The 72,089-nt window shown below is 36.9% G+C and overlaps 2 protein-coding genes and 1 long non-coding RNA gene across 7 annotated transcripts in view; 1 reads left to right on the top strand and 2 right to left on the bottom strand.

The window, feature by feature from the left end:
• Nucleotides 1-14,880: 14,880 nt before the first annotated feature.
• On the bottom strand, nucleotides 14,881-17,216 carry LOC132640795 (inactive leucine-rich repeat receptor-like protein kinase CORYNE). Of its 2 annotated transcripts, none has more exons than XM_060357562.1 (2): nucleotides 15,842-17,216; nucleotides 14,881-15,300 (listed from the first exon to the last, which is right to left on the bottom strand). In XM_060357562.1, the coding sequence occupies exons 1-2, from the start codon at nucleotides 16,705-16,707 to the stop codon at nucleotides 14,991-14,993; spliced, it is 1,176 nt and encodes a 391-aa protein (XP_060213545.1). In that variant the 5' UTR covers nucleotides 16,708-17,216; the 3' UTR covers nucleotides 14,881-14,990. The 2 variants fall into 2 exon arrangements, with proteins under 2 accessions (XP_060213545.1, XP_060213544.1); XM_060357561.1 differs by having other exon boundaries at nucleotides 14,881-15,303; nucleotides 15,842-17,213.
• An 8,495-nt stretch (nucleotides 17,217-25,711) lies between these two features.
• On the bottom strand, nucleotides 25,712-37,339 carry LOC132640794 (ADP-ribosylation factor GTPase-activating protein AGD3). 4 transcript variants are annotated; one of them, XM_060357557.1, is made up of 20 exons: nucleotides 37,210-37,339; nucleotides 36,593-36,802; nucleotides 35,831-35,907; nucleotides 34,990-35,090; nucleotides 33,435-33,505; nucleotides 32,486-32,548; nucleotides 32,077-32,121; nucleotides 31,587-31,652; nucleotides 31,395-31,442; nucleotides 31,178-31,273; nucleotides 31,064-31,105; nucleotides 30,076-30,291; nucleotides 29,806-29,937; nucleotides 29,491-29,715; nucleotides 29,267-29,370; nucleotides 28,868-29,189; nucleotides 28,045-28,190; nucleotides 27,871-27,964; nucleotides 26,670-27,118; nucleotides 25,712-26,417 (listed from the first exon to the last, which is right to left on the bottom strand). In XM_060357557.1, exons 2-20 carry the CDS (start codon nucleotides 36,635-36,637, stop codon nucleotides 26,303-26,305), a joined length of 2,457 nt encoding a protein of 818 aa, XP_060213540.1. In that variant the 5' UTR covers nucleotides 36,638-36,802; nucleotides 37,210-37,339; the 3' UTR covers nucleotides 25,712-26,302. The 4 variants fall into 4 exon arrangements, with proteins under 4 accessions (XP_060213540.1, XP_060213542.1, XP_060213541.1 ...); XM_060357559.1 differs by lacking the exon at nucleotides 37,210-37,339 and having other exon boundaries at nucleotides 27,871-27,955; nucleotides 36,593-37,177; XM_060357558.1 differs by lacking the exon at nucleotides 37,210-37,339 and having other exon boundaries at nucleotides 28,868-29,203; nucleotides 29,284-29,370; nucleotides 36,593-37,176.
• A 32,325-nt stretch (nucleotides 37,340-69,664) lies between these two features.
• LOC132642431 (uncharacterized) overlaps nucleotides 69,665-72,089 on the top strand; it is a 2,465-nt gene continuing 40 nt past the window's right edge. The window contains exons 1-2 of the long non-coding RNA XR_009583156.1: nucleotides 69,665-70,323; nucleotides 71,816-72,089. The exon at nucleotides 71,816-72,089 is cut by the window's right edge and continues 40 nt beyond it. This is a non-coding gene — a long non-coding RNA (uncharacterized LOC132642431). The remainder of the gene's footprint in view (nucleotides 70,324-71,815) is intronic.

Below are 72,089 nucleotides of genomic sequence, written 5' to 3'. Positions count from 1 at the left end.
AAAGTGGGTATGGAATATAGAATGTGGCCGTGTGTGTGTGTTAATGTGTAAGTGAAATGAGTTGAAATTTATGTTGTATTCTAGTTGTGTGCATGATGGAATTCATATGGAGAATGAAAGTTGAATAAATTTGGTTGAAGTTGAAATATAGGGGTTTGGCCGTGTGGTATGGTGTTGGTAGGATGCTAATGAATTAATTTTGTTTAATGTGTTAGTTGTGTTATTGTGATGCTTGCAATGTAAATGAAGATAAAATGATATAAGTTTGTATTGAAATGGAATGTAGAAGCTTATGTCGTTTTACTACGATCTTACGACATTGCGAAAATGAAGTTGTTAGGTTGCAAGTCATGATGATTATTGATGAATTTGGAAGATGAAAACATGTCATGAATATGTATGCCAAAGATTAGAAGCTTTGGCTGAAATATGACTTTAGCGGAAAGTTTGTATATTATGTATATCGTGTGTATAATTTAAGGAAGCGATATGAAATGCTTCTAATCTATATTGTGATGATCTAGATTAATGACGAATGTGAAACCATTGAGATTTGTTTGGAAATTGAGGATGAAATGAAGGCTAAGGCATTATGTCGGCAAGTAGAACTAGTTATGTCATATTGTGTATTATATTGATTGTTGTTGTTGTGGGTGTTGTTGTTGGGTTGTTGATGATTGCTTTGGCCGAGTTGAATTCTCGGGGGTGCTATATGTATAGGGGAGGTGCTGCCGAAATTTCGGTAGACATATATGAGTTAAGTTGAATTCGTAGAATCTATAACTCACAATTGGTAAACATGACCATTTACAGATTTTTGACGAAATATGGAGTGAGATTGGAAAGGCGTAAGGAGCTTGAAAGGTATGTAAAGCTACCCCGATTCTTCTTTTGGCATGCCCTAGGTATACTAGGATCGGATTCGGGCCTCGAAAGACTTTCTGCCCATCGGAATCCGCAATTGAAAATGTCACCTTTTCCTTCAGTAAGATTGAATCCTTTTTGTATACTTTCTTGGAAGTTATGCAAATCTTTCCCCAAATTACTTGGAAAGTTATAGAATGTCCATAGAACCTTCGTAGATGACCCCATAAGCTTAAAATATGTAATTTGAGCCCACCGCCTTGCTTGTCCCGAGGTGGGCCCACTATTCCCGGTTTTACCCTTATTGTACTTAAGGCCTGTTTTCGAGCAGTTTTTGAAAGAAATGTTTTGACTACCCTTTTAACTACTACCCAAAAACTATTTTAAATATTTCATTAAGTCTTATAAATTGTTTTGGCACTCGGAACGACTTCAGAAAGATTATGCTCCTGTAGTTCATTATGACATCCGAAACCCTCTTATTATGATCCCGCCCGACTTCATTGGATTAGGTTGTCCTTGGTATGCCTCATCGAGTCTCTGAAAATATTTATGATATTTTAGTTGCATTTAGTCTCTCACTACTCCATTCGTGGATGCCCCAATGTTTCCCACACTGAGCCCGGGCCAGGATATGTTGTCAAGCGTGATCCTTTGCATTGTTCGCCGTGCCTCGATGTGAGGGGGCAGGTATACGCGTACATGGGGTTGTGGAGTATGTTGTGCCATGTACGCTTGATCTGATATGATTTGTTATGGCCATCTGATATGACATATTATGTTACGGGGTTATGCCCCTATTCTGATTCTTCTGTGTTGTGGCACCAGCGTCGGGAGGGTGGCCACGTTCTGTCTGCCGAGTCCCTTGGCAGGGGCAGGATTTGATATGACATATGTTTTTGTACACACTCTGCATGTTTTGAAAATATGTGTTTGATACTTTGGATTTTCTGCTCACTTTCTGTACGTTCTGTACCAGTTATGATCTTGTTTCTGTAATTCAGGCTTTACATATTCAGAACATATTTCGTACTGACCCCCTTTCTTCGGGGGCTGCGTTTTCATGCCGCGCAGGTACCGACGACAGGTTTGCTGATCCGTCCGCTTAGGATCTTATTCTGCTATTTTGGAGCGCTCTTTTATTCTGAGCCATCTTTTGGTATAGTCTGTCACTTCTATATATGTATATTCTCGTTCATGGGTACGGCGGGGCCCTGTCCCGTCATATGATTCTGTCGGTCTGTTTAGAGGTCTGTGGACATGTTTGTGGGTTGGGGTCTTTCTGTACAGTGGTGTGCTTATGTTGTGTTTGGGCGATCCCATTCGTCGCGGCGGCCGGTCCGCATATATTTAAATGTTGCTCTGTTGGCCCCGTGTGGCCTTTGTTGGTATTTTCTGTGTGCAGGGTATATTGGGTAGTCCGTAAAACAAAGGAAACTCTGCCGAAATTTTTTTCTGGAAATTGACTAAATTTGAAATAAAGCCTTGTCGGCTTCTGCTATATGCTAGAATGCGTTTGATACAATTTGAGATAGCATTGATAGATGTGTTCGGGTGCCCAGATCGGGCACTAGTCACAGCCTGCGGGGTTGGGTCGTGACAGCTACGAGGAAGCAGAGGAAGCATGAGAAGAATTATCTGAACCATGATTTGGAGTTAGCTGCGGCGATTCATGCACTTAAGGTTTGGAGACATTATTTATATGGTGTTCACGTTGATGTTTATATGGATCATAAGAGTCTTTAATACATCTTTAAGTAGAAAGAGTTGAATTTGCGTTAGAGGAGATGGTTGGAGCTGTTGAAGGATTATCATATTAATATTTTATACCATCCAGGGAAGGCGAATATAGTAGTCGATGCCCTTAGCCATAGATCTATGGGTAGTTTGTCTTACTTGCGAGCAGAGAAGAGGGAGCTAGCTCACGAGCTTCAACAGCTAGCCAATCTAAGAGTTCGATTATTAAACTCAGGTGATGCAGGAGTTACAGTTCAGGATACAGTGACATCATCCTTAGTAGCCAAGGTTAAAGAACACCAGTATGAGGATCTTTCTTTGATTCGGTATAGGGAGACAGCCCCACAAAAAAAGAAGTCACCTTTGAGATTTCCAAAGATGGATTCTTGAGGTATAAAGGCAGATTGTGTGTTTTTTATGTTGTAGGGTTGCGTCAGCAGATTATGGTACAAGCTCATTATTCTCGCTATTCTATTCATCCAGGGTCGATGAAGATGTACTATGATATCAGAGAGTTTTATTGATGGAATGGTATGAAGAATGATATAGTAGAGTTCGTGGCCCAATGCCCTAATTGTCAGCAGGTAAAAGTTGAGCATCAGATGCCTGGTGGGTTGTTTCAGGATATAGAGATTCCGACTTAGAAATGGGAGGATATTAACATGGATTTAATTACTAGCTTACCTCAGTCCCAGTGTAGGTTTGACTCAATATGGGTGATTTTTGATTGACTCATGAAGTCATCACATTTTCTACCTATCAAGACTACATATTCCGCCGAAGATTATGCGAAGTTATAAATTAAGGAGATAGTGCGACTTCATGGTGTTCCAGTATCTATTATTTCAAATAAAGGTGCACAGTTTTCAGCTAACGTCTGGAGATCTTTCTAGAAGGGTTTGGGGACATAGGTGAACCTCAGTATAGCATTTCATCCCCAGATATATGGGCAAGCTGAGCGTACTGTTCAGACGCTAGAAGCTATGCTACGAGCATGTGTGATAGATTTCGGAGGTAGCTAGGATGATCATTTGCCACTTATTAAGTTTGCGTATAATAATAGCTACTATTCCAGTATTCAGATGGACCCGTATGAGGCCCATATTGACGGAAGTGTAGATCTCCTATCGGATGGTTCAAAGTCAGAGAATCAAAGTTGATAGGGCCTGATTTGGTTCAGCAGGTAGTGGAGAAGATTAAGCTCATTCAGGAGAGATTGCTAGTAGCTCTGAGTGGCTAGAAGTCTTATACGGATAATAGACGACGAGACTTGGAGTTCCAGGTAGATGACTTGGTGTTTCTGAAGGTATCACCTATGAAAGGTGTTATGAGATTTGGTAAGAATGGAAAGCTTAGCCCTAGATACATTGGCCCTCACATAATTGTGCGTATAGTGGGCCAAGTAGCCTATGAATTGGATTTACCTTCAAACTTGGAGTTTGTACATCCGATTTTCTATGTATCCATTCTCCGCAAGTGCATCGGAGATCCTTCCAGGATTGTGCCAGTAAATGATGTTCAGGTTACAGAGCAGTTGTCATATAAGGAAGTCCCTGTTGCTATCTTAGATCGCCAGGTTTGCAGGTTGCGAACTAAAGATGTTGTATCTGTAAAAGTACTTTGGAGAAACAAGAATGTAGAAGAGATGACTTGGGAAGCCGAGCAAGATATGAAATCTAGATATCCTCATTTGTTTTTAGCCCCAGAGTAGATGCAGACAACGATACCATCGTCTTCAGGTATGCATTATTTATCAGGTACTCTTGTTGATCGTGTGGGACCATTGTTGTTATTGATTGTTGTAGCCCTGTGTGGCATTGTACTTTGTTGTTGGGATGTTTAGCAGGATGATAATAGTGTTATTATAGAGGAGACTCTGCTGAAATTTCTGTAGACTCCAAAGAGTGCTAACATTTGAGGACGAATGTTTTTAAGGGGGGAGGATGTTACACCCCTTACTTTTATACGTTAAATGTCATCATGAGTTGGTTGCTATATATTCAAACAGCTGAGTTATCTTCGAGGTTATATGAGATTAGACGTGTTCATCTTGAGTATACGAAGGTTTAAGTTCATGATTGGAATGTGTTGGAAGGATTAGTGATTGAACGAATCGAAGAGAATACGTTTCATCGGAATTGATTTGGGGCAGTAAGAAATACGGACCGTATGTGAGAAATACGGACCTTATTTGGAAAATACGGACCTTATTTGGAAATACGATCCATACTTCTCTTGGTAGAGAGGCAAAATATTTTGATGAGAATTACGGTCCGTACTTGTGGCCGTATTTTTAAGTCGGCTCAGTTATTTTTGTTTTATATAATTTGTATACCCTTCATTTTATATCATTTTCTCAACTTCCCTTAATCTCTAACCCTCTAGAAAGTTCTCTCCAACATATCTATCAAACCCCTAAGTGAAATCAAGGATCAAAAGAGAAGATCAAGTGTTTAAAGTTTCTAAAATGATTATGGAAGCTTGTTTCTCCTCTTGGTAGAGATTTTAGAGGATACTTCAAGGTGAATCACTCTTGGAATTGATGTGTTCTTGAGTTTGAGATAAGATTCTATCTTAACTCCATGTTTATGAGTTTATATAATGGTTATGCTAGGTTTAGAGGGAAAGGAGTTGGAGGAAAGGTTTAAATATGAATTTGAGGTTATGTTGAGATGTAATCTAACTTGAGTTATGTTGTAAATGTGTTTTTAAGCTAAAACCTTATTGTAAGGATAGTAGTTGGTGTTGAGCTTGTATTGAGGATGTTGTACTTGGTATAATTGGAAGAAGAAAGAGTATAAGTGTTGTGCACAAAGCGTATATAGGGTTGTTTTGATGTAAATCTTGGAGTGAGAAGTGATGTGGTATTAAAGAGACTTATATAAGGTTGTTGTTGTGTTGGTGACTGTTAGGTGTGCTGTAGTGACTAAGGAGATTGGAATACTAGACGACAGTTTCATTGTGGGATCTTTGTTGACGACTTGAGATATGTTAAGGCTAACTTTCCTTCTCCTTATGAACAGAACGTAAACATAACACTACTCCATAATGATTCTATTCATAGCAGCTAGGGATGTTCCATGTTAATTCATGTAATAGAATGTTGTTTCCAGTAAGTTCTTATTCAGATTCAGTATGATTCATAGTCGCTTGTTAATGAAAATGCTATCTCATAACGATGTTTGGAGGTGTAACGACCTTACGTCACTCCGACAGATTCAGGATGTACTCTTATCATATTCATGCATTGCATTATATATATATATATAGACCTATGACCCCTCAGGCGTTATATGCGCGTATATTATGTATTATATATATGGGGTATGGGAAAGGTGACGGCGTTATATACGTACTACCACCTGATCAGTTGGTCACATGATGATGGCCACAGACGTCGATATGATACAATGGGATGCCCACCCAGGCTTGACAGGCATTATATACGCATATATATTTATGATCCCACATGCGTTATATATGCATACATGCATGCACACAGTATTTATACGTATCATTGGCCCTCAGAGGTAGTTCAGACATACAGGTTGCATTCATTTCATCCTATGTACTTTTATATCTCTTTCATGTTACTTTCAAGACTTACAAACTCAGTACTTTGTCCATACTGACGTACGCTTTTCTAGGGGCTCTGCGTTTCATACTCGCATGTTCAGGTAGACAGGTTGATGATCCGCCCTTGTAGGTTGTTGTTCAGCTGATATTGGAGCACTGCTCTTGTTCCGGAGTTGTTGTTATGTTTTTGGTACGTTATACTTTTGTGTTCGTACGATATGGCGTGGCCCTGTCCCGACCTTATTATTTCATAGACTCTAGTAAAGGCTCGTAGACAGTTATGGTATAGTTAGACGTTGTATGGCGGCCTGTATTTTTGTTGTATAGTATTTCATGATAGCTTTGTTAGCTTGCATAGTTTCTGTCTAGCATAGTTATATAGTATGTCTTTTCGGGCTCATCCCTTTTTCGGCATATTTCTCTTATGATCTAGCAGATTCCCATCTGATCACCCTTGAGGTCCATTCTTGTTTATGATTATGATAAGAAAGTATGTTTAGCGGTGCTCAGTAGGTAGGGCCTGAGGCCCCGTCATGGCCCTCCGATTTAGGTCGTGAAAATCTCGTAAATGGGGATTTAAATTAATTTGGGTTCCTAAGGTCATTCCTTAATCAACACTCAAAAGGCCTAGGTGAATAGGAGGTTGGTGGCTAGATTCCCTTACCTAAAGGTCTCTCAGGGGGGAATAGGTAGCCAGATTTCCCTCCAAAAGAAGATTATCAAAAGGGATAAAGCACATAAGATCAACTACAAATGGAATAAGGGATTTCATAATAAGCAAGGACATGTCAAGAGAACTTCGCAAAGAACCTAATTCTTATAAATTTTTATATATGCATCTTAATCTAAACATATGTTGCGTGAGTAAGTCCAGTTGCAACATGTCATAAAAATTATCCATCATAGTGTACTACTTAAGAAATAGACCCCTAGTAAGCCCAATGTATCCATTTAAATCAGAAAAGTTCTCTTAAAATTTTCTAACGTTCACATTAGCTCAAAAAGGGGGAAGGGGGACAAGTTTTCAATTCTCTTAAATAAGCATAGAATCGGCTCATTATATTCATTTGCATTTAAATACCCAGTTCATTCTCATCGTCCCTCACTCTCAACTTTTCTAAATCAAAGGAGAAGAAAACCCTTAAAAACCAAAATGCTCTATCCCGATCTAAAACCTCAAAAATGTCTTCATTAAAACCACTCGCAAAAGCCACCATAGAACAAACCCATAGCCCTCCTTAAGAAATCAACTTGCCATATAACCTCGAGTCAGTCATAAAAGCCTAGAAATCAATGTTTAGGGGAAGGAAGTTCCTAAAAAAAGGGTTGTTAATGATCTAACTAGGTTAGCCCTGGTGTTTTTTTATGACGAAGGAGCAAGAAGGAGGAGACAACGAACCATTTCAATAGAGAAAACAAAAAGGGGAATGGGGTTGATACAAAGGGAATTGTTCCTTTAAGCCCTAGGACCTATAGAGTGAAATTAACAGAGATCTTGAACAAAATGGATGAGAGCGAGAGTGAGAGTGATAGCTTTGAAAGCTCCGGAAAAGAGTCTAATCTGAAAGTAGAAATAAAATCTCCAAAACAATGAGGGATGTGAAGGAGTTCTTCGAAAGTATTAAGGTACTAACAACAATTGAGGAAAAATTTCCTGAAAGAGATCCTACTCCCTCAAAAAAGGAAGAAATAAGAGCAGCAACATGAAGAAATTTACCCAAAAGGACCAAACAAAAGCACGTAGCAAAAAAAATAAGTGTGCACCATCTAGGTCTAAAATAACCAAGAAGAACTTCCTTGCCGCCACAGATGAGGCTTTGGAAGAAAACAAACTGAGAAAGACAAGAGATGGGCACATAATAAACCAACCATCAAAAAATTAAGTAATGATAAGGGAAAGAAGGTAGGTCTTCTTTGGGGGGAAAAGTTGATGAAGATGTGAGTGATCCTCATCATTTGGGAATGGAGAACAGTTAGGGCCATAGACCTCATGGACGAAATTGGTGGAAAAGAAAGGACTAAGAACAGTACCTAACTGGCTGATAAACCCATTCAAAGGAAACATGTTCTTCCACTAAAGGACCTTGTCCTCAAAGGGCTTAAGATAGATGTGAAGTCACAACAATACATGAAGAACTCTCAGAAGAAAGAAAATGCATGAGCAAAAAATAGAGTTCTCGGAGCTAAGATAGGAGACTTAGTAGCTGGACTTTTGGCTAAACATAGTTACTCAATTGGGAAAATTAGGAAGTTTCTGAATGACCTCCCATAATACGTAGCTTTAGTCCTTTTTCAGTTGTGTTAGAGTCTTAGAATCTATCACTATTAAAACAGTCTTCCTTAATAGTGTCGTTCCTATATCTGTGGCGGCAACTTGAAACTTTTGTAATTATATGTTTAGACATGGGTTTTATAACTCTGTTGATGCATAAATAAATTTATCCTTGCTACTTATATGTGTCACTGATTATGATATTGCATCTGTGACAATCTGCTTGTTAATGCTGGACCTAACTTTTGACAAATTTGGACAGCATTGATGACTATTGGCCAATTTAGGCAATCACTTATGGTTTTTTTATAATGACAAAAGGGGGAAAATAGTGATAGCAACTTATATGCCAGTTATACCAGTTCACAAAAACATGATAATCTAAAGAAATTAATCCCCTAGAAACAGCAGACAAAGTCTCCATGTGCAAATGTAAGGAGCATTGTAAAGAAACAAGTACTCCCTTGTAAATAACTTGTTTCCATGTACATCCAGGTTGGAGGAATAGACTACAATTGTGAAAGAACTAATTCTTACTTATATAAGATTTCAGTCCTACTTAGAAGCACTGAATAAGAGAACGGGGGAAGAAAAAAAGAAAGTTGCACTCAATAAATTCCAGTTGCCACTTAGGATGCATTGTAAAGAAATCGGTCTTACATATAAAAGAAGTCAATCATATTAGAAGGCACTGGGAATAGGAGATATAAGGGGAAGAAAAGATTGTCCAGTAGAGTAGACTGGAAGAACCTAGTCCGTACATATCACTGAAGAAATATTTTCAAATGGGCATGGGAGAATGTTCCTTGACGAAGACATACTAGACACAATCAGTTTCTACACAACCTTGCCGCCTATAGGGTTGCAAAGAGTGGAAGGTTATTCTCTATTAGATTAAGTAGGCCATCAAAACCTGCTTAGTCTTGCAACCTAGCCATCTAGCAGGCTGTAATGAATGGAAGGTAATGTCCTAGCGTTCTACTCAATGATCTACAAACCTCGTTGTGATCGAGAGTGAACTACTAAAACTTACAAACCTTGAATAGTGAGCCTTAGTTGTATCAACATGAAGTTGTAGTGTTAGAGAAACAATGGAGTTGATTCTAAAAGGGAAAATTGTCAACAAAGAAGCTGAGCCCAAGGGGGGAAGAGTTGATCCAGAGCTGAAGAAGATTGAAGAATCTGATCAAGGGCACAAGAAGACATACGAAGCTGCTATGTGTTTGGCATAGTCAAAAAAAAATAGTTGAGTAATTTATGACTCAATAATAGATCCTGAGCTTAAATGATGTTTTGATGATTTGACATACAATGTACCCAAAGACAATCAAGGGAGAGATAAGGAAGGCATTCGAAGAACCAGAAGTCCAAAAAAATCTCCAAAGAATTTAGTGAATCGGTCGCAATATCAGAAGAACTGCTCAAAGGAAATGGTCTTTATCACGCAATACTAGAGACTGCTAATGAGCAATTTCATGCTAACTTGAGAAACGAAATATTGACTCATTCCTATTTGATGAAAGGTTGGATTTCAAGTTATAGAAATATGACCATAAATTGATCAACATTTCTTTACTATGGAAGTAGGAAATGGAAGTCAACACGAATACAAGGAAATAACGAAGATCCAAGTCAAACAAGGATTGATTATCGGATACAATTATGAAACCAATACATGGTTGGATTCAACAAGACAAGGTGGAAACTACTTCTATATAAACACAACACGAACAAGCTTTGGATCTTAACCACAATCACAACATTTCAACGTGGGCAAGAGCGAGCGGAGTAAACACCTAGTGTTACACCTCGGAAATTTCATGTCGTTGTGTCGTAAATAGACTAACGCGAGCTTAAGTGAACATGAGGCTCTTATGATTATAAGAAGGGTATTTGGTGGCTTTAAAGTGCATACAATAAGATTTTGAAGTTATATGAATTAGTGAAACTAAGTTCGTCAAAGGAAGGTGAAGTATAAGTTGTGTTTGGGAAGGAAGGATTTTGCAAGTGTTAAACAAGTGTTAAGAAGGTCTCATAAGTATTGGAGATCAAACGAAACGACGAGAATAAGTTCGGAAAGAAGGTGGGTTATACGACCATTTATACGGTCTGTATAATGGTCTGTATAACTGTTACAGTGAAGGGCCATCACTGATGTAGTTATACGATCACTTATACGGACCGTATAAGGGTCCGTATAATCCCATCGAGCTGAGTTAATTTCCAAGTATAAATATAAGTTCTAAGTTCTAATTTCTCATTTTCCCATCTTCTCCACTCCTCTCAAGAACTCTAGAATATTCCAACATCTTATTAACATAAATTCAAGGGAGATCAAAGATCAAATACCACTAATCAAAGGAAATCAAGTGTATGGGTGTTCATTAGGGTTAATGGAAGCTAGAAATTCCTTTGGAATTGAAGTTAGGGTTTTCTTCAAGTGAAATATCTTCATCCAAAGTTCATTCCTACATAATCAAAGGTGAGTTTTATGTTTATTTCATGTTATTAAGAATATTGAGTGGTTGAAGAATTGGATTATGGAAGAAAGTGGAGTGTGAAGTTTAAATATGGAAATAGTGGTATTCTTGAATAGTAACTTGACTTGAATCATAATTCTTGATATATCATGAATGTAATCCTGTTATGAATGATATTAAAGATGTTGTAGAAGCATTATATGTGAATGAATATGATGTTGTGTCACAATCATGGTTATGGATGACTTTGAAAGGGGATTTTGAGAAGTGAATAATGCCTAGCTTAATGAAGTTTATGGATTATGATATTGTGGGTGTTGTTATTGAAGTTTAGGAGTTGTTTATTATATGGAGGAAGTTGTTGAAACAAAAGAGATGTTGCCCAATTTTCGTTAGCTCTTAGTTGTGCTAGTTGAGACCTAAAGTATGATTCCGGTTATCTAACCTTAATATGAATTCTCTTGAATGTAGAATAGTGAACTTGGAGGGAAGCATTTAGTCGACAAGGTTAGAGAGGCGTAAAGGTATGTAAGGTTATTCCCCCTTCTTTCTAAGGCATGACTCTTACAACATGATTTCCCCTACTTTTCCATGACTTTCTTACATCCCGAAAGCTACAAGTCTATGATTATTAAGAGCTTCTCCTGAGATAAAGATATAGATGCATTATGATAATGATAGTTATGATTCTATGTCTAGAGATTCTAAAGCTTATGAAAGGATGCTATTATGGGATTAATGATCTTGATGTATGATTTCCTTGATTGTTATTCATTATTGATATTCCCGCCTCATAACGCTAGTTCCTTCAAGGCGAGACATGATGATTATGATGGTTCCATAAGATAATCAGAGGTTACCGACCTTACGTCACTCCGATAGTGTTACAGCTTTTACTTGAGCTCTTATGCATGCTTCATGTTGAGCGTATAATGATGATTACACTGTTCCTAAATGGCCGGGCAGCACCGCTAAGGCGGGCGGCTTATTACACCGTGTCTATATGGCATGGGCAGACACCACTAGTGGGCGGCATGAAATGATTACCTCGGACGCGGGCTAATGATGTTATTGATTGAGACAGCTTATATGTCTGTGTGATATGTTTTAAAGATAAAAATGAGCATGCATGATTCCGCCTCAAGAGGCAAGCAGTTGTAGTTATACTTTCTTCTTATGTTTTTATATTTCCTTATCATGTTATCATATATGTATTACATACTCAGTACATTGTTCGTACTAGCGTCCTTTCTTTTATAGACGATGTGTTCATGCCCGCAGGTAGACAGGGAGGCGGTACAAATTCATAGGAGCCTATCAGCAGCTACACAGGAGCACTCCACTACTCCGGAGATGCTATTTATTGATATATTCTTTTATGCACATATTTGGGGTATGGCGGGGTCCTGTCCCGTCTTTATGACTTCAGTACTTCAGTTAGAGGCTCGTAGATACCTATGTGTGGGTTATAGGTGTTATGGGACTTCTTCAGTGTAAATTTTGCACATTATTTTGTAGCCTCGTGGGCTTATGCATATATACATGTTTTGGGAGATTTAGAAATTGGTTTATGACAAGTTTTATGTTGAAAATGATATATGTCCAGGTTAAGTGTGATAGATAGCATGATGAGTGGTGCTCGGTAGCTAGCTCCGGGTACCCATCATAGCCCACTAGTTGGGTCGTGACACCTAGTTTCAAGAAAAGGCAACTACATATCAACAAAGAACCCGAGCTTATAAAGATTTGTCATCAAGTTATTTAGTTGTAATAGTTAGGTTCTAGTTGTGGTTCCATCTATTTATCCGGGTTAGTATTGTGTAATAGGTGTTAGTTGGTATCTAGTTGTACTGGACTTCTTGGACTGGGTAGAGTCATTGAAGTATTGAGTATTAAGTGGGTAGAGGCGGGACTGTTAAGGAACAGTTCCTTAGGTATTGCAAGGAAGATCGTAAGCCTTAAACTACTCGAGTTTAGTGAAGTTGGGAAAGTCCTATAAGAGATAGGATGTGTTTTACTCCTCCCTTGAGCTAGGAGTTTTCCACGCAAAAATTCTTGTGTTGATTTATTTATTCCGCAATTTACCTTCTTTCATAGTTGCTGAAAGAACTTGGTTCTTTGAGTACATAGGTAGTAGCCCGATCCTGACAGATGCTTTTGGGGGCACCTTGAACAATGTCGTATTGAGTAAAGTTTGAATCTTTATTTGCATATCTTGCTAATATTTGCCTCGTGATCTATGTCTTGACATTGAGATGTTAATGCAAAAATTTTATGCCTTTTTCGTGTAAGTTTAAACTTGTTAAGTTATATCATAAAGTGTTAATACATATCTCTTCACTGTTCACTTAGTACATCGGTGAAATTGGAAAATAGTTATTTTTGCTATAAAGCTCACCACTACTCTGATGGGGACGGTGGATGATACTTACTGAGCACTTCCCATACTCACTCCTTTCCTTTCCTGCACTGTCTAAATTTGAGTCTGTGCACCAACTGCGCTCGTGAGTGAGATTTTCAGGTCGGAGTTGAGCTTACGTAGACTAGTGAGCCGCTGGCTTTGTCTTGCAATGACTAAGGAGTTTTTCTATCTTTACTTATGTTTTGTCAGGCATTATATTGTTCAAATACATATATACCTTTATATTCTAAGTAACTCTATCATCGATTCTTGCGGTCAAGCTCTGGAAGGAATTTCAGGAGGGTCTTACGAAAATTTAGAAATCCGTAGACTATTAGCCCGGAATACTTATACCAAAAGCTCAATGTGCCATAGTGAGGTTCCATAAATCTGTAGCCAGAAAAAGAAATTATTTTTTTTCTTTTTTCTGCAAAGTATTTTCTTATAAATCAATTTTATATTGGACAAGAAAGGAATTCCCTTATTATGACTTGCTTCAGTACTGTTTTAGATATTGAGCCTGTTTGGATGGGCTTATGCCTATAAGCTGTTTGCAGCTTATGGGTAATCTAACTTATTTTTTTTGGCTTATAAGTTGTTTTCAGCTGTTTTAGATAAGCTAAGTCAAATGGGCTCAATTATTTTTTTGAGCTTATTTTAAGCACAAAATGACTTTAAGCTGGCCAACCAAACACTCAAAAAAGCTGAAAACAGCTTATGAGCAACTTATAAGTTGTCACTTTCTATGTTAGTTTCCTTTGTTAGACTTAAATAGTTTTACGGTTAATACGTCTAAGTTGATTATCTCATTTTTGGTTCACCCGAGGAGAGAATGGTTGGTGCCATGACGACTTGGGGTAATTTTGAGTCGTGACATAAAAGGTTTTGAATTTCAAGGGCCCTATATTTCTTTTTTCGTCACAACTTAACATTTTCTTGATTTTATTTTATTTTGCTTTTTTTCGACTTACCACCTCAAAACACCTTAACAGTTCGTATACTTGTTAGAATTCGATTGGTCCTTGTGGCAATTGTCGAACACCATAATTTGAATGGAGATAAAAGTTTTGAGCTACCTTGAAATATCAGAAAACAAACTTGCTTTTGCAGACCACGAAGAACTCGTGATTCCTAGATAAACAAAAGCTGTCTCTTGCAAAAGGACAACCAGAGTAACCCCCCCCCCCCCCCCCCGCCACAAAAACACTATCATTAGAAAAGGTTAAAAGAATATTAATGCAAATGTCTCAAATGTTCACAAACTACCGCCAGTGCGCAAGTACTCCATGGTATTTGTTACACATTCTCTTCCTGTTAGCAAATCCCTTCTAAAACTATCAGCACTTATCTAACATTACTCAAATTTACATACAACTAGGTCAATTAAAGAAAATCTCGCAAAATGAGGCCATTACTGATAATTGTTCAAGTGCTTTCTGAAGTTATAGCTCTGTTTCCGGAGGTAAAAAGTAGTTGAGGTCATAGTCATATTTCCTGAATGAGCCAACTACACTCCCTTTCATCAACATAACCGAAAGGCATTGCTCAACTACCAAAAGGATATGCTTCCACAAGCAAACCTATTACCTTAGAAAGCCAAAAGAACAGCCTTAAAGATGTTGAGTATTTGAATCTTGATATCCGGAAAAAAAGCAACTAATCAGAAGCTATTTAATTGTGTGAGCATAGAAACGAGCTCATCACTTGAAGGGCGATCAGCAGGCATGTCTGATAAGCATACCACTGCTATTTTCACAGCCATTAGCATCTCATCTTCCTCAATCTCTTCCCCTAGAATATTCTTATCCAATGCTTCTCGAGCATCGCCTGCCTCCTGCAAACGTTGAAGCCAACGCCCTAAACTTCCTCCAGTAGATGTATCCCCAAAGAAGGGATCTGTTGGGTACTTTCCAGTTAATAGAACACCCAATATCACTCCAAAGCTGAATACGTCACTCTTATCAGTATACCTGCTGCAAAATAGCAACAACTATAGCTTCAACCACTTAATAGATTAAACAATGACTTTAACAGATATGTATTGTGTCAAACTGAAGAGATATTAGATAAGTGAAAAACTTAGTATTTGCAACTTCAAAACCAAACATCGTTGATGATATAACTACAAGAGAATAGAAGCACACAATAAACTTGTTATGTCAATGAATTGATAAAGAAGAGCAGGCAGGCGTAGGAAAAATTTCTTACACAACAGCGAAATTCAATACTACCAAATAGGAGAAATCAAGGGGAACAAGACTGCGGAAAGCTATAACAAAGTGCAAAAGGAAGTTTCAAATAGTAGAGCAAATTGTGTTCATTACAAACACACCATCCTCAATGCATAGCTCAGTTCACCTCCAATATCACTTACATAGGCAGAGCGAAAAAGATAAAGATTGTAACTTTATCACTAGGCCAGAATAAATGCATAAACAGGAGCCAATTAAAATTATTGAGCCTTTGAAAACCCTTCAAAATTACTATAATTCATTCAGTTTGAAATGATACCTGCAGCTTTGGAAAGACTCAGGAGGAGCATAGGTTGATGCGGCAGGGAGATTCAAAGTGGGAATGATTTTAGCCAAACCACAATCAGCCAACCTAGGCTCAAACTCAGCATCTAACATTACATTTGTGGGCTTCAAATTCCTATGCAAAATTCTGGGGTTGCAAGAAAAGTGAAGATACTGAAGACCCTTAACAACTCCAACTGCAATTCGAAGCCGGAGTTCCCAGCTAAGCTGCAATTGGTTTTCCCTAACTTTGTTCATTGCATCTTCAAGACTCCCATTAGGCACATAATCATAAACCAGAAAGAATCTATTAGATTCGCGAACGTAAGCCCTTAAACTCATCAAGTTCCTGTGCCTTAAACTAGCAATCACTTCAAGTTCTTGTTGTATTCTTCTCTTCGAAGACTTGCCCTGTAAGTCACCAGACTCAAAGGGTTCAAGCCTTTTGACAGCAACAGTAAGACCATTGTCCAGAACAGTTCTGTAGTATTTCCCACCAAGCAACTGGGTGTCAATAGCAAGAGCTGATTGCAGTGTCTTTGCCGGAATTTTTGGAGAGAATACAACTGGGCCTTTGAGAATTGGAGCTTTGTTGATGTAACGCACAAAGCTCCGAACAAACCAAGCAAAGACAAGTGCACAAATCAACCCAGCGAATATACCAAACAGAATACTAAGAAAAATCCTTTGAAACCTGTTCTTGAACTGAGGTGGAGAAGGTGGGGCCGTAGGCTCAGTGGAGGTATCCTTGATTATCCTTCCATGGCATTGCACACAGCTTAGTTGTACCCACAAAATGCACAAAAAAACCAGCTTGAAAACTGTGGTACTGGTACAGTAGGTAAGGTTTGTCCTCCCCATGGAAAAAGTTCAAAGCTTTATGGTCTAAAAGATGCAAAGAGTGAAATCGAAGAAGGAATTTGGTTTAAGCACTAGAAAAAGGCATTGTTTTCCCTCTCACAAGAAGAGAAGAAAGAGAATATGAGTGCTACAAAACAGAAGATAACAAAGAACTTGGGAAATAAGTACTCAACTTTTAGGGTTCCAAATAGGACTAGGAAACGTTCAACAAACACTGAATGTTGCCAGTAAAAATGAGGAGAGGAACAATGTGAGCATTTTTTTTCTACTTTTTTCTCTCTATCTGAACGAATCTTGATTCTTGAAGTAGGAAAATGCAAAGCCTCCAGCTATGCTACTTTAAAATAAAATAAGATATATTTTCATTCAACTTGAGGGATATATACCAGGGGTAGAATGGCAGACTCTTGTCACGAAATCTTCAGAATGAAGAAGAATAGAATCATTCCAACTTCCAAGTAACACACAAGATTAGTGAATAAATGCAGCTTTTTTGTCCACTAAAGAAATGAACAATTGGCTAGTTTCTTGTCCCAATTTATGTGTCATTTTTTATTTTTAGAAAGTCAATTTAATCAAATTTTGAAGCTAAATTAAAATAAATTAGCTTAATATTTTAAGATTATAATTTATATATTTGAAAAATACTATAAGTTGTAACTTTTTTAATATCAATTTGATAAAAAAATACATCTTAAAATGCTAATAAAAAAAAAAGTCTACATAAATTGGTACAGAGGGAGTACAACTTAAAGGGAATCCAAATATTTTATGCCTACAAAATAACGGATGGAGTATTATTATTAAATCTAGGTATTCATATATAACTCCTGAGACTTTTACTGGAAATCAATATGAGTATGACCTAAGCCTGGCAACCGGTCCGGTTTTACCGGTTCAAACCGGTAACCGGACCGGTAAAATCGGAATCGGAACCGGTTTACCGGTTTCGGTTACCGTTTAATACCTTCCGGTTTTGATTTTTTGAGACCGGTCAAAATAAAAAAATGTAGCCGTTAACTGTGTGGGCTGGACCGTTGGGCAACGGTCCATTTTGCAAAAATGACCGTTGCCAACGGCTCCAAACGCCCCTTTTGGTCCCCCAACCTCCCCAAACTTTTTTTTTTACACTTTAACCCATCCCCCACTCCTATATAAATCCTTCATTTCCAATTTTAATCCACACCAATTCACTCTTCTCTTTCTCTCAATTATAGTTACTTTGCAACAATTAGCCACTTTAAATTTCTCTCAATTAAATATTATAAGGTTTTATTCTAGTTTCAATTATTAATTTTGCAATTATAATATTATTGGTGGAATTGGTGATTTTGCAACAATCTGAAGTAGCTTTGGTGGATTTGCAATTCTAGCCGCCTTCACTTTGTTGGAAATTAGTCCGACAATTTGGTACCTTCGTTCCAACTCTATCTTTATTTTTCGCTATTTAATTTACGCAATTTAATTTGTTGTAAATTTTCTTGTGATTTATTTGAGTGTGATATAAATTAATTCTATTTAATAATGGCGAAGAGATTTAAACGTGGTGCCGGTAGTAGTAGTAGTATTGTTAGGGGTGGGTTTAATGAGGAAACATTTGTGAACGAAACACCTAATTTAGGTATTGATGTTGGTGGAAATAATTCACTTTTAGATCATGAGGCAATGTAACACCGACACTTTTAATGAAATTGATGATGATGATGATGAAACACGAGCCCCCGAAAATCTCATAGGAGACACAGGTCCTGCACAATCACATACACAAGACAAACCGCCAAAAACTCGTAAGCCAACCGCTAAAATCTGGGGATTTATGACTAAGAATAAGGAAAGACAAACAACTACATGCAATATATGTAGACAAGAATTTGTTTTTAAGCAACAAACTAATAAGGATGATGGAACGGGTTCACTAACAGGTCATATGAGAGGTAACACATAAGGAAATTTGGGGAGAGAAAACGCGTTCAAATGTGGGGGGTATTCAACTAACAATAGACCCACGAACCGGTAAATTTTTTAGCTATGACAAGAAAAAAAATCGTACATAAATAGCTAAAATGGTTGCTTTTGATGCTCTACCATTTTCCTTTCCTTCGGGTTTGGGTTTTGTTACTTATATTCAACGTTGTTATAATCCGTTGTTTGAGGGTATTCCTAGAAGTACTTGTAGATCGGATATTATAGATTTATATAAAATATATATATATATATAGATTTTATTTGCGCCACGTATTTAATTCTTCAAATTGTAGTGTTTCTCTTACCGCCAATTTGGGTCTTAGTCTTAACAAGCTAGATTTTTTGCTATTACATGTCATTGGGTTGATGACAATTGGGTTATGCAAAAAAGAACTATATCTTTCTTATATGATGAAGTGAAAGGTCGTCACGACAGAAAACTTTTAGTGGATTCAATGTCTACTATTATGAGATTTTTTAACATTTATAGAAAAACACTTTGTATTGCTTTAGATAATGCTTCTAATAATACAAAGGCGATTGGTCTTTTAAAAAGGGAATTAAACCCTCCGCTAAAAAATATTTTTCATGTGAGATGTAATTGTCACATTTTAAACTTGATTGTTAAAGATGGTCTTGAGTGTTTTGAAGATTCTATTCAAAAAGTTAGAAATGCGGTTGCGTTTCTTTTTGTAATGCTAATAGGGCAAAACTGAGAGATTTTAAGAATTCTTGTGTAGAAAATAGCCTTAGACCTAGGAAAATTCAAGTAGAAGTTGACACGAGGTGGAAGTACACTTACATTATGTTACAACAAGCATATGATTATAGGACTCCCATACAACAAGTTCACAACCATTTTAATATGAATAGTGATAATTGGTTAAATATTCCCGATTGGGAAGATGTTAAGGAATGTGTTGAACTCTTACAAAAATTTTATAATGCAACTCTTGCTTTTTCTAGACAATTATATCTCACGTTAACCGAAATTTTAGCCTACTTAGCGGAAATAACTAGAGTTTTACAAGAGTATAAAAATAAATCCGGTTATCAAGCAGCTATTTTTAATATGACAACAAAATTTAAGAAGTATTTTTTTCTCATCCCAACTTTATTTATATTGGGTTCTCTTTTAAATCCTTGTTTAAAAATGTCTTATACTAGAGCATTGGTTAATCAAATTTATACCTTTTTAGAAGTTGAAGAGGAAGTTGAACCATCTTTAGCTGACGCCGAGCTCGCGATTGATGCCGAGTTTAGAAAAGTTTTTAGTCATTATTCTAATTTGGAAGAAAATGCTACACCCGTTGCTCCACGTCCTACTACTTCTCAAAGTAACAAAAAGGGCTTGTCGGGTTTGTCGCATTTAAAACTTTTACATTCACATCCAACTCCTTCTTATAATGCAAACTTTGATGAATATCACCTTTATTTGATGCAGCAAAATATGGATATCAAGGAACTAGATGATTTGGACGTCTTAGCAAGGTGGAAGAGATACAAGGCACGTCATCCAATACTTTCAAGAATGACTTGAGATATCCTTACGGTTCAAATATCAACCGTGGCTTCGGAGAGTGCATTTAGCCAAGGAAGACAACAAATTGGAGACCATAGACACTCATTATCCAGATTTAGCTTGCAAATACTAGTGTGAATTCGCGATTGGATTAGATCGGAGCGACACAACCAAAGCTTAGAAGCGGTGGAAGGCAAATAGGAAGAGATTGAAGATTTGATAGCAAGTGGAGTGGACCAAATGGAAGACTTTGAAGATATCTCCATGATCGAATATGATATGGCGGCTATTAGCCAAATGATTGACACTTTTTGATTTTATTATTCTACTATTTCTTTGCAACTCATGTATTATTTGTAAGTTAAAATAAACTACAACTTGCAAATAAATGTTATCCAAAATATATGGCTCATTGAGCTTTCTTCTATTTACTTGTGTTCATATTTTTACTTATATTAAGTTAGGAATATACCTAAAATATACTAAGAATATACTTATAATATGCATATACTTAAATTAAAAACTAGAAAGTTATATACTTGAAAAATAACTAAAATATACTAAGAATATACTTATAATATAAATATACTTAATTTATAAACTTAGAAAAAACTTAAGCTATAAATAACTTAAGTTATAATACATATAACTTAAACATATATATATATATATATATATATATATATATAACTTATAAGTATATATAGTATACATATAACTTAAACATATATATATAACTTTTATAACCTAAGTATATTGATATATATAAGTATATTTTTAGTATATTTTAGGTATATGTAGTATAACTTAAGCATATAACTTAATATATATATACGTATATGTTGTTAGTCAGTAAATATATAAACTTTACTTATAAACTTATATAACATATGTAAATATACCTACAATATACTAATAAATACTATAATATATATATACTATACAAAAAAAAAAGGTTTTCTAACGTTTTGGACCGGTCCGGTCCGATTTCCAGTTTGAAACCAGTAAACCGAAATCGGTGGCTGGTTCCGATTTTTAGACCGGAAACCGGCCGGTTTTATAACCGGTTACCGGTCCGGTTCCGGTCAAACCGGTTAACTGGCTTAGTATGACCCTCAGGAAGTGCCCTAAAAAAAAAGGACGACACACTATCAACTGGTCAAGTACTAGTAGTATCCTATTCAAATTCATACACAGTACTTTAATGGCGTGATCGAGAAAATAATCTAAGAATGAAATAGTGATAGAACGTAGAAACAAAATTATTTCCAGTATATGCAGTAGCTATTCTCCGTCATTTCCAAATTAAGTTAAAAGAAAGTTTTTGTTTGCACTAGGGCGAAATTGACATGGCCTAGAATTAGTTAGTGACACAGAAACATTATCTGTTATAATTTTATTTCCTTTGTTTATATTATGCTTCCACTTTTATGAAAATGTTTGATGGAGCAAATTAAAGAAAGTGCTTTTCAGATATTTTAGAAACTCTTATTTTTCTAATTCTTTTACTTGGTCTAGGCAACAAGTCATAAAATTTATTTGGATAGACCATGTAGATCTGTTTGTTGCTTTTATTTCTTTTTTTTCTAAAATGCTTATAAGCAAAAAAAGAGAATTGCAACGAGCCTCTGGCATGCATATGCTTTCTTAATTTTCTTCGTAGTGTCTTTTGTAAATTAAAACATGACTACAAGATCTACTTCATGTTGAAGCAAGCAAATGTGACTAAATTTTGTAATATTAGTTTGGTGTAGTTTCAAAGTTATGATTTTCTTCTTATCAACTTGTTCAAAAAATTTAATTAATTTAAGAATGACCTCTGGAAATAAATAATATTGCTCCTTAAAAGTATGTCCTCTTCATATCTACATTTTGTTGCTTTATACACGCAGGCACAGTAGACATCCAAGAAAACATACGACATATATTGACATGCAAATTTTAAAAGATTTAGTTTAGATCCATCAGTTCTTAAACAAGAATAATTAAGGTGAAAATGTGATTACTATTCGGCTCTTGGCAATGAATAATCAAGTACAATGTATATTATATCCAGTAGCGGAATCAGGATTTCCTTTTCACTAAGCATTTTTTTTGCGCGGATTGCCCTTCTTTTGGGGTGGTCTTTAAATTTTGCCCCTCATATTTGTGGTCTTTAAATTTTGCCCCCCATATTGCTGGTCTTTAATTTTTGCCCTTCGAGTTGCAACCCGAAGCTTCGCGCATAAATCATGAGGTTCTGGGTTCGAACCCCCGCTCAAGCATAAATTTTAGAAAAAAATAGCAAGGCAAGGTTTTTGCCGGACCCGGCATACACTTGTTAAGGAATAACCAAAGTTATGCCGGACCCGGCATATTCATGCCTTATGAGCAGACTTGGCATAAGTATGTCAGGTCCGGCATAACTTTGGTTATTCCTTAACAAGTGTATGCCGGGTCCGGCATACTTATGGGCAGACTTTTAGTTAAGCCTTAACTAAAAATCTTTCCCTAATTATGCCTTATGGGTCAGACTTTTAGTTAAGGCATAGCTAAAAGTATGCCCAATAAGGCATAACTTTTCCTTAAGACATAGACTTTACCTTATAAGACAAACTTTTAGTTATGTCTTAAGGAAAAGTTCCGTCTTATGGGACATACTTTCAGTTATGCCTTATGGGGCAGACTTTTAGTTATGAGACTTTTAGTTAAGGCATAACTAAAAGTATGCCCCTAAGACAGAACTTTTCCTTAAGGCATAAACTTTGTCTTATAAGGCGGAACTTATAGTTATGCCGGGTCCGGCATAACTTTAGTTATTTCTTAAGGAAAAGTTCCGCCTTTTGGGGCATACTTTTAGTTATGTCTTATGAGACACACTTCTAGTTAAGGCATAACTAAAAGTTTATCTTGAAAAGTAATATATATATATATATATATATATATATATACCTCAAGGCAAAGTCTGCCCCCATCGGCAGACTTTTGGTTAAACATAACTAAAATTCTGGCGGTGGGGCATAGCGAAATTTAAACTCTGCCTTGTAATTTTTTTTAAAATTTTTGACTGAGTAGGTGTTCGAACCTGGAATCCATGAGTTTTAGCCGAAGGGCAAAATTTAAAGATTACAACTATGAGGGGCAAAATTTAAAGATCACCCCAAAAGAAGGGCCCTTTACTAAGGGGGTTCAAAATATAAAAAAGTAGACATACAAAGAAGTCAAAGAGGGTTCAACATCTACTATTATACATAAAAAAATAAGTTTAACCATGTATAAATAGTGTTTTTTTTCCGCCGAAGGGGGTTGAACCCCCTCGGCCTTATGTGGCTCCGCCGCTAATTGTATCTATTTATCAATTTTGAAATAAATCAAAAAATGAAATTCGATAAAATATTACTTCCTCCTTTCATTTTTACTTGTCCACTATACTAAATATAGATGTCCAATTTTACTTATCCAGATTAGAAAATCAAGAGATATTTTACCATCTTATACCTATTTTATCCTTATTATTAAGTTCTATAATTATTTTAAATTCTTATGGCTGTAAATATTACTCCATCCGGATAAAAAAAAGAGTCCACTTAGTCATTTGCACACTCTTTAAGAAATTACTCACTCCAAAAAAAAAATATGTAAATTGACTAAACTACTCCTAATTAAATAGGCATTGGGATTTGATTACATAATACTTAATAGGGATAATCTGGAAAGATAATGTTAATTGTTTCTTGATTTAATAAGTGGACGTTTTTTTTACCTAAGAAAAAAGCTAAGTCGACACTTTTTTTTAATCCCAAGGAAGTAATTATTTTAAACATAGACGGAGGGAGTAGTATTTGTTTTCCCGAATGTAGCCTTAGGATATGGTTGATGCATATTGGAATTGTTAGTTCCAGCATAAAATTTTGCAAAGATAATATAGTGTTTGGTTGGTTGCACAATTAAAAATAATCCGCGCATAACTCTAATGCAGTGTTTGCTTTGCAGTAATAAATACCATACACACTAAATTATGCGGAAACTTATGTATTTTATATGGGATAGAATATGGAGTAAGTATACATGCAATAATAATGTTGGATTAATCTATTTAAAGACGAAAATCTCCTTTCAAATTAAGCAATTCGTGTTTAAAATTCTATTCATTATTAATCATGGCATAATAATCCATTCATTAATAATTATTTCCTAAATAATCTTTACATTATGATCCCCCATAATTGTATGTGACCGAAACGACTCCTGAAGGTAAATAATCTTGGATTAAGAGGGGAAAAGGAAAGGAAGAGAAAAGTTGATTAAAGCGATAATGATAATTTGATACTCTATATGTTAAGCAAAAAAGAATAAAAGCGAACATTTTTATATTGGTAGTTTGTGTGTGTCTGTATCTTTGTCTGAGCAGTCTTGGTAACATGAGGGAAAAGTAGAAGAAAGCAAATGGAGATTTGACAGAGAGGGGTCATGCTCATGCCCATTTACACGTAGGCATTTAGGGGATATAGCTTAGCTGGCGTCGCTGTCTCGAGACCGAAAGCGAAACATAACGCATAGAAAGATGTGCTTCAAAGGAAGGACAGTGATATGATTTTCAAAATTGTTTTTTTTTTTTTTTACACTTTACTTTTACTCATGTTGTTGTGATTTGTTTATGCAAATGTTGTGTACTGGGATTAGTGAAGTTTCCTGCTTTTCTTTACTACCTTTTGTTTTTTTCTTTTCCACTGGAATAATTCTGCTCCTCCTCCCCATGATTTGACCTATCAGCTAATTTTTATCACTAAATAATAATACTCCCTCTGATCATTTTTTCTTTTAAGATTTTAACATATTCATTAAGGAAAATTACTTAGTAACCTACATTAATAGAATTATTGACTAAATTAACCTGGTCTACTCGTATAAAATGTATTGAAGGCTTTTTAGAAATATACTCAAGTCATTTATTGTATAGAATATAAATTAAAAATAAAATTATATCTTCTTAGGTATTTTAAAATCATTTATCTTGGACCAAATTTAAAAGATTATATAATCACCAATTATTGTGGACACATTCTTAATTTGTTTTTTTTTTCTTTTATTATTGGCTCGCATCTAATTGGTGTTTCATGATAATGCACGATACGTACACATTTTCTTTAGTCGAACAGCTATAGAAAACTTTAAGAAGGAATTAGTAAACCAAGTTATTAGTTTTCTATTATGGTTATTTGCATTTGCTAAGCTTGACCGAATTTGTAAGTAGATGATTAGGCAGCTCAATTGGGAAAACCTAGCAGAGTTATTAAAGGTATGATGTATTCCTTAAGAAACTAGAAAAAATGAAATAAAACGAGCAAAGCACGAAATGCCATTTAATTATAGTTTAGAGCAGCTAATTATGGACTGCAATGACACTTGAATACTTAACTATCATTAATTGGTAGAAATCCAATAATTCAAACTAAATGATATTTTTACATCAATTCCAGTAGTGTTTATTCTTTTCCCTTTTTTTCCCACGCAAAGAAGCTGGTACCGCGAACAACACAACAATAAAAAAGATTTTTACCTCTGAACAAACCAGCGGGCAAGTTCACAAACTCACCATACATCCACCAAATGTACTAAACCAATGAAGGGACAGGCAGGCAAAGCCTTTTCCCTCAGTTAAAATACCACTTAGATTTAGATATACAAACTACAAAGGCTACACCACAAAAGAAAAATTAACAGCAAATGTACACAAAATACTAGCACTCAAGGCGAATGCCCTGAATCCTTCCACAAAAACATTACTCTAAAAACAAAAACCAATAAAACTGATAAGTGAAAAAACAGCTTTACAACACAAAAAGACTGCAACCCTCAATGCAGCTGACCTCCAAAATCAAGCATGAAAAACCACCCTAACATTATACTTCAATATTAGATACAGACGTGTAGTCCCCAGCAATCTTATCGACCAAAACATGCAACATTGAGAGCCCATAATGCACAAGCAGCTGTGTCTTTCAATGGAGATCCATCAGCACAAAATTCACTAACATAATTACAAAGAACTGAAACCCTGGTTTCATTTCACCAAAAGGGTACAGCTTCAATCTCTGTCCACATTTGGTATATACTCTCTCGAATGTTTTAAGCATTTGTGTCGGATAAGAGATTAAGGACCTCATTGTCATTAAAATTTGAGCCCAATGCAAGATCGTGTGGAGTTTTACTTTCCCCATCCAAAGCATGTGGATCAGCACCCCTGCAGTTAATCACACACAAGGGCAAAACTTAACATATGGAGAATCACATTGCTTACTAATATGGTTTGAAAAATGGGCAGCCCGGTGCACAAAGCATCCCGTGTTAGCAGGGTCAGGGGGATATGGTTTATAGAAGGATAAATCTGTAAGGAACACGCAACTTCCCCATAGGAAAATATGACCACCCTAACCCAATGAAACATTAATGAGGAGAAATATAAGAATTAGCACAGTATGCTACTTTTGATTACCTTGCAAGAAGCAACTTAGCAAATGAAGCTTTGCGTCTCATAATGCACCAATGAAGTGGTGTCTGACCACGTAAATCTGAAGCATTTACATTTGCACCATACTGCATAAGAAGCTCTAGCATCCCTAGGTCAGCTGTTTCACAAGCAAGGTGTAGAAGCGAGCACCCATCAAAGTCCCCAATTATATGCCTTTCACTTGGAGTTGCTAAGTCCATTTTTAAGCAAGTAGAACTCTCATCAGTGTATGGTTGTTCTTGCAACAGCATTACTTTGGCAAGGGTTAAGGAAGAATTAGACACAACTTGCTTGTAAAGAGCATTAACATCTGCTTCAGAGCTTACAATAAGGCGATACACAGCTTTCTTATCATTAGCTCGAACGGCCTCCCACATCATTTGTGCCACAGAGTTACAGTCCTTGGTCCGCCGAACAAATGTTTTCTCTGCATACTGTGATAATGGAGAAAATATTCAATTAATAACCAGGAATGTATTGCCAATGTCATAAGGGTCAAAGTGAAGTCAATGCTATAGGAGAAAATTAACATGTCAGGCTTAAAAGACAGATTTTTTTCTTTTCAAGTTAGTCCGAACAATGCCTGAATAGCCAGCCAACAATAAGCTCAATTCTCCCATAAACATAAGGGCAGGCTTGCATGCAAGCCAAATGACATAGGTGCACTTGAGTGCTTCGCACTTATAAGACATCACTCCCCACAAACTACAGACTATGGATGTGAGAAGCAGGTTAGATTTTTTGTTATTTTGTTCTATACTTATTTGGGTTTTTTCCTTTTTGGGAAAGGATACAGGTTGAGATTGAATGTCATGTTTTTCCTTCTCCATAATTCGATTGCTCGGGCCACAGTTACCAAGCTCCAAACATGTCAAGAGACTTTATTCCTAAACACATGATATCCATAGAGTTTGCCAAAATCAGAGTTCCAAGAGCAAAAATGGGACAAGGGGAATCTTCTTGATGGTGTTCATCTCAGACTGCAGTTTTCAAGCTAGCACTTTGATACCCTCAGAAATCCTTGTAGACTCACACAGACAGGAAACTCAAAACATTACCACAAAATCTTTCGTCATAGAAATAACAGTTCATACAACCAAAGATGTCTCTTCTACAATTCTGACTGATGGAAAAAGCATTAAACAACTCATTGTTTTAAACAATTACGGAGAGTGATGGTAATGACCTTTGCATGGATGAATTTCTCCTTGGTTGAAATCGGATCAGCATGACTTGGCTTGCTGAAGTAGAGCTGTTGCTGTTTATCAGATCTGTATGAGCTTCAGTTTTAAATGGCCAAGTTATATGAGAAAGATGAAGATAAACTTCAGAGGAAAAATGATTTGAGCGGGAAACTTACCTGGCAGCGGAAAAATTAACTTGGAAAGAACCTCGTGCTTGCAGTGACTCCTCCCAGACTGAATTTGCAAAGGTATTCCCCAACGACTGAAATAAAGCTATAACAGAAGGCTCCCATACTTTGACATCAAGTGTCAGTGACCTCACCTGCAGAGAGACGATCATAACTGAGGACAAGATGCAGAAAACCAACTCAATGCACCATTATAAATGTTCAGAGGGGTTTATACAAACAGACGCTCAAAAGACATTTCCTTTCTAAACAACTCTAATTCTGTCAGAAAGAAGAAAACTAACATGCATCCCTTGAAAAAGCTACTCTAAAGTTTCATAATCCACCAGTACACCGGTATCACAAGTATCTTTAAAGCTACCATCAAGAGAAGCACTAGAAATTTCATTTTTCGGACTATTCAGCTACCTAAAGAATTTTAAATACAGTCACAGATATTAGAGCCATGAACCAGGCAGAAATACATGGGCTTCAACCTCCAAAACAAACTAACAGGCTTTCAGTCAATAAAAATATAAGAATAAGAAACAACCTTTTAGGTGATCTTGTACCAATTGCTGCTTAAAGTTCAAAAATCTAAACAAAACTCCAGTATGTTAAATACAATGTAAAATCCATGCAATTGCTACAAGACACTTTTGAGAATTCCAATTTTAACTTTTCTAAATAAAAACAAACAAATATGCACCGGAAGAAAAGAAGAATTTTAGATCCTTTGAATATGCACAGAAAAGAAACGAATTTTAGATCCCAGCAAAGAGGCAGTACAGCCTGTGACTAAATAATACGTAGCTGAAATCAAAAAGTTTACCTTTGATATATGCACACCAAGATTACGATGAACACCTGAACATTCAATACAGACAAGAACTCCAAGATTTAAAGATGCCCAATCTGGTTCAACAGCACCACAATCAGCGCATTTATCATTCCCGCATACTCTACGTAATGTGTCAATTGGCTGTTCAGTTTTTGGAGCAGATCGTAGCTGTTGTGAATTTCTGAAAGCGCGCTCATGATGCGCTGAGATAAGCCTGTCAGACGGATGGTCTTCAACTGCAGGCGGGTCAAAATCTGAACTTTCAAATGAACTGCTCTCACTGGCAGATCGATGATGACCACTTCCCATAGGACTGGCAAGCAAACACTGAAATAAAGATTGGAAATTGTAGTTGATGGGCACCAAATTAAAGGGAACTAAAAAGTATACCAGCTTCCAATAGTTACCCTGTCAGGGGCCTGAGAACTCAACAAAGAAGCAATAACTCCTGTTATTTTCTCAATCCAATCCATTTGGTCCAAGGCACTCTCTGCCTACAATAAGAGGGAAACCTTTAAGTTCTGATTTCACAAGTCTAGCACACACTCCACCCTGCAACAACAGTGCAATGGTTGGCATGAGATATCCAAAATGAAAATGCTATAGCAATTCACCTGCAAGGTGTAGCTCTTTGTAGGGGAGATAATCCTGAAGCAAAACCGCAGATCAGATTGGTCAGCATCAACCTTTATTGTTGATGTCAAAAGGTTTACGGTGTGATGAGCAACAGACTTTTCATCATGTACACCACCATGATAATGAGACGAAAGCCAGCGACTTAGAAGTCCAGACCCAAGCTCTGAACTATTTCTCTGGCCAGAATGTTGACCACCTGACCCCTGCAGAATATGAACTCAGCAGATCATAAATTAAGGTTAGGTGAATGGTATTCCTTTTACATCCCAGCCTATATTGCAGATAGTACTCACAGATGGTTTGGTGTTCTGTTTGCGATAGTAGTACAACATTCCACGGCTATCAAGAACAAAGAACCTTCTTTTCCAGTCTCCCCTCAAGTTTGATGAGCGCTTTGATAGATAACCTTGTCTAATGGTTTGAACCTGAAAGATCACTGTAGTTTTAGCTGACGAAAGGTGAGAAGGGTAAACCAAAGGAGCATTTTATAAACATGAAAGCAATAAATAAAGGGTAAAATAGAATTAATGCAAGGGTTCTCGGTGATATAATAGTTTCAACACCTTTCCCCTTGCAGCAGATTGCATGACAGCTTCTATTTGCTTATGTGAACTTCTGCCAATGGCTTGTATACCATCTCCATTAGGAGATCCATTAGAACCATTGGAGAACCACCTGCTCTCTCGATCTACTTGTCTCTTGTATTCTTGCATCTTTTCATTAAGAGCTGCCTTCTCATAGTTGGAGCGTTCTCGAGACTGCTGTGCGTAGGTCAGGACCTGCAAAAAAACATTAAAAATGACACTAGAATATCTACCTCCTATGAGACAGCAACATATGTAGATGCATTTCAACTATCATGTCACATTGGCAGCAACTCAACGGTAGGTCCCATGACCAGAGGATTAGTCAATGCTACATAATACTAACTCCTCTCCAATTTATGTGACGTAGTTTGACTTGATACGGAGTTTAATAAAGAAATAGACTTTTGAAACTCGAGGTCTTAAGCAGGCAATATTATTTGTGTTGCTACAAGACTTCTGAAACTAGTAGTCTTACACACCCTAACATTTGTGTGGCTACAAAATCTTCTCATTAACGGTAAAATGGGAAGTTCAAAATAAAATTGTTTCCAACTATAGAAACGTGTCATTCTTTTTGGAACAGACTAGTAATGGAATAATCTCTCATAAACTGGAAGAAAGGGAGTAACACATAAAAAATAGTCCTTCAAACATTACAAGAGTGTCTGCCGTGTTGAGACCCATGAGACATAGGGAGACATGAAAAGTGTTGGGACCATTCTACATGAAAAGTATTGGGACCATTCTAAGTATAAAAGAAAGAAGAAATTGAGGACAGTTGGCAGAAATTAAGAACAGTTGGCAGAAAGATGAAAGGTATTCTCATTTTCTGTTACCTAAATGTAAATTTGATCATTAACCGTTCTGTAGGAAATAAACCAAGAATATATTGCTACCTATCTGAGATTTTAATTGAAGCAACCTCAATCAAATTGCCACAAATGAAACCAACAACAAGACAAACCTGATTGATATATGGCTCCATCTGATGCAAAAGCTCGTATCCCTAAAAGATAGAAATAGAATGTGAGAAATTGAAAACAAATAGGCTAGGATAACTTCCAACTGTATGACATGCCTGTTTGAAATAACGAAGATGAGCATCCATTGTGCCACTAACTGCTTCCAGGAATTCAAACCGCTTCTTTGCTTCAACATTAGAAAGAGCGGTTACCTGGATTGTTAGGGTTCAAAAAGGAATAAAAGGTCAACATGTCATTTCTATTGTGGTAACACCTTTTGAATCATAAAATCTAAGAGATTCCTTGAGATGCTCTATCTCTAGATTCACTCACCAAACTGAATCGAGCTTGCTCGAAAGTTGATCTTGCATTATGAAGGTCCTGGAAGAGTTAAAACCGTGTTAAGTGGTTTGTGCCTTCTTTTATTTTCAAAGTAGGCAATAATATGTGGAAACGTTAAACAACTGTGACTTCAGAATGTTTTCTATAGGCAGTATGCATGGCTAGCTGCTATGTCTTCTATACCTCCTCCAGTCCACTGGCAATGTCACTTTTTGTGCCTTTCCTTAATGACAAAAACTTCTCGCGAGCCTACAGAATGGAGCATATATCAAGGAGAATCAAATAATGTTAATGGATTTAATAGAAAATCCCTAAATCAACAACAGAGGAGTGTTCCTATTATTTTAATTCAGAACTCCAATTAACTTGAAAGTTTTTTCTGCAACCTTTAAGAGTTCCTTCAACCCCCATTGAAGTGGTAAAATATATCACCAGGAGACATTTTTAAATGGGAGGAAATAATCAAGGTAAACCAGAATATCGTGATAATAGTTACGTGGTGGCAATGCATTACAACATTTTCTGAAAAATAGCTCTTCTAATCCAATTCCCTACATATAGGATAATTAATAGAGGTGTGGTTCTGCATACTCAACAGTTATCTATACGAAAAAATATATCTTCAAATGCATCAGATGGTGAAATTTCTCACAAGCATTAGGAATAAGAATACCTGATCATAAACCAGGCTAGCCTTGTCAAAGCGCTTCCGAGCTTCCTGCACAAAGAGAACTCCTTGTAGCAAATACTTACACAATCGTTATATATTTGAGTATTTAAGCCCACAAAATCAGGTTTCACATATGCATGTTCTTTTTTGATTTAAAATGACCGAGAAACCCCAAAGGCCAATGGCGCATGGTTTGAAACTCGGCGGATAATGGGCCCGCCCTCCACCTACCACTAAAATACCAGACTTTTGACTGTGGCAGGGTTCAAAACCGTGACGTGTGCCTAACCCGCACATCACACGCTTCGTCTAACACTAGACCAAGCCATGGGACACATGTAAATATTTGTGTTATCCTGAAGTAGCAATCAAAAATGCCTTTTAGGAAAGAAGGGAAGTTAAAGAATAGTACCTTGACATCTTGCAGGTCTATGTTAACGAACTGCAGTAACCGATCATTCAGCATGTGCTCAACCTGAGAAGACAGTATGAATGTCGGCGAAGTAGGTGGTTAGTTAAATGCATGCCACTATCAGACTAAGGAGATCACTTGCAGTTCTATCCAGTTCTATCTTTTTTTCTGGGCCTACTTGTGTGCATCTTAACTACTCCACCAGGTACCTGCTACCTCCCAATAACACAGGTAACTCTGCCACAAATACTTAGGCAGATGAGAACAGATCACTTGCAGATATAATTTCATTGTTTCCATAGAAACGAGAGCCTCAAATGAGGAAAAATCAAAAAAATTGATGATAGAATGAATAAAGTCAAGAAGAATGCCAGGCAAAAGAATAAAATATCAACAGGATCAGAATATTCTTGTAATATAGAAATACAACAGCAAATAATTCAACTAGCACAAGAAGAAATTTCATAAATTACTGACAAACGAAGCTGATAGTCAAGTTCGCATAAAAGGGGAGAGAAAAAAGAGGTATAAAATATTAAAAAAAGAACCATATTCTTTTTGATCAGGAAAGAGAACCATATTTCTTAGGTCGCAGATGATTAAACTCAGAGTTCTGTGTTCTAAAAGGTTAAGATGGGCAAGAGTTTAACACAGATATTGCGAAAATGAGTGTCGGGGACACGATAGAGCTTGAAATGGAGCTCAATCAAAATGCCCTTACTTAGAAGCCATATACTGCATATCAAGGTGAAAAACAACTGGTCAAGTCAATAATTCGGAAGCACACCCCAGAGAAAAGGGTAATATTGAATAGATGCTTTGAAGTCATCTCTTGAAAGGAAACCGGTGCTGCTTTCTGCCCCGAATAAGGAGTTGAGCAATAAAGCATCCGAAGGAATATTGCAACAATAACATAAAATTGAGAAACAAAAGATACTGAAAACTTTACCTGTGACCGAAGAACTTCCTTATAAGTCCCGATTTCCCTCAGCGCAATTGTAAATTTAGTCATTACAGGGCCTACAATTAGAATGGAGTAAGTGAATGAACACTTAATGGGTCATTATCCAACTACAGATCACATGTTGAAACTGGATTTTTCATATGAAACTTGCAAAGTAAAGCAGCAAAGGATTAATTCATAAAGGTCAAAGCACTAAAGTAGAATATTGAAAAGGTGTTTCTGCATTTAGTAGAGCCAATCTCTTTATGCTTGTTAAACAAAAGCTTTTGATGAGAAGCACCATTTAGCTGATGCCAAAAAACGAGGGCAGAATAGTTGTGGAAATTTTAAGTCGAACACTATCTTATACTATCTGGATACTTTATAAGACATACTATGTTGCAAAGTACAAGATCCTCAACTAAGTCTCGCTAAAATTCTGATCATTAACAACTAAAGTAAATTCTATTTAGTGAATAATCAGAACAGGTCCAGGAAGTTCTCTCAATCCCTAAGATATTCTCGTCAAACTCGGCATGTGAATAATTGGAGATGTGATCCAAACTCCAGATTACATAAACATGTACCACGTTAAACCAATGTTCAAGTCTTATTGCCCAGCTCCCTCAAATTGCCAAACCAATAGACAGATACCAAAGAAACAAAAAATAAAAATAAAGAATAGAGAGACTTTATAAAGAATAGAGAGACTTGAGACTACAAACAATGTAGTGGATGACCAATTATTATTTTTTTGGACAAGTCGGTGAAATAGTGGATTATTGAAATAGGATAGAAGGTTGCTGGGCTGCTTTTCCAAAAGGGAAGGGTAAGGATTGAAATAATTATATATTTCCCAGACCATTAATTTCTCTTGTTTCCATTACTCTGTAAGATGTCTCTTCATCTAGGAACCAGTGTTATCAAAAGCGAAAAGCGCAAAAAAGCTCTAAGGTTAGCTGGGGCTTTAAGCGCAAAGCGCAAATAAAGCATGGGCTTTAATGAAAAAAAAGCGCAATGATGCAAAAATACAAATATATATATATGTTTAGTCCAAGATTAATAATAATAAGCATGAATAACAAATATATGGGCAAAGAAATTGTAAAAATATTACGATAAAGCGAAATATCAATCATCTAGTGTCACCTCTCCAAGAGAGGCTCATTGACAAGGAAAAGTATGTCTTAAAGCCTTGATGACGACACTGAAGCGCACATAAAGCTAGGCGAAGTGCTCAACATGTTTTGAGCCTCGCTTCAGGGCTTAAGCGCGCTTAAAGCGCACCTTTGATAACACTGCTATGAACCCACAAGAAGTGCCTCCATGTTTACGAATTTATATCAGCACTTGAAAAATAAAAGGGTGGACAAGTGAGGGTTGCTCGGTAAAACACCTCCACCCACGATCGGTAGGTCCAGTTTCGAGTCACGCTGGAGGGGAAGTGTGGAAACACTATAGATCCTCCAAAATGGGGGTAAAAGAAAAAAAAAATTGCTCTAGGATAAACACTTGTAGCTGCCAAACATCATCTGAATATATGTATCAGCTCTTTACATACCTCCAAATGCAACGCTAATAGGATCATTGTGGCCCCCACCAAATGTTTCCAGGGCGCTCGCGAAAGCAATATCTCCATCATATCCCTCTCCAAGTCCTTCCCTGAAAGTAGAATAGAAAAACTGAAACTTGAAAACCTCTACAAATTCACCAAGGATCAAAAAAGAGGTTGGATGTCCATTAATCAACAAAACAACCATAAAAGGACTTATAGAAAGCAAACCATTGAACTGCTATAAACGCTCAAGCCCTACAACATAAATCATCAAGCTTTCACCATGACCTTGCCCATTGACAGGCAGCTGAACTACCCTGCACTAATCTAATAAAATCTTGTGGTTTTTATGCAACACTAATGACTTTCTAAAATAATAGGTTTCAACTAGTAGAATTTCGGGGATACATCAACAAGATTCTAAGAGAAATATTAAATCATTTGTTGCACACACCAAGAAGCATACCACTTTTGAGCTAGCAGAAGACACTCTTCTTTTTCTTATTTTAGACAATAGATTGTGACGGCAAAACCAACTAAATTTAGAAGTTCAAAGTTCAATAAAAACTTCATTATGAGAAAGAATCAACAAAAATGAAAATAGAAAGAAAAAAATCAAGCAGTCATTTGGCCAAGAAGTTATACCACCAGAACTAATGATGTCTACACTCCATTCAAGGAAATGTTTTCTGAGATGAAATCACATATATTTAGAAGAATTGCATGTCTATTAAAACAGCAATTACTGTAGATTACTCACTCATAGTCTCAGCATCGTCGATAAGAAACCAAATGAAAAAGAACAAAGCATAGTTTATTAAGCCAACAACGAACAAAGAACACTCACGTGTATTTTCGACATCCTTTGTAAAACTTCAAGCTTCTTTCTCTTAAGGACTCGGCACTTTCTTCCAAGCATTGCAGCTGTTTCACCCAAACATCAGTCAACAATACAAAGTGAAATTCTGTGAGGATCCACATAAAGAACTAAAATTTTCTCTCTTTTGAGTAGAACACTGAGGTTTGACTTGGCAAAACTTTTGAGATCAATGTACACCAAGACGTAACAACAACTTCATCGGAGCGCTTTTTGCATATTTTCATCTAAACTACCATCTTTAAAGCTATATTCATCACAGGAGTAAATAACCGGAAATCAGTTATCAAACACAATGTGACGTGCATTCCCATTTCGTATAGACTCATCAAAGCTCCAGCTAAGAAATAGCCAACTATATGTCATCTGAGATTACTATATCAAAAGAAAACATTTAACCAAGCTATTGGGAAATGGAAAACCCAGACTTACTCACTAAAATAAGATAACAGAAATTACCACTTATCTCATAGAAATATCCTAGCATTTAAGGATTTAAAAGTTAAAAAAAAAAAAGAGAGAGAGAGAGAGAGAATTTAATCAAAAGATGAAACATTGTATTTTCCTCAATCAGAAACTGTAATTTTAGTGGCTAAAGTAACATTTTTCATAATTGTAGATCCTTAACTAGTGAACCCAGAATTAAAGTGAAAGAGTAAGAAACAGGAGAGTTCTTAGTTTCTATCGGCTCAAGCAACAATAAGGAAGAATAACAGCAAAAAAATAACAAACCTGTTTACGGAACATGGGAGAGTCATCCAGTTTACCGAAATGCATGTTTGCAACACTGATTTATCTTTTATACTCCAATTCTCAATTAACATTACCAACGGTAAATAAATGTTCGATCTTGCCCGATCTCAATTCATCTGTCTTTAGTGGACAAGAGCAGTCAGAGCTGCTTCAGCTAAGATAATTCAATGCACTCCAAATTTGCTACTCCTATAATTGGGAAATCAAGCTACTGTAAATAAAAAATGAAAAAAAGTAAAGTGAGGGGTGTTGGTACAAAACCCTAGAGGGTGGGGTAGAAACCCTAGAAATGGAGAGAAAGGAAAAATCTTGGGAACTGAATGAAATGTATTGTATTGTTGTCAGCACCACCAAACTCAACTCCTGTACAAATTATGAGAACTTGGCATTTCTAATTACAGGGTTGATTTTCTCGTGTTAATCTTTGCACTATTTAGCAACCATTTTAGTAAACTTACTTACTTTACTTTACTTTACTTTACTTTTAAAGCAAAAATGGCTGCTGAAAAGAAAGAAATCAATAGACCCTTTTGTTTTATCTATTTTCATTTTAAATGTCATTTGAGTGTAAAGAGGAGAGAGACACGGTTACTTACAGTGCGAGGGGGGGCAGACAGACATTGTTCAAAGACTAGCTTCACATCTCTTTACTTTTTGCCTTTTCTTTCAAAATTAAAACACTTTCTTTTTTCTTCTTCTTTTACTTGCTTTCTTATCACCTGCAGTGGATAAGATACGGGAAGGGAGGTTGAGGTGGTTCGGCCACGTGCAGTGGAGATGCGTTGATGCGCCAGTGAGAAGGTGTGAGAGGATGGTTGTGATGGGCTTGAAGAGAGGAAGGGGTAGGCCAAAGAAGGCCTGGGGAGAGGTGATTCGGCAGGACATGGCGTTACTCCGGCTTACCGAGGACATGACCGGTGATAAGAGGGAGTGAAGGTCGAGTATCAGGGTAGAGGGCTAGTGGGGGGCGCGAGGTTTCCTTTCTCGTATTAGGAGCATTTTTATCCTGCTTCTATGTGTTGGTCTTGTCTATCTTTGTTATTTTATCATAACTTTGTTGTTCTTGCTATTTCTCATTTTCACATGGTTTTGATTTGCTTGTCCATATCTGACTCTTTTCCCTTGTTTCCCTTGTTTTCTTTTGAGCCGAGCGTCTTTCGGAAACAGCCTCCCTACCTTCCAAGGTGGGGGTAAGGTCTGCGTACACTTTACCCTCCCCAGACCTCACGTTGTGGGATCCAACTGGGTATGTTGTTGTTGTTGTTGTTTTACTTGCTTTCTAAATCTATTTTTACCTCCCTCCATCGCTATTTACTTGTTCAGATTGTATTTTGCACTCTACTTTAAAAAGTACTCTAATAATTAAGAACATGAATTTGAAAATTTGAATTTGAATACTAATATTTTAATTAATTTAAGAAATAGTTACTTGACGATAAAAAATTAAACCATAATATTTTTACCTCCCTCCATCTCTCTTTACTTGTTCGGATTGTATTTTGGACTCTACTTTAAAAAGAACTCTAATAATTAAGAACATGTAGGAATTCCGAAAACGGAAGGATTATGTTAGATCCAAAAATTTAGCTTGTTATAAGTGTGGCAGAGTTGGTCATTACTATAAAGACTGGGTTTTGCATCTTAGGTTTTGAAGCAAAGTTCTAATGGTTTCATTAGTATCAGACCATCTTCCTGAAAAATGTTCTATAATATTAATAACTAGTGTATAAACAACATTTGGTATCTGAACAAATTGAAAATTTGAATTTGAATACTAATATTTTAATTAATTTAAAAAATAGTTGCTTGACGATAAAAATAAAATTAAACCATAATAAATTCTCTCTTTGCTATAATCTTAAGGATATGCATAATTAAATATCTTTTCAATAAAATATAAAATTAAGTTTATTTTAGTTCCTGGTTGGATATAACTTTTTTTTATTTCAAATATTTGTCTGGTTATATATTGTGTTAAAAAATTGCAAAAACACAACTCCCTCAACTTCTATCATATTTCAAATGAAATATGTATCCAAAAATAATTTTAATTGGTAAATATTCATTTTCACCTAAACTTTAGATGCTATTCTTTTTTTAAATACCACCCTATTCATAACATATTTCAAATGAAATACGTATCCAAAAATAATTTTAATTGGTAAATATTCATTTTCAACTAAACTTTAGATGCTATTCTTTTTTTAAATACCACCCTATTCATGTTCTAACGTTACTAACAAAGTCGTAACATGTTGAAAGCATGTGGAGAGAGAATGACTCAGCTTAACCTCTCTCTCTAAGTCTAGTTTTTTCTCCGACAATGGACCAACTAACTAAAGGCCCATCACCCTCAGTATCACCGGAACCACCCAATTGTACCGACCAAAGAATGGAGGAACATACACCTTCCCGTAACTCCTATAAGGAAATCTTGCTTAATGCACCAATGGTGTGCGGTAATGACTATGACCCCACCACTGGGGGGAAAACCCAATGGCAAGGGAATCATGGAGAAAGACAACGATGACATTGCACTCAAACCAGAGGAGGAAGAACGTCTCTACTATCCCTGAAGATTCTCATTGATAATAAAAATCATTGGAAGGAAGATGTCATACCAGTACCGAAGGGAAAAGCTCTTAGAACTCTGGCAACCCACTGAGAACCTGATACTTATTGATTTGGGATACGATTTCTTCACAATCAAATTTGAACAAGAAGAGAATATGAAAAAAGTAATCCTTCAGGGACTATGGTTTATTGCAGGCATATCCTCATGGTTCGCAAATGGGAACCAAACTTCGTTCCAAATGAAGCGGTGTTGGATACCACTGCAATATAGGTCAGACTACTGCAGCTGCGCACACAGTTCTATGACACTAAGTTGTTAGAGAGAGTAGGGAAGAACTAAGAAAGCTCCTAAAAATTTACACTTGTACATCATCAACCCTCAAAGGAAGATATGCTTAAATTTGTGTACAAGTCTCCCTGCAAGAGCCGCTGAAATCGACCATAACCATCAGGAAACAAATCCAGATGGTCCACTACGAGGATGAAGGGATTCTATGTGTTGGATAAGGAGGTAGGGCCATACATTGGAAAAATGCAAATTCATATCACCCTAACAAGAAAAAGCATCAACTAGCACATCTATACTTCTAAGCAACGCAAAGGAGAACTGGAAATGGTAGAATTCCCTAAAATAAAAGACGCCGGCAGGAAGAACAAAACCACCTAAGGGAAAAACACCAATCATTGGAAAAGAAAATCGGCTAAGCAGAACTGAAGGGTAGGTCAAATCATATGATGTTGTGTCAGGTAAGTTTCTCCCTAAACCCCGGGTTGCTAATCCTCATTGTGAGAAAACACGAGCAAAATCAGGCAACGGAAAAGACCTGAAAAATTGGACAACAAATGTTTTCTCAATTCTTGAAGAAGACCCAAACAACAATGTCAAAGGGACAACTGCTAAGCCAAACGATGTCGTTAAAAAACAACCACTTAAATGAAAACGACAACATTTTAGCCACTGACAGTTTGTACAATCTTGAACCGGTTGACCGTACTAAATCGGCTAATAAAAGAAAAAACATTTCCACAAGGGTTATTAACCAAAATTGTTTTGACCCCATTAAGAACACCCCTCCAAAATACAACTTTTTGGAAGACAAAAATGATAAAAATATCGAAGCCCTTACTGATACCCTTCATAGGAAAAATAAGAGTCCCTATGTTCAGAACAATCAATCCATATCTATGGAGATGACACACGTCGTCTCCTTGAAGATGAAAATCCATAATAATGGGACAGGTATGACCTTGAACGACAGCATAAACGTTTGCAATACCCAAAAAGGCAACCCATATCATACCTAAACCTTCCAAATTCCCTCTCTCACTTCTCTGACCTTGGTGAACAACAATGGCGAACCAATACAACCTCTCTCACTTCTTTGACCTTGGTGAACAACAATGGCGAACCAACACAACCCCCCCCCCCCCCCCCCCCACTAAACCAGAACCTTACCCTTATTACAGAACCACTTCCACCAGACTATCGACCTGTCTCTTGGTTAGAAATGGTGATGCAAGACCAAACTCTGACTATAGACCTGCAAGTAAGGAGGAACATGTATCAGTGATCATTCGGGACCCTGGTTTTCTAGCATAGATAGTCCAAGCAGGGATGAATCGAGTACTAACCAACTATGGCACACTGATATGGTTGTTGACCTGGACCCAAGCCCAGGTGTTCTGAGGTCCACTGCCAACTCTGGTAGAGTTCAGCATGCAAATGACCCAGATGGCACAAACCATGTCGTTCTTCCTAACCCCATGCTCTCCACCAATGAATCCTCGATTTATACCACAAATAGCACAAGCACCTCTACCACCGACACCAAAACCACTACCAGCCCCATTAGCTCCGGAACCCTAAATCTAAATCCCCATAGAGAATGTGGAAGTCTTAGGGAAGAGGACAAGGGAAACCGATATGGAAGCGGAGGAGGTATCGATGGTAAACCAGATGAAATGGAACTTTCAACACTTGGAATCCATTCTAGCAAAAATAGGAGCACTAAAAGTAGAGTTTTTGTTACTAAAAGAGCCAATCTAAACAAGGTCTGAAGGGCCATCGAGCGAAACTCTTATAGCAGTTTGCCTGGGAAACTTGTTAAAAGTACTCCTAGGAATAGTGCATCCCTTAAGAGCATGCTCAGAAAACTTCGAAACTCTATTGACTCTGACATATAGGAGGAAAAAAGCTCGAAAGATGTTGACCAAAAGTCCAACCCCACATGGAAAGGGAAAAGGACTGATCTTGAACTCCCACAAGCCACAGAGTACCCTGATAAACTTCATAATTTGGAAAACTAGAGGTGCTCACAATGCTGAGTTTCATCGACACTATAGGGAGATGGTTCATGCCCACAACCCTGCAATGCTTATACTAATTGAAACCAAGTTCAATGATCATAGAGCCCTTACTGATTATCTAGGGTTCTATTCCATGGTTCAATCACCTGCTATTGGCCTTTCTGGAGGCATCGTCATCATGTATAAGGAAGATCTAATGAAGCTAGATGACATCACCACTAATTCCCAAGGAGTTAATGTTCATCTATTACATCCTCCCTCTAATTGGATGTTCTCTGCTATTTATGCTAGCCCTGATTTGTCCACCAGACAAACCCTTTGGGAAGACCTAATTAACATTAGGGAAAACCACAGAGGCAAATGACTAGTGGGAAGGGATTTTAATGAAGTTCTGAAAGCCTCAGATAAATTTAGTGGCAACCCCATCAGAAGAAGAAGAGCAAACCCCTACTGGATTGTATTAATAGATGCAAGCTTGTAGATGTTACACCTCATACTTCCGTATGTTGAGTTTCGTCGTGAGTTAGTCGTCGTAGACTTGGAGAGTCGGATTATCTTCAAGGTTATATGAGATTAGAGATGCCCATCCTAAGTATGTAAGGGTTTAAGTTCATGTTTAGTAAGTGTAGGAAGGATTAAAGGTTAAATGAATCGACGAGAATACGTTTCGATGGAAGTTAAGATTTATGGGGTGATATAAGGACCATATATTTAATGAACCCCCACAGTATATTGATAACAATAGGGGTGGTGCACTATGGCTGATCTATGGTCCAAATATACGAACTGTATATTGATTTACGGTCCATATGTTGGACTGTATATCAGTGGCGGTGGCAGCCCCTTTTTGTATATAATTCGGTTCTCTCTCATTTTATTTCATTTCCTCCATCTCTACAGATCCTACATACCCCTAAAAACCCTTTCTATCTGTTATATCCCGTATTTTATACATTCGGATATTTCAAGGTGGTCGTGGTAGGTTAAGGGCAAGACTATGTTCCAAATTATTTTAATATACAAGTTGTTTATTAGTATGAAAATATTGAGAAAGTTCAAGGGTAAAAAGGGAAATTCACAAAATGTTCAAGAAAAAAAAAATCTTGGAGAAGGCCACTTGGCCGTGTGGCATGTGTGTGTGTGTGTATATATATATATATATATATATATGGAAAAGAGATGACAAAATAAAATAATTAGTCATCTTGATTTTTAATATTAAAGAAGCTTGGAGAAGGGGGGCATGTGTCCACCTATCATTTGTAGGAGCTATATATATGTATGAGGGTGATGACCAAGCAAGACACATAGTCATCTTTTCTAATTCTAGAAATTTGAAGAAAGAAAGAGAAAACAAGAGGAGCTAGGTTCGGCCATGCTTGGCCAAGCAAGAACCTAGAGAAATTAATCAAGAAAAATTATTTCTTTCTAGTATTCCAAGCAAGTTGAAGGCCCTAATTAACATGGAGTAGTTGTTGGAGCAATAAAACCTTTCCTTCTTGCAAGGCACAACCCTAGCCAAGTTGAAGAACTAAGTGGAAAAGGTAAGGTTTGATCCTCTTTTATATGTTATGGATACTTTGTATATGTTGTAGAGTGAGGAATGAATGAAATTCATGAAATATGTAAGTATAGGGGTGTGGCCGAATGGAGGTGGTGGTGTAGAAGTGATGAATTAATTTTATTTAGTAGTTTGATTGTTGTTGTGGATTCTATGATGTAAAATGAGGATTTAATGGTTGGAAATGAAGTTGTAATCGTTTGTGGATTATGGAAGAAGTTAGTGTGACATTAGTATGGTTTCTTATATTTGTAGGAATAATGTTGCTAATATGTAGGTTGTAAATATAATTCATAAATTTGGAAGTGAGACATGTGTTTGGAAGATTGTAAGTTGGGTTGTTGTGATTGAGTTTGAAAGAAGGAAATAGGTTGTTATTGTTCTTGTTGAATTGTATGACAAATGTTGTTAATGTTAGAATGCGTCTTGAATTGATTGTTGATGTTGTTGGCACGATTTTTGGTATTGTTGTTGATAGTTTGGCCGAGTTAAATTCTCGGATTGTTGGTTGATGATTTGGGCCGAGTTAGATTCTCGAGGATGGTATATTTACAGGGGAGATGCTGCCGAAATTTCGGCAGATCATAAGTGAATTTATTTGAAGGATTAAGATAAATATATGATGATGAGTCTAATGATTGTGTCAATCTTCTTGAATGTAGACTAGCGATAGCGAGCTTCGACAATTAAGCGTAGCTAATAGGACGTGGAGCAGGTATGTTAAGGCTCGTCCCTTTCTTTCAAAGACATGATTCCGATGTTATGATTTCATAATTGCTTCCATATTTTCCTTGTTTTCAAAAGTTAGATGTTTATGATTCCAAGGCATGATTCTCTTCCCGATAACTCGTAAATGTTTTTCCAAAGTGTCCGTATTCTACCAAAACAGAGGTTTATGATTTTGTAAGCTCTTATGACAATAACGATGGATATGTTTCACAGTGACAATGATGATGTTAAGGATGATAATATCTCTATGGTGACTATGATAAGAATGATTTTCCAAAAAATAGCTTCTGAAACGTTCGTAGAAGGATCTGTACTTCAAACGCCCATAACTTTTTTATACCAAGTCGGATTGACCCGAAACTTGTTTCTGAGCCCTCAGGTGTCGATTTATGTACGTACCCATCGAGTCCTAAAAAATTTGTTCTACGTGCATATGTATACGAAGTGACTCCTTATGAGATTTATGATCTTAGTCCATGTTCTCTTAACGCTGTTATTCGTTGCTAGTCTCATCCTATAATAATTGTTCCTTCAAGGTGAGACAAAGTCATGATGATTATTTCATAATATAATCGGAGGTTACCGACCTTACGTCACTCCGATAGACTTATAGCATTTCTTGGGCTGTCCTGCATGCTGCTTATATGGTGTATGTATATGATATATGTATATGTATATGTATATGGGGAATATGGGAAAAAGGGCCAGAGCGCTATAGACTCTGATATATGAACATGATGCATGTATATGTATATGGGAAAAAGGGCCAGAGCGTTATAGACGCTGATATATGAACATGATACATGTATATGTATATGGGAAAGAGGGCCAGAGCGTTATATACGCGTATCCACCTGATCAGTTGGTATTATATGACATGATATCATCCCGGACGCGGGATGCCCGGACGCGGGATATATGTGGTTAAATGGATCGGAGCCGACGCCTCGGTAATATGATATGTTCTATTTTACATATGTATGAAAAAGAAATGTTTTCAAAGAAAGTAAAATATGATATGTATATATATGAATCGAGTTGCACGTTCCGCAGCACTAAGCTTGCACAGTACCCGCCAAAAAGGAACTCAGATGTACAGGTTACTTTTTACCCCATGATATGCTCTATATTTCCATTCTGTTATTATTCATATTTACATCCCTTACTATATTACTATTCATGCCTTACATGCTCAGTACATTGCTCGTACTGACCCCTTTTCTTCGGGGGCTGCGTTTCATGCCGCGCGGGTATACCCAGATGAGTAGAAGCCATTATATAAGATGTTCCAGCGGAGTTGGCAAGCTCCACTTGGCCCTGGAGTGTTGTCGAGTCAGAGTACTATGTTATGATGTCTTGTTCGAAGTTAGAGACTTTGCAGACAGAGTCATGGGTATAGAATGTCGGTATTGTAATCGGCTCCACCAGCCGATGTGTTATTCTGTTTCATGTTACGAGTTTCATGTGATGATAGATTTTATTTGAATTGAGTACAATGAAAGGAAAAATTCTGAAAGCTTTACTATGTTTTTCATTTCTTATTGATGTAAGAGTCTAAAGAGATTAAGTATGTAATAAGAGTCAGCGGGTTCGCTCGGCTCCGAGTATGGGGTCGGGTGCCCATCACACCCTAGTAAGGTTGGGGTGTGACACTATCATAACCAATCAACCCCAAGTGAAATCAAAGATTAAAAGAGTGATTCAAGTGCCAAATGCTTTTAGATTATTGTTGAAGCTTAGTTCTACTTCTTGTATAGCTTTGGAGGATACTTCATAGTGAAATAATATTGGAATTGAGTTCTTGAGGTAAGATTTTACTTTAATTCCATGTTTATGGGCTTGTTAGATATTTACACAAGTTGTTGGAGGAGGGAAGTTATGGGAAGAAGTTCTAATGTATGTTAAAGTTTAAGTTGAGTTGTAGGCTGTTTAGGGGCATGTTGTTGCTGTGTTATTGAGCTAATTTAATTACGTATGGATAGTAGTTGTTGTGGCTATGTTGAGGTTATTATACTTGATGTATTTGGAAGAAGAAAGAGTATAAAGTATCGTATACGAAGCGTATATTGGGCTGTTTAGATGTATATCTTTTTATGTTATTGATTTGAGTTCAAAGAGACTTAATTGGGTTTGTTGTTGTTGTTGATGGCTACTGGATTAGTTGTGGTGATTAAAGAATAGGGGAAATGTTGTTCATTTCATTTTAGAATGGATTTATCGTTTGATATACGCGATATACTAGCATCGTCTAAGTTTATATATATATTCCTTTGTTACAGGATTAGTATACTAGTCACGACGAGTTCGTTGTTAGATCGTATTGACGACTCGAGGTATTTAATGGCTATCTTTTCTTTCTTGGAAGAATTCGTATACAATAAGGGCTTAATGAACCTTATAACGAGAAACTACCGGTTAGAGCTTGTCTTAGATGTGTACAACATTATGAGTGTTACGTTATACCTTTCGAGGGATTCCTATCCTCTCCTTAGCTTCTTAATAGTAGAAGAGTTAGAAAGAGACATGCTAGCATCTTTAATTTATACATTTTAGTATACTTGATATACAACATGATATAAGTATGTTTTTCTTTAGCCTGGCCACTTGGTCAATGAGACAGTATTGCCTGGCCTACAGGTCAGTGAGATATTATTACCTGGCCTACGGGTTAGTGAGACAGTATTGCCTGGCCTACGGGTCAGTGAGACAGTATTGCCTGGCCTACGGGTCAGTGAGATATTATTGTCTGGCCTACAGATCAGTGAGACAGTATTGCCTGGTCGACCGGTCAGTGAGACGTTATTGCTTGGCCTTATGGTTAGTGAGATTTTACAGTTGCCTGACCACTTGGTCAGGTGAGATATTTCAAGGCATTCCTTGGCCTCCAGATTACTTTGTTTCAGTTCAGTTCCAGTTATTATATTGCCTATATACTCGGTACATTGTTTCATACTGACGTCCCTTTTACCAGGGGCGCTGCATTCATGCCTGCAGGTGCTGACAGTGTCACGACCCAACTAAGGACCATAACGGGTACCCGGAGCTACCCTACAGAGCACCACCCATCATACTTGTCATCCCCCTTACCTTGAACATACATCATTCTCAACACGAAACTCTTCATAAGATGGTTATCAAAATTTACAAAACATATATATATATACACATCAGTCCACGAGGCTACCAAAAATGATATACAAAATATACACTGGTGTATTCATGAGATATCTACTACCCACGCATACACATCTACAAGCCTCTACTGGAGTACTGAGACATAAGGACGGGACAGGGCCCCGTCATATCCAAATATGTACACAAAAGAATGTATCAATAAGCTGCACCTCCGGAGTAGTGGAGTGCTCTTGTATAAGCTAATATAGCTCCTAAGAATCTAGGCCGTCTCCCTGTCTACCTGTAGGCATGAACACAGCGTCCATAAAAAGAAAGGACGTCAGTACGAACAATGTACTGAGTATGTAGGGCATATACAAAAATGTAGCAAGAAATAAAGATCATAACGTGAAGGGGTAACCTGTAACTGAATGCCTCTTAAGGCGAAGTCATGCATGCCAACTTACATAATCAGCAACATCATATCATGCATACCCTTATATATATAAACCGCCCGACCATATAGGTACAGTGTAATCATCATTAGCCCGCATCCGGGGTAAACATCCCATGTTGCCCACTAGTGGTGCCTGCCCATGCCATATAGACATGGTGCAGTAAGCCGCCCGCCTTAGCGATGCTGCCCGGCTATCTAGGCACGGTGTAATCATCATTATATACTTATCATGAAGCATGCATAAGAGCTCAAATAAAAGTTGTACTTTATCGGAGTGACGTAAAGTCGGTAACCTCCGATTACATTATGAATTAATCATGATCATCACGTCTCACCTTGGAGGAACTAGTATTATAAGGTGAGACTAGCAACAATGAATAATATCAAAGAATCTATACAACAAGATCTTTATTCTCATAAGGATCATATCATAAGCTTTAAAATCTCTGGACGTAGAATCATCATTATCATAATACACCTCTTATCTTCATCTCATGAGAAGCTTTTAGTAATCATAGACTTATAATTTTTGGAAGGTAAAAAAGTCATGGAAAGGTAGAGAAAATCATGTCATAGGAATCATGCCTTAGAAGAGAAAGGTATAGCCTTACATACCTTTATGTTTCCTTAACGACTAAGCGCTCTCCTTTCAAGCTTAAAACTCTACATTCAAGGGAATTCGTACTAAGATTAGATAACCGAAGACATACTTAAGCTTAAGTTAAAGCGACTAAAAGCTAATGAAAATTGGGCAGCATCTCCTTTGTTCTGACAACTTCCTCCATATAATAAACAACTCCCAAACTTCAATAACAACACCCACAATATCATAATCAACGAACTTCATCAAGCTAGACATTATTCAATTCTCAAAATCCCCTTTCAAAGTCATCCATAACCATAATTATGACACAACATCATATTCATTCACATATATTTCTTCTACAACATCTTTAATATCATTCATAGCAAGATTATACTCATTACGTATCAAGAACTATGATTCAAGTCAAGTTACTATTCAAAAATACCACTATTTGCATATTTGAACTTCATACTCTACTTTCTTCCATAATCCAAGTCTTTCAACCACTTAATATTCTTAATAACATTGAATGAACATAAAAATCACCTTTTATTGTGTAGGAATGGGCTTTGGATGAGAATACTTCACTTGGAGAAAACCCCAACTTCATTTCCAAGGAAATTTCTATCTTCCATCAACCCTAGTTAGTATTCTTGCACTTGATTCTACTAGTTTTTGGTATTTGATCTTTGATCTCCCTTGAGTTTATGTTAGTAGGGTATGTAGAATATTCTAGAGTTCTTGAGAGGAGTGGAGAAGATGGAAAATGAAAAATTAAAACTTGGAACTTGTATTTATACTTGGAAATTAACTCAGCCCGATGGGATTATACTGACCCTTATACGGTCCGTATAAGTGACCGTATAACTCCATCAATGATGGCCCTTCACTGTAACAGTTATACGGACCCTATAAAGTTATACAGACCGTATAATGGGTCGTATAACTCACCTTTTTTCTAAACTTGTTCTTGTCGTTTCGTTTGATCTCCAACCCTTATGGAACCTTTTTAGCACTTGTTTAACACTTCATTAACAATCTAAATATCCTCATAACTCCACTCCAAGGCATTACCAAACAATCCTTAACGCAATAGTTTACGAAACCTTTCTTAAACACCACTTATACTTCACTTGTCCTTATCAAACTTTATTTCACCAATCCATATAACTTCGAAATCTTATCGTACGCACTCTAAAATTACCAAGAACCCTTATTATGGTCATAAGAGCTTCATGTTAACCTTAAGCTCGCGCTAGTCTACTTACAACACAACGACATGAAATTTTCGTGGTGTAACAGATAGACAGACTGATAGACCTCCCAGTAGACGGGACCAGATATTTGTTGATTGGTGAGCTCCATTTGTCTAGAGTTGTCAGGTCTATTTGGAGTCTTCCTTTTGCGTATGTAGACTTGATGAGTAGGTCGAGCCCTGTCCCGACCATGATACAATTATATTTTCCTTAAAGGCTTGTAGACGAGTCTTATATATAGTATGTCAGTGTTATAGCCTTGTTGGCCTTGTATATTTCTATTTTGATACTATTGGTTATGTACGTTAATAGTAGCCTTGTCGACTTGCTCAATTATACATATGTTTTGGGTGTGTGTGCCCCGTTAAGATGTGATATCTTGTATTATATATATACAGAGTGTGTCATTGTCGGCTTTGTGGGTCTCGTCTGTTTTCATGTAGGCGTTGTCATCCTAAGTTGAAGGTTACCCCTCCAAAGTTACAGGTTCAGAATGGTTTGCTCGGGCTGAGTATGGCACCGAGTGCCAGCCATGCCCCTCCATATTTGGGGTGTAAAAACTTGATATCAGAGCAAGTCTATCCTAGAGAGTCTACAAGCCATGTCTAGTAGAGTCTTATTTATATATGTGTTGTGCACCACATTAATAAATTGGGAGTTACATGGCATTTAGGAGTTGGGTACCCTTTTTTCAAATCTAAATCGTGTTGTAGAGTTGAGTCGTAGGAGTTCGGGGTTTACTCTTACATGTAGTGTTTGTATACAAATATGCATATGACAGGAGAAGTTTCAGATAGCAAGAGGGCTAAGATGGAAATGGGATCAGGTGTGAGTTTCTCTATTGAGGAGGACCCATCCGAGATTATGCCTTCTATCGAGAAAGATCCGTCTGAGATTCAGAATGAGTTATCCTTTCGAGTGTCCTCGACTCCAGTGACATTAGGAGAGTTGAGAGGATCTCCGGTATCGCCAGGACCACTAGTTTCACCACTGGCCCCTACTGGCCAGGAGGTGAAGAGAGCAGTACAATTATTGACACAGCTGGCGGCTTCCCAGACTTAGCGCCTTGCTAGGACACCAGATAATCATAGATCTTCTAAGGGATCAAGAAATACGTAGTCTTGGGAGTCCATTAATTAGGGCTCGCCGATTTTTACAGAACATAATCTAGATGAGGAAGGTAGATTGGCCAAGAGGGCCAGTGTCACGACCCAACCCCGTGGGCCGCGACTGGCACCCTAGCTGGGTACCCGTACATACCTACCTGACCGAATTTCGTATCGTACAGATTTTTTTTTGAAACAGAAATTACAAAAGTAGGCCGATACAACTACGGCACGCGCGCAAACATATATATATATATATATACCTGAACATACAGACATTTACAGATAAGCCGATAAGGCTAACATACAGACGAAACCCGTAACCCACACATCTATCTACAGGCCTCTACAGACATACAGAATCATATGACGGGACAGGGCCCCGCCGTGCCCAGAATATCCATACATACAGAGTATACAGAAGACAGGAGATATATACCAAAAATATACGCTCCGGATCAAAGGAGCTCTTCAAAACAGCTGAATCAGAAACCTACGCTGGCGGCGTATCACCTGGTACGTCGGTACCTGCGGGCATGTAGCGCAGCCCCCGAAGAACGGGGGTCAGTACGAAAAATGTACCGAGTATGTAAAGCAGAACATAACAGATATAAACATAGTCCGAACCGGAGTCACAGAAATATAACGAACAGAACCATAAATCAGACTGACGGACAGAGTCATGATCCAGACAGACATACAGAATCGTGTTCTTTACAGATAAACAGAATCATGGTTCGGACAGACAGACGGAATCATAATACGGACAGATGAGCAGAATCAGAATCCATACGGACATACAGACATAGTCGTAATTCAGACGGACAGACAGAAGTATGTCGGACAGAATTATGCATGCAGAGTAGTACAGAGTCATACAGAATCATACAGAGGCATGTGCTTATATAAATATAGATGGCACACGCATACATTCATACAAATCCCGGCCCTGTCTGGGGGCGCGGTAACAGAACCTGGCCCTCTTAGTACGGGACGCGGTGGACAGACAGAATCAGATCATATGCCATCCTGGCCGCCATCCCCATACACAAATCATAATGTCATACAAACATACAGATCCCGGCCCGTACGCCGAGGGACGTGGTGAACAATGCAGAGAAATATGCACGATAACAGAACCTGGCCCGGGTCGCAGTGAAAGAATGCATTGAGACAGACACGAACCGATAAATGAGAAACTACTTACATACAGACTCAACATACAGACTCAATCAAACTGAAGGGTGCCAAACGGCGAGCCAAAATCAGAATATCCAGATAGTATGCATAATACGCGCCTATATCCTAGTTGGGAAGGCACGACAGATTATTATCAGAATCGGATTCTCAGATGTTCAGAGATCATTTTGTATAAATTACACAAAAATAGCCATATCATACACAAAATAATAGTCCAGAAGTTTTTTTAGAGAAAATCGGACCAAAACGGAAGTATTTAAAATTTTACAGAAAGTATCGGGCCTTGTGGGCCCGCCTCGGACCAACTCGAGGCTACATACGTAGATTATTGATAATAGACCTTATGAGGTCATCCATAGTCGTTTGGAAGTGTTCCGACTCCGTTTAGGGAAGTTTTGTACAAAAATTCACTTTAAAGGCAATTTGTAAGAAAATAGCTTCAATTGAATTGAAGGAATTGGAGCGGTTTTCCGTCTCAAATTCCGGGGAACGGAGTCGTACTTAAGGCTCGCGGCCGAGCCTACCACATCCAGAACATGCCTAGGAACATAGGGGAATGCTTCACATACCTCGATGACGCGTTACGCTCGCTTGGCGTCAATCCAAATTTCGTCCAAAATCTGGAAATGGTCAAGTTTACCATTTGGTTAGTTTCAAACTTTCAATATTCCAACTTTACACATACTTGCCTACCGAAATTTCGGCAGCATTTCCTCTGTATATACGACATCCCCGAGACTTAGCTCGGCTCAATTCATCAACACAACAACCCAGAATAACATCAAAACAACAATAGACATTAAAACATACACTATGGCATCACTAGCCATCTTTCGACATAACGAAACATCTTTCGTTTCAAACTTACATTTCCAAACCAAACTTATCATTTTCATATTCATCAACCATCAAAATCATTACAACATACGTCGAAGGCATATCATACCATTTTCACACAATATACATAAGATATGCAAACATTCAAACTCTCCATTAAGCCACTACTTTTCCAATATTTCCTAACCTTCAACATACAAGTTCATTATACATTTCCATCTTCCAAATTCATCAACAATAATCATAATTTGCCTCTTGATACATTCATTTCCATTTTTACATAAATCATAACAAAGTTGCATACTTTCCTACAACAACTTGATAACCATTTTTCCAAGACAATAAAGATTGTTGTCTTTCCATTCACTTCACCATAACATACTTAACATACAAACAAGATCAAATTCATACTCCATCAACACATAACAATACCACACGGCCACCTCCTACATTCTTCAATTTTCACTAATTCATTCCACTTCCATTTCTAATACAATTTCCACCATACTACAACTAAATTACAACATGAATTCAAATCATCCAAGACATGTAATGCATGTACATGTATTCGGCCAACAAGCATATTTTTCAACACACAAAATTTCCATGTTTTTCATTCATTCACACATACTACAACATACATATACCTTCCATAACATATCAAAAGCATAAAATCCTTACCTTTCTTCAAGTTCTTCACTTGGCACTAAACTTGTCCTCTTGCCAAACTAATTGTACCAAGTTGTAGAGGACTTTGCACTTAGTAGTATTCCCACAAGAATTGAATTTTAAACTCAAGGATTAGGCTCCAAAAAATTTCTTTCTTTTCTTTCTTTTTCTCCTCTCAAACCCGAAATGGTCTTGTTCTCTTTTTCTTGATTTTTCTTGATTTTTCTTGCTTTCTTGAACCTTCTATGGATATGTATAACCATATATAATATTACCTAATTAAAATCATGGACTTGGGCCCCTTTTTTTTTACATAGCATGGCTGGTTGGGCCTTCCCTTTTGGGCCTTGTTTTATTAATTTTGTTGAGCCCAAATTGGTGGTTACATCTTGTAATTCATAAGGCAAGTTTCCAAAATTCCAATTTTGCCCTTGGCCACCTTTCGTAATTCCACACCATTGAATTCATGACCTACACATTCATACCAAGTAAGGTCCAATTGTGGCCTTATTCATCACAAGTCAATTTATCTTGAATTTTTCGAATAAGCGAAAATGTCGGATGTAACAGCCAGAGTAGTGGACAATTACAGGGAACCCCCGAGCGGCAGCAGGCTGCAAGGTTATGGGCAGTAGGATAGGTTACCCCCACAGTTGGTGCTGGATCAGGGCTCTCAGGTAAGGCCGTGGCAGGGGTTGCCAACATCAAAATCCCATAGCAGAGTAATTTGGTTCAGATGAGGCCTTGTTGCGGTCAGTGTGGTCGGCCACATGCTGAAATATGTCAGTTGAATATGGGAGGTTGTTTCTAGTGCGGGAGTCAATGGCACTAGATTTGGTGTCCAGGACTTGATCAAGGAATCAAAGTAGAGGTAGAGGTAGAGACGGAGCTTCTGGATTATACGGTGCTCAGAATCGCATTCATGCCTTAGTAGGTCCTCAGGACTTGGAGTCCTCGCCAGATGCAGTGACAGGTACATTGATAGTTTGTTCATAAATTGTTTACGTATTGATAGATCTGGGGTCCAATATGTCGTATGTTACTCCGTTTATTTTGGGAAAGTTTGGTGTTGTACCAGAGTTATTGAGTGAACCATCTTATGCATCTACACCTATTGGTAAGCCTATTATTACTAGAAAGACTTATTGAGGTTGTTCAGTAGTGGTTTGTAACCGTCAGACCCTAGCAGATCTTATTAAGTTAAAGATGGTTGACTTCGACGTTATTATGAGTATGGATTGGCTAGCGTCTATTTATGCTAACCTTGGGTACTGGAAAAAGATTGTTATATTCCACTTCCCAGGTGAACTAGTTCTGGAATGAAAAGGCGACCCAGTTTCGCTGAAAGGTAGGTCTATTTCCACCTTCGGGCAGAGAGGATGATCGCAAAGGGTTGTATCTATCATATCGTTGGAGGACAGGATGCAGAGGCAGAACTGCCGACTCTTCAGTCCATTCCAGTGGTTAATGAACGCCCAGATGTATTTTCAAACGACCTTTCATGCATTTCCCCAAGGCAGGAGATTGATATTTTTTATAAAAATGTTATCGGATACTTAGCCGATATCCATCCCTCCTTATAGGGTGGCTCCTACTAAGTTGAAAAAGGTGAAAGGGGCAATCGAAGGACTTGCTCGAGAAAGGCTTCATCAGACCCAGTACTTCACCACAGAAGGCATTAGTATGTCTTGTAAGGGAGAAAGATGACTCGTTGAGGATGTGTATTAATTCTAGGAAGCTAAATAAGGCGACGATAAAGGACAAGTACCCACTCCTGAGGATTGACGACTTATTTGATAAGTTGCAGGGTGCCAGATGTTTCTCGAAGGTAAATTTAAGAGCAAATTATCATCAGGTTAGGGTCAGGGAGAAGGATAATCCGAAGACAACATTCAGGAAAAGATATGATCATCTTAAGTCCTCGTCATGTCTTTTGGGTTGACTAATGCACCAGCAGTGTTCATGGATTTGATGAACAACATAATAAGACCCTTCTTAGATCTGTTCGTGGTTGTATTTATTGATCATATTCTATTCTATTCTTGATTAGAAGTTGATCATGCGGATCATTTACGTGCAATACTCAGAGCTCTCCAGGATCGAGAGATGTATGCGAAGTTCTCTAAATGTGAATTTTGGTTAAACTCCATAGCATTTCTGGGGAATATGCTATTACACGAGAGCATCAGGGCTGGCATTCAAAAGATAGAGTCTGTGAAGATTTGGCCTAAACGCATGACACTGATAGGGGTTCATAGTTTTCTGGGTTTAGCATGATATTACAGGAGGTTCATAGATAGCTTTTCTTCTCTTTCAGCACCACTGATGAAGTTCAGTCCAAAAGAAATTAAGTTTCAATGGACAGACGCTTGTGAACGGATTTTTTTAGAATTGAAGGGCAAATTGACTTTAGCACCAGTTCTGATACTTCGAGAAGAACTTAAGGGCTATGCTTTTTATTGTGATGCCACGGGCTTTGGATTGGGTTGTGTATTGATACAGCATGGTACGGTGATTGCTTATGCTTCTAGATAGCCCAGGAAGTACGAGAATGATTACCTGACTCACGATTTGAGATCATAAGAGTCTTCAGTATATCTTACAGCAGAAGGAGTTGAATTTGCGGTAGAGACGGTGGTTAGAGTTGCTGAAAAATTATGATGTTGATATTTTGTACCATACAGGGCAGGTAGAAGTCACCATTCGAGATCACAAGAAAGATGTACCACGACATTAGGGAGATTTACTGGTGGAACGGTTTGAAGAAGGAAACAACCGAGTTTGTAGCCTAGTGTCCCAATTGTCAGTAAGTGAAGGCTGAGCACCAGAGGCCTGGCGGGTTATTGCAGGACATAGACATTCCAACTTGGAAATGAGAGGCGATCAACATGGATTTCATTATGGGTTTACCCTGGTCTCAACATAAGTTTGACTCTATTTGGGTGATTGTTGGTAGGTTGATGAAATCATCACATTTTCTACCAATCAGGACTACTTATACTACTAAGGATTACGCGAGGTTATATATCAGGGAGATAGTACGCCTCCATGATGTTCCAGTATCTATTATATCAGACAGAGGTGCGCAGTTCACAGCTAACTTCTGGAAGTCTTTCCAGAAGGGATTGGGGACACAGGTGAATCTTAGTACAACTTTTCATCCCCAGCCAGATGGGCAGGCCGAGTGCACTATTCAGACCCTCAAGGACATACTACGAGCATGTTTGTTAGATTTCAGAGGTAGCTGGGATGACCATTTGCTGCTTATTGTACAATAACAACTATCATGCTAGCATTCAGATAGCCCCATATGAGGCCCTTATGGGCTGAAGTGTAGATCTCTTATCAGATGGTTCGAGGTCGGAGAATCTAGACTATTAGGACTTGACTTAGTCCAGCAGGCGATAGAGAAAGTTAAGCTCATTCAGGAGAAATTGTTAGCAACCCAGAGTCGTCAACAGTCATATGCAGATAATCAACGACTAGACTTGGAGTTCCAGGTAAATGACTTGGTGTTCTTGAAGATGTCGCCAATGAAGGGCATCATGAGATTTGACAAGAAGGGCAAGCTTAGACTTAGACACATCGGGCCTTGCAAGATTGTGCGTAGGGTGGGCCAAGTAGCCTATGAGTTAGACCTACCTTTAGATTTGAAGTCTGTACAACCAGCCCTTCCATGTATCCGAGCTCTGTAAGTGTATCGGGGATCCTTCCATAATCGTACCAGCAGAGGATGTTCAGGTGACAGAACATTTATTGTATTAGAAAGTTCCCGTTGCTATTCTAGACTGCCAGGTTCATAAATTACGAACCAAAGATGTAGCTCCGTAAAAGCACTCTGGAGAAATAAAAATGTAAAAAATATGACTTGGGAAGCTGAAAAACATATGAAATCTAGGTACCCCCATCTATTTTCGATTGCAGAGCGGGTTCAGGCCACGACACCTTCGGCTTCAGGTGAGTACTATGTACCAGTTACTTTCATTGGTCATGTAAGGCTATTATTATTGTGATTATGTAGCCCTGGATGGCATTGTATTATGTAGTTGGGCTGTGTAGCAAGTTGGTAGTGGTACAATTATAGAGGAGACTCTGCCAAAATTTCTATAGACTTCTGAGAGTTTAACATTCGAGGACAAATGTTTCTGAGGGATGACGGATGGTACACCTTAGTACGTTGAGTTTCACCGTGAGTTGATCGTCGTAGACTTGGAAAACGGGATTTTCTTCGAGGTTATATGAGATTAGACATGCCTATCCTAAGTATGCGAGGGTCTAAGTTCATGGTTAGTATGTGTTGGAAGGATTAGAGGTTAAACGAATCGACGAGAATACGTTTCGATTGAAGTTAAGATTTATGAGGTGATATACGAACCGTATATTGGATATACATACCGTATATTTAATGAACCCCACCAAATATTGATAACAGTGGGGGTGGTGCACTGTGGTTGATTTACATTCTAAATATATGAACCATATATTGATTTACGGTCGATATATTGGACCATATATCAGTGGCGGTGGCAGCCCCTTTTTGTATATAACTCGGTTCTTTCTCATTTTATTTAATTTCCTCCATTTCTACAGATCCTCCACACCCCTAAAAACCCTCTCTATCATAACCAATCGACCCCCCAAGTGAAATCAAAGATTAAAATAGTGATTCAAGTGTCAAATGTTTCCGGATTGTTGTTGAAGCTTAATTCTTCTTCTTGTAGTAGCTTTGGAGGATACTTCATAGTGAAGTAATCTTGGAATTGAAGTGTTCTTGAGTTCTTGAGGTAAGATTTACTTTATTTCCATGTTTATGGGCTTGTTAGATGTTTACACAAGTTGTTGGAGGAGGGAAGTTTTGGGAAGAAGTTTTAATGTATGTTAAAGTTTATGTTGCGTTGTAGACAATTTGGGCCGTGTTGGTGATGTGTTATTGAGCAAATTTCCTTATGTTTGGATAGTAGTTGATGTTGTGGTTGTGTTGAGGTTATTATACTTGATGTATTTGAAAGAAGAAAAAGCACAAAATATCATATACGAAGTGTATATTGGGCTGTTTTGATGTATATCTTTGAATGTTAATGATTTAAGTTCAAAGAGACTTAAATGAGGTTGTTGTTGTAGATGGATGCTGGATTAGTTATGGTGATTAAATAATAGGGAAAATGCTGCCCGTTTCATTTTAGAATCGATTTATCATTTGATATACGCGATATACTAGCGTCGTCTAAGTTCATATAATCATTCCTTTGTTATAGGATAGGCATACTAGTCACAACGAGTGCGTTGTTGGATCGTATTGGAGACTCGAGGTATGTAATGGCTATTCTTTCTTGCTTGGCATGATTTTGTATACAGTAAGGGCTTAAGGAACCTCATAACGAGAAATTGTCGGTTAGAGCTTGTCTTAGATATGTACAGCATTATGAGTGTTACGTTATATCTTCCGAGGGATTCCTATCCAATCCTTAGCTTCTTAATAGTAGAAGAGTTAGAAAGAGACATGCTATCATAGTTATACATTTTAGTATATACTTAATATACACCATGATATACGTATATTTTTCTTTAGCCTGATCACTTGGTCAGTGAGATAGTATTGCTTGGCTTAGGTGTCAGTGAGCTATTATTGCCTGGCCTACAGGTCAGTGAAACAATATTGCCTGGCCTACGAGTCAGTGAGATATTATATCCTTGCTTACGGGTTAGTGAGACAGCATTGCCTGGCCGACGGGTAGTGAGACATTATTGCCTGGCCTTATGGTCAGTGAGATTTTATAGTTGCCTGACCACTTGGTCAATGCGATATATGATATTATTGTATTCCATTTTGGTATGAGTCAGATCAGGTGAGATATTATTGTATTCCATTTTGGTATGAGTCAGATTAGGTGGGATATTTCAGGGCATTCCTTCGCCTCCAGATTACTTTGTTTCAGTTTCAGTTATTCTATTGCCTTACATACTTGATACATTGTTTCGTACTGGCGTCGTTTTTGCCGGGGGCACTGCATTCATGCCTGCAGGTGCTAATAAATAGACTGACAGACCTTTGCAGTAGACGGGACTAGATATCAGCTGGTTGGTGATCTCCCTTTGTTCGGAGTTGCCAGGTCTAATGGAGTTTTTCTTTTGCGTATGTAGACTTGATAGGTAGGTCGGGGCCCTGTCCCGACCATGATACAATTATATTTTCCTTAGAGGCTTGTTGACGAGTCCCGTATATAGTATGTCAGTGTTGTAGCCTTGTCGGCTTGTATGTGTCTATTTTGATACTGTTGGTTGTGTACGTTTATAGCAGCCTCGTCGGCTTGCTCAGTTATACATATGTTTTGGGTGTGTGTGCGCCGATCAGATGAGATAGCTAGTCTTATATATATACAGAGTGTGGCCTTATCGGCTTTGTGGGTATCGTCTGTTTGCAGGTAGGCCCTGTCGGCCTAAGTTGAAGGTTACCCCTCCAGAGTTACTGGTTCAGAATGGTTCACTCGAGCCGAGTCTGGCATTGAGTGCCTGCCATACCTCTCCAGATTTGGGGCGTGACAGTAGATCTGGGGTATGGGTAGCAGATACACTTGGCCTAACAAAAGATATAGGAATAAGCAAGATTTTATACTAGAGAGGTTAGATAGGTGCTTTGCTAATGATAGTTGGATAAAATCTTACCATGAAGCAACCATCACCCATATGCCCAGGTTGCACTCTTACCAGTTGTGACTCTTTTCGTTTGAGTCGTAGTAGAACCCGTGGTTTCCTAATCGGGTATTCCTTTGGAATAGAGATTCGAGCCCGAGTTTGGAGGAAGAAAGTGTCTTGCCCCGTGTACAAGGGTACCAACAGGTATTCCTGGCAATTTACAGGATTAGAAGTTAAGCGAATCAAATCAACGCGACCTGAGCTGAATCTGGGAAAATCTGTAAACACCAGTCATCGTCGATGGGTCGTCGACGGACCGTCATTGTGCGACGTTGACAGGGTTCCGCAGCCTTGCATCCACAGGGGCAGGTCGACTGACTGTCGACAAGTCGATGGGTCGTCGACCCGCTCGTCGAACCGCACTGCTGTAGCTTTTTATTTCCAAGTATAAATATAAGACCCACGACTTTATTTCTCATTTTCCTCCTTTCCAAATCAGAGAAACCCTAGTATTTTCTCTCCCAAAATTTTCCATCATCATTAGTGGAGATTTGGTAAGATCCGAGCCTTGTGAACCCGTGCTTGTCAAGAAGAAGGTTGTTTATAGGGTTTCTTCAAGGTTGTGAAGCTTAAGAAGTTGGAGTTGAAGTGATTCTTGGAATCTTAGACCCCTCAAGGTATGTAAATGATTTCTACCCTTGTATTTGAGTTTATTATCAAGAGTTTTAGTGATTTTAAGTAGAGAGAAGATACTTATGGAAGTGGTAAGTTGATGAAGGGTAATAAAGTGATTTGGGGTTATTTTAAGAGATGATTGGAAATGGATTTAAGTATATATATATATATATATATATATATATATATGTGTGTGTGTGTGTGTGTGTGTGTGTGTGTGTGTGTGTGTGTGTGTGTGTTGTCATTGTGTTGTGGGTATTGTGGTTAATGTTAGATTGAATGAGAAGTCGAAGGGTTGTTGAGCTTACAAGGGAAATGTTCTCCATAATTCGTTAAGCTCTATATGTATTTAAAGATGGTTTGCAAGCGAGGCAAATAATCTAATTAAGGCCTATGTTATTTTAATTGTAGACTTGCAAGTTCGAGAGGTAGAAGTTGGACGATTGGATATACTTCAAGGTATGTTAGGGCTATCCTTTCTTTCCTTTGGCACGATCCTATGATATGAGCCAACAAGCGAGTAAGGCGAGCTTCCATATTACTCTACTCTTAGAGCATTAGAAGTACTTCAGTTTTTGATGTTCATGTACCTTGGTTACGAGTGTTCCTTCTGTTCATGGGTCCAGTCTTATGTAGCCAGTTCTATGTATACAGTTTACTCATGCATTACATTCATTATATATTTATGTACATTGACCCATAACCAGAAGGTGTTATATATGTGAACACCAAATTTTTGACCGAACATAAGTTTTACACCATTTTTAGCGTTTAAATATTTCTTTTAGGTTTAATTAACTATTTTAATTTTTATTTTATTTTTAGTAAGTCTTACTTTTAAAAGATCGAAAGCTACAAAACAGAGTCACATTTTAGGATAAATTTTGTTTTTATTATTCAAAGAAAAGAAAATTACAAAACACATGCTTTCTTTTAATTTAGGTTTTAATAAATAAGCTAATGATATTTAGTAGTTTTCTTAGTTTAGATTTCATTTTGGACTGCCTATTAAATTTTTCTACATTGTATTATTCTAAAAAATAGTTCATTAGTAGTTTTTATTTTACGTTATATTTTAAAACACAAAAGGAACTAAATAAAAAATAAGAGGAAATAACAAAACTAACCTAAAACATAAACTCACCAGCACTTACGTTACCCAATTCCTATCCACCCAAAAATAATTCAAAAAAATAATCCCTTTAACCCCCTTTCCCTAATAACTCTCAGCAATACTTATCTTCCATTCTCCCACTTCCTCACGTTCACCCTTATCTCTCTCACCATAAAACTCTCAACCAAACCCAATCCTAATAAAAAACTAATTCCCTATCCCTTAGAACCATCAACCGTAATTATCCCTTAAAAATCCTACTCCCTTACGCCTCTTTAACCACCAACAACATACAACTATATATAGTCCCATATCATACAACGTATAGTGAACACATCAAAAGCAGTAGAGAGAAAAAAAAGTAAAACAGTAAAAGAAAAACAGTGAGCAAAAAAAAATATAGAGAGGAAAAATACTTAGAGCAATTTAGGTGTTTCGGAAAGGTTTTATTCGAGTACGAGGTTTTCGTTTGAGGTTTCCGCCGAGTTCAAAAGTTTTCCGGTCGAGCTTCGTTTAGTCATCTAAGATCGTTGTTTTGATTTGCAGAGACATTTGAGGTTCAATTTCAATCTCATTCTCATTTGTTCAACAACTCCTTTATTAAACATATACATATGAAGTTATTTCTTTGTATGTGAATATGCATGTTTTAAAATTTTCTATCCTTTTTTTTTTCCATTAATTTGCAACGAACTATCGGTGATTATCACGCTTGTATGAGTTTTTTTTATTAAACTAATTCTGGTGACATTGTGCATGGTATCATTAATGAAGTATTTCATTAGAATACACCTGAATGTTACATGATTATTATTGAAAAGATGGTTCAGGATTTAAACAAAGAGTATGCAGCTTTTACATAAATTAATGCTCAAATAATATGATTATCGCAACGAGTTTAAAGGTTCGTACCCGTTATTACTTTTATATTCACTATTTTTTTAATGGATCAATGTTTTGTTTGAAATATCCATTAGGATTGGTTAACTCTTTTTGTATATAATGGTTTATTATAAAGAAATACTCGTCCAAGTATTCTTTTATGGCTGTTTTAGTTCATTATTTTCGTTTTGTTAAGAACATGTAGTTACTGCTAAGAATTGTTAGTTCCTTCTTGAGACTTATTACTTGTGAAGTTTGTATAAATTTATCCATGAATATCGACACATTACGTTGAAGCCTCTTCATTCTGCAATTATTTCTTTATTTTTTTTATATGTTTTGAACGTCCAACTCTTGAGTTCAATTAATCCTAATCATGTTTAGTTTTATATAAATGAAAATTCTATGGATAGCTCCCAGATAATTATGATTTTTCCTATAACATGTTAATTTTCGTTGTATTTTTAATATTCCTTCATGTGATAGTTTACGTCTATATGAGGCTATGATTCACTTGATGTTATAATATGAAGTTGTTTAGATATAACATGGGTCTATTTTATTATAATTTAGAGAAAAATTAATACTACCGTCACTGTTAGTTGCTTGCTAAATCACCGTCCTAAAGCAAACAAAGAAATTGATCATTTTGATAAAATGAGTATAACAACATAAGCTGAAAACGGTGAGAGAATCCATTAGTTTTATGAAAAGACTAACTTTTGTTCTTGATAAATTTTTAATCCTTGTTGACGTTGCCAATTTTTTTTTTTTTTTTTTTTGTTTATATTCTCACTTTTTGCATATTAACTCTTCAGTTTATATTTTTTTGAGTAGGAAAAATGACCGGAACTTTTAGCTAAATTAGTTTGGGCCGTGAATGGATTTAAATATTTAGCACGTTTGTTTTGATTTTTGACTAATAATTAAGAAAAAAACAGTATGCTTATGAAGTTTTCTTTGATAAGTTAAAGTGTTCTATATTTATCCTAGATTTTATTTAATTACAGTGCTTAAAAGATCTTTTGTATCTAAAGTGCTATGAATATTTGAACTGACCATTTTCCTTAATTAGCATTTGATGGCTAAAAGTGGTTTCAGATAATGAGGGATTCAGATACTTAATTGTCTTATATGTACGATGTTTGGGTTGCTCTTCCGTTACCATATGTATATATGTTATTAGCTTATCTTTCCTTTGTTTATTCCAATGTGTTTTAAAGGAAAGGTTATCGTCGATGATTCTTATAAATTTAGTTACTTTGTCCGGACATTTTAGGCCTAGATAAATATTTAAGGTTCAATTAATTTCTTTTAATGTGAGAAAGAACGAGATGGGATACAAATTTATTTCAATCACGTTGTCACATAAAATAAAAATAAAAAGAGTGGAAAGAATATGTATGAGGGAGTGAGGCATGGCCGAAAATATAAGTCACCATGTTCAAAGCGAATTAATTGGGTAAACTAGAATTAAGGCAAGCATGATTTTATCCAAGATTAGTTTAAGCCTAAAATTAGTCAATAAAAGCGATTGTGCTAGAACCACGGGACTCGAGGAATGCCTAATACCTTCTCCCCGATCAACAGAATTCCTTACCCGGACTTTTGTTTTCGCAGACCAATAATTAAAGAGTCAATTTTCCTTTTGATCAGGGATTCAATAAGGTGACTTGGAACACCAAATCTCAATTCCAAGTGGCGACTCTGTAAAATAAATAATCCATTTTCAAAACGTCACTTCAAGTGGAAAAACCCAATTTACTTTCTTTAAGCGGGATGAAAAAAGAAAAGGGTGTGACAGATGGCGACTCCGCTGGGGATAACCAAAATTCGAGCTTTATATATTGACTTGCATTTGGCTTTCTTTATTTCTTGGATATTTTGTATATGTGGGACTAATGTGCTCTATGCCTGCTTATTTACTGCTTTGATATTGTTGAACTGTAATATATTTGTCTTCTCTCGCGCACCCCCTCTGAGTCTTCAAAAATATATTTTTGCCACAAAACGAGAATTGCGACTACGCACCCCACTTCTGCTGAGATAAAGCCAATGGGCCCCTTGGTCTCTGGCGAAGGATTTATAGTCACACATGTTTAGGATGGGGAGGACCCACAACAAAGCCGGAAAGCGCTGCTACCGGTATGTTGTCCCTCGCCAGACTCGAGTCGTCCGCTCGTTTTACAGCCAGTCTAGATACCTTTCTCCATCAGGTTTAGCCTTAGTAGAACTGAAACACAGACATGGTATCCTCAGTAGGCCGCGCTTTGTTTGCATCACTTGCATTTGACCTAGTGGGGCTGGGCACAGGGGCCGAGTCCGTCTAAGACTGACACTTGTTTCTCTTGACCAACATGTGCACCATATGTGCTATTTGCAATATTATTTGGAATCGTTGTTCATTGTTGATCGACTTTTAGGGTGATTAGTAAAACAAAGAAAGAGATTTATTATATACCCATTTTTTTTTTATAAACAACCAGAAAGAGTCTAGTCTTTTGTCTTTTCACAACAAATTCCCAAGAAACCAAAAAAAAAAAAAAACGAGTCTTTTTAAAAAAAAAAAAATAGTTTATTGTAGTAGTCTTCACAAACTATGCACACCTGATTCTCATCCCGATGAGATACGTAGGCAACCCTTCTCGGGTTCGGTATTCCTATTTTTTAAAAAAAAACATAATCTAAAAAAAAAAGAGTTGCTATTCTTATTCCAAAAAAAAAAAAAGACCTTTTATTTCCTTATCACAAAATTTTTTTAAAAAAATATATATACGTTTTTTCTGAACTACGTCTGACCTGATTCTTGTGTCGACAAGATATGTAGGCAACCCTTCTTTTGGGTTCGGTCCACCAAAACAAAAAAGGAATAAGAAAATCTCTTGACTTGGTTGGTACCAACATATTTAAGATTGTGCATGGGAAAGAAGCAAGTGTTAAAAGAATGAGGATGATAGAGAGAACCAACTTTGTTGTGAACCATATATTCTTTTGGTACCTCTTGACTATACCTAAGTGACACTTGAGAAATTCTTTTGCTAAAATTTATGGTCAAAATTATTCCGACCTCATCATTTCATGTGCATTGTTTGATGAGCTTTAGATTGAAAATTCAATGACATTGCTTTGTTGATCTAGAGCTTAGCCTGAATGTTTGTTGAGGCAAAATATTGAGCAACACTTGGTTTGAGAAAGGATTGTAGGCTTTCTTTGACCCGATTGTGTCTTTCAAGCCTACCAAATGACATATGATCCCTAGTGTTACCCTTTTGAGCCTAAAACCTTTTCTTTGGATAAATCACAATTTAGCCTATATCCTTTCGAGTGCATAAGTGCACTATCCCTCTTTTGGCCCCACCTCCCTGAGCCCACTAACAAAATCTAAGCTGGCAAAGTGGAAAGGTAAAAAATGCAAAAGTCCAAGTAAATTACAACGACAAAAGAAAGAGTTGCGAAAAAAAGAAGAAAAGCTCCAAAAATGGAGGAAAGCTCAAAACAAAAAGAAAGGAGAAAAGTTTTTTTTTTTTTAAATAGCAGCAAAGCAAATGATGATCAAGTGCGACAATGCAATAAAATTGAAGTATAGTGTATGCTCAAGGGGAAAATAGTCACTTTATCCCAAATAAATACCCTACCCATCCATAAGCCTATATTACAAGCCAATAACAAGTCCTACTTGATCCCATTCTAAGTGTTCTCACATTAGTGGATACTTACATGAAGGCCAAGCATATGGTATATCAATTGCATGCATGGAATATCCTTCTGAGTGTGAGTTTACTTCTTGAACGTCTTAAGATCTAAATGCTTCTATTGTGTGAATTAGGACTTTACTTGTGGTAAGGGCACTTGAAACATCAGGATAGGAAGAATTCAAAACCTCTGATTGATGCAAGATGAATAGATCTTGTTAATACTTAAGTATATTTGAGGTACCATTTGAAACTATAGAAATCACTTTCAAGTTGACCTCTGGTTCATTCAAAAGTAATCAGTGGTGATTTTCCATACATAATACAAATAGTTGGTGCCAACTAAAGTCAAGATATGCTTTAAAAAAAAAAAGGAATCTAAAACAAAAAACCAAAAAAATATAGTTTTTATGAATTATGTTCGACCTGATTCTTGCTAAGGCATGATACGTGGGCAGTCCTACACTGGGGCTCGGTCTCACTCAATAATAAGTCTCATATCCCCAAAAGATCAAAACTGGGACATTTTTTATTTTTTGAAAATAAAAAGAGATTAAAAAAAAGAGTTTCAAAGTTCCTCAGTTTCAAAATTGGGACATTGTATTTTAGAAATTTAAATTAAGAAAAAATTCAAAAAAAAAAAAGAAGAGTTTCAAAGTTCCTCAGTTTCGAAAATTGGGGCATTTAAAAAAGAAGAAAAAAAACTGCTACTCTTTTCATGGCTTCACAGGGTATGACACTCCTTGGTTGCATTTTAGGGAACAAAATCCCCTACCCTTTTTTCATGACTTCACAGGGTACATATCCCCTGGTTGCATTTTAGGGAACTAAAACCCCTACTTCTTTTCATGACTTCACAAGGTACGACATTCGCTGGTTGCATTTTAGGGAACAAAAACCCCTACCTTTTTTATGATGCCTTCATAGGGTACGTCATTCCCTGGTTGCATTTTAGGGAACAAAAACTCCTATTTCTTTTCATGTCTTCACAGGGTACGACATTCCTTGGTTGCATTTTAAGGAACAAAAACCCCTATTTCTTTTCCTGCCTTCACAGGGTACGATATTCCCTAGTTGATTTTAGGGAACAAAAATCCTTGCTTTTCTCATATTTTCATAGGTTGACTACCTCCAAATAAAGTCATATTTTCAGGTTGACTACCTCAGAATACAGTCACGTATTTAAATTTCAGGTTGACTACCTCCTAATAAAGTCATATTTTCATAGGTTGATTACCTCCAAATAAATTCATATTTTCATAGGTTGACTACCTCCGAATAAAGTCATATTTTCATAGGTTGACTACCTCAGAATAAAGTCATGTTTTTAAATTTCAGGTTGACTACCTCCAAATAAAGTCATATTTTCATAGGTTGACTACCTCCGAATAAAGTCATATTTTCATAGGTTGACTACCTCCGAATAAAGTCATGTTTTAAAATTTCAGGTTGACTACCTCCAAATAAAGTCATTTTTCAGGCTGACTACCTCAGAATACAATCACGTATTTAAAATTTCAGGTTGACTACCTCCAAATAAAGTCATATTTTCAGGTTGACTACCTCAGAATATAATCACGTATTTAAATTTCAGGTTGACTACCTCCGAATAAAGTCATATTTTCATAGGTTGACTACCTCAGAATAAAGTCATGTTTTTAAATTTCAGGTTGACTACCTCCAAATAAAGTCATATTTCAGGTTGACTACCTCAGAATACAGTCACGTATTTAAATTTCAGGTTGACTACCTCTAAATAAAGTCATATTTTCATAGGTTGACTACCTCAGAATACGGTCACGTATTTAAATTTCAGGTTGACTACCTCCAAATAAAGTCATATTTTCAGGTTGACTACTTCAGAATATAGTCACGTATTTAAATTTCAGGTTGACTACCTCCGAATAAAGTCATATTTTCATAGGTTGACTACCTCAGAATAAAGTCATGTTTTTAAATTTCAGGTTGACTACCTCCAAATAAAGTCATATTTTTAGGTTGGCTACCTCAGAATACAGTCACGTATTTAAAGTTCAGGTTGACTACCTCCAAATAAAGTCATATTTTCAAAGGTTGACTACCTCTGAATAAAGTCATGTTTTAAAATTTCAGGTTGACTACCTCCAAATAAAGTCATATTTTCAGGCTGACTACCTCATAATACAGTCACGTATTTAAATTTCAGGTTGATTACCTCCGAATAAAGTCATATTTTCATAGGTTGACTACCTCAGAATAAAGTCATGTTTTTAAATTTCATGTTCACTACCTCCAAATAAAGTCATATTTTTAGGTTGACTGCCTCACAATAAAGTCATATTTTTAAATTTTAGGTTTGACTACCTCCAAACATAGTCATAATTTAAATTTCAGGTTGACTACCTCCAAATACAGTCATATTTTTTAAATTTTAGGTTGGCTGCTTCCAAACACAGTCATATTTTTAAATTTTAGGTTGACTACCCTCATAATATAGTCATGCTTTCAGGTCGACTACCTCCAAATAAAGTCATGTTTTTAATTTTCGAGTTGACTACCTCCGAATATAGTCCCAAGTGGTTTATGATTTTGCTAACACTCACAAAATTTTCCAAGTACAAACTGGGGCAGAACAATTTTGTTCGTTTTTGTTTATCTTTGATGGCTTGCAGGTTCGCCGCAAGCACAGAATTGATATTCAAGAATGAAGTTCCATATTTGGTCAGGGAAAGAAGAATGTTCAAATCTCAAAGGCAGCTAGAGTTAGCTTTGACACATAAGGCGGCCCAACGTCTCAAGATACATCTTCTCAACTTCTAGTCAAGAAACAAGCATCCAAGAATATTCTACGAACTGTTATTCGGAAGAGCATCAACAACTCATTCCAATTTGCAAGTTGAAGTCTCAAATTCTAACTTCCAGATCATATTTTGAGATCAACGTACCCACCGAAAGAAGGTGAGGTGATAACTGAATATCCAAGTGAAGGTTTAAAGGAAGGTTCAAGACAAGTAGAGTAAATAGGACCTTGTATTTCCTTTCATCATTTATTGTATTTTTCATTCTTTTTATGTAATAACAGAAGCCACGAACCGAAACCTCGACGGGACCTCACTCGATTCTCCAACTCATCCTTCCATCCTTCTACCCACTTGAACTACACATGACTTGATTCCCTTATAACCCGAGACATGTAGGCTGCCCAAAACCATGACTCGGTCACATCCATTTCTTTTATATCTTTTCGTCTTTCAAATAATGATCAGGTCAAAAATCAGTCACAGTGTTCACTTCTTTGCCTGAAAACTCTTCATGTTTCCAAGCAAAGAGAGACACTCTGTGAACACCTAATTTTTGACCGAACATAAGTTTTACACCATTTTTAGCGTTTAAATATTTTTTTTAGGTTTAATTAACTATTTTAATTTTTATTTCATTTTTAGTAAGTCTTACTTTTAAAAGATCGAAAGCTACAAAACAGAGTCACATTTTAGTATAAATTTTGTTTTTATTATTCAAAGAAAAGAAAATTACAAAACACATGCTTTCTTTTAATTTAGGTTTTAATAAATAAGCTAGTGATATTTAGTTGTTTTCTTAGTTTAGATTTCATTTTGGACTGCCTATTAAATTTTTCTACATTGTATTATTCTAAAAAATAGTTCATTAGTAGTTTTTATTTTACGTTATATTTTAAAACACAAAAGGAACTAAATGAAAAATAAAGGGAAATAACAAAACTAACCTAAAACATAAACTCACCAGCACTTACGTTACCCATTTCCTATCCACCCAAAAATAATTCAAAAAACTAATCCCTTTAACCCCCTTTCCCTAATAACTCTCAACAATACATAAAATGCCTAGTGGACTTTATTTATAAAAAAAATACTCTCAACAATACTTATCTTCCATTCTCCCACTCCCTCACGTTCACCCTTATCTCTCTCACCATAAAACTCTCAACCAAACCCAATCCTAATAAAAAAACTAATTCCCTATCCCTTAGAACCATCAACCGTAATTATCCCTTAAAAATCCTACTCCCTTACGCCTCTTTAACCAGCAACAACATACAACTATATATACTCCCATATCATACAACGTATAGAGAACACATCAGAAGTAGTAGAGAGAAAAAAAGTAAAACAGTAAAAGAAAAACAGTGAGCAAAAGAAAATATAGAGAGGAAAAATACTTAGAGCAATTTAGGTGTTTCGGAAAGGTTTTATTCGAGTACGAAGTTTTCGTTTGAGGTTTCCGCCGAGTTCAAAAGTTTTCCGATCGAGCTTCATTTAGTCATCTAAGATCGCTGTTTTGATTTGCAGAGACATTTGAGGTTCAATTTCAATCTTATTCTCATTTGTTCAACAACTCCTTTATTAAACTTATACATATGAAGTTATTTCTTTGTACGTGAATATGCATGTTTTAAAATTTTCTATCTTTTTTTTTTCATTAATTTGCAACGAACTATTCAGTGATTATCACGCTTGTATGAGTTTTTTTTATTAAACTAATTTTGTATCTAAAGTGCTATGAATATTTGAACTGACCATTTTCCTTAATTAGCATTTGATGGCTAAAAGTGGTTTTAGATAATGAGGGATTCAGGTACTTAATTGTCTTATATGTATGATGTTTGGGTTGCTATTCCGTTACCATATGTATATATGTTATTAGCTTATCTTTCCTTTGTTTATTCCAATGTGTTTTAAAGAAAAGGTTATCTTCGACGATTCTTATAAATTTAGTTACTTTGTCCGGACATTTTAGGCCTAGATAAATATTTAAGGTTCAATTAATTTCTTTTAATGTGAGAAAGAACGAGATGGGATACAAATTTATTTCAATCACGTTGTCACATAAAATAAAAATAAAAAGAGTGGAAAGAATATGTATGAGGGAGTGAGGCATGGCCGAAAATATAAGTCACCATGTTCAAAGCAAATTAATTGGGCAAACTAGAATCAAGGCAAGCATGATTTTATCCAAGATTGGTTTAAGCCTAACATTAGTCAATAAAAGCGACTGTGCTAGAACCACGGGACTTGGGGAATGCCTAATACCTTCTCCCCGATCAACAGAATTCCTTACCCGGACTTTTGTTTTCGCAGACCAATAATTAAAGAGTCAATTTTCCTTTTGATCAGGGATTCAATATGGTGATTTGGAATACCAAAACTCAATTCCAAGTGGCGACTCTGTAAAATAAATAATCCATTTTCAAAACGTCACTTCAAGTGGAAAAACCCAATTTACTTTCTTTAAGCAGGATGAAAAAAAAAGGGTATGACAATATACACGAATATTTAATATATGTAGAGTATGAGAAGAGAGATAGGTGTTATACACGCATTACCACCATGATGATTATATGAGAATCAGGCTGCACGTACTGCAGTAATGTATATGATGATGGCCGTAGAGAGGCCGATATGATATGAGAAGGAAACAGGCGTTATACACGCACATATATCAGGCGTTATACACACACACATATATAGATGAATGACCTTCAATAATAGGCATGAGCATGCATATTATGCGCCCGCAGTGGCATTGTCAGTTACACAGATTTATGCAGATACATACAGATACTAGTTCATACAAGTGAATGCAGATAGTCATCTCATCTTATGAGTTCAGATCTTATTCATGATTCTTGTATATATATATATATATATATATATATATATATATATATATATATATATATATATATATATATATATATATATATATATATATGTTGTTCTTATGTCTTACATACTCAGTACATTATCCGTACTAACTCCCCGTTGCTCGGGGGGCTGCGTTCTTGCCCGCAGGTGCAGGTAGACAGACAGGTGGTCCAGCTTAGTAGGACTTTTATCCAGCAACGATCAGTGCACTCCATTTGATCCGGAGTTGCATTCTATTTTGGTATGCCATTCTTTTGAGGTATATATATATGGGAATGGCGGGGCCCTGTCCCGTCCTTCTACGGTTTTTATTCCACTAGAGGTCTGTAGACAGTTGTATATATGAATCAGATGATGTAGCCTTGTTGACTTCTATTATTTTATGTACAATATATGTAGCAGCCTGGCTGGCTTGCACTGT

This window comes from Lycium barbarum, chromosome 5 (assembly GCF_019175385.1).
Source record: "Lycium barbarum isolate Lr01 chromosome 5, ASM1917538v2, whole genome shotgun sequence".
In the NCBI taxonomy this organism is placed as follows: Eukaryota; Viridiplantae; Streptophyta; class Magnoliopsida; order Solanales; family Solanaceae; genus Lycium; species Lycium barbarum.
This window is presented reverse-complemented; position numbering and strand designations above follow the sequence as displayed.

Bases quoted from the DNA above. Each gene is read 5' to 3' on its own strand.
- LOC132640795 (XM_060357561.1), bottom strand. From the start codon at position 16,707: ATGGGGAGGACAAACCTTACCTACTGTACCAGTACCACAGTTTTCAAG. The intron at 15,304-15,841 runs GTATCATTTCAA...GCTATTTTGCAG, and splicing joins GAGTCTTTCCAAAGCTGCAG to CAGGTATACTGATAAGAGTG.
- LOC132640794 (XM_060357557.1), bottom strand. From the start codon at position 36,637: ATGCATTTCGGTAAACTGGATGACTCTCCCATGTTCCGTAAACAG. The intron at 31,653-32,076 runs GTATTCTTATTC...TCCATTCTGTAG, and splicing joins CTAGCCTGGTTTATGATCAG to GCTCGCGAGAAGTTTTTGTC. The intron at 29,938-30,075 runs GTGTTGAAACTA...GTGATCTTTCAG, and splicing joins AATCTGCTGCAAGGGGAAAG to GTTCAAACCATTAGACAAGG.